The sequence below is a fragment of the Fistularia commersonii genome, chromosome 16 (genome assembly GCF_037954325.1).
Source record: "Fistularia commersonii isolate RoL2024-O1a breed Wild chromosome 16, RoL_Fcom_v1.0, whole genome shotgun sequence".
In the NCBI taxonomy this organism is placed as follows: Eukaryota; Metazoa; Chordata; class Actinopteri; order Syngnathiformes; family Fistulariidae; genus Fistularia; species Fistularia commersonii.
The window spans coordinates 5,123,078-5,184,025 of NC_141299.1; the positions used below are offsets into that span (position 1 = coordinate 5,123,078).

A 60,948-nucleotide genomic window follows, 5' to 3' on the forward strand; every position below is an offset into this window, starting at 1 on the left:
ATTAGACAGCCTTGACACTTATAGTTTGGGGATCATTTTGATCATTTTATTTTTCAACATCACTACCCAGAGAGCAAATGACTATCACAAAGACCACTATCTATATTATAGATTAGACCATGATAATTTTACATTCAGAGCTGTCTTTAAATAGATGATGTAGATTTACGGTACACTAGCTTTTTGTTTATGTGCTCAACTGTATCTGTACATATTTGTATTATTGCAATATGATGGGGTGGGATGCAACGCAGGGGATATTTCATTTCAAAAAGAGACTTTGTGAAGCATGTTACATCTATGAGCTTTTGCTTTTGTTGTTGCTTTGTCACATACCTCTTGGAGGCATCTTGAAAACGTATAAGTGAATGCTTAGGTTTATATATATGGTTTCTCTCCTAACACATCCAGTGTATGACCTTTGTTTACAAGCATCAGACAGGTACTGTCATTTCTGAGATGTGTTTCTCTGCTTTTATGTTCTACCCCATCATGAAGGACCAAGAAGCAGGAACCTTTCTGTTTTGGTTGACAGGCAATACATGTGTTTTTGCCCATACTACTGCTGAAGTTCTTTGTTGTCTATAGCATGATCATGTCAGGTTTAAACTAATGTGAAATGCCATTGAAGTGGACTGCAGCAATCCCAGAGGGGACAAGTCAGAAAACAACTCAAGAGACCTCGAGGCTCTTTGTTCAGATGTCAACAGTGTGTCTCAGTGTGTCGGTCATCCCATTGTTCCCTGGCCAGTAGCTGGTTTCCCAGCAGTCCTTCTCCTCCTTGAGTCCAGGTGTTTCCTCCATCTGAGGTGAAGAAACAGCCCATGTCAGCCAGTAGTCTGAATCACTTTTGACCATCGCTATTCACATCTTCCCACTTATGGATGTTATTTTGAAATTTCACCAGGAAAGTGTCCTGTGGGTGTTTGAATCTTTGTCTGAATCAATGTTTGTGTGTGTGTGTGTGTGTGTGTGTGTGTGTGTGTGTGTGTGTGTGTGTGTGTGTGTGTGTGTGTGTGTGTGTGTGTCAGTGAGAGAATGAGAGAGAGAGACAGATAGTGTGGGGGAAGGCCTGCATGTTTGTGTGTGATACGTTTGCAGAAAAAATAATTACTTTTTTAACAGGTGCCACTACTAAAGTATTATCATTTCATTTAGGCTACTAATACCCCACAGTCTTACTGCTCTCTTTTGTGGATATTTATGTGCATATACAGTAGAGTAACGTCGATGCTTTTGAAGATGTCTATATAAATGAAGATGTGGTACATTCATGCAGCATGATATAAATCCGACTTGATTCAACTGGTTTGCGTTCCCGCACCACCACCATAAGTTTGACAGTGGAGACTTGTTCTCTGTAATGTTTTCATTGTGAGAATTTCATGATGTCAACCCCTTATATCATTTGCTAACAACCACGTTAAATTTGATGAAACTTAGTGGATCCATAAATATTCTAGGCAATAAAAACTGGGGGTGTTGTGGGGGGAGGAGGGGAGCATCAGGAAGTGATATATTTCATTCTACTTTTCCCCTTACATCCCAAGAGTTTACCCTACATTTTGCTATGTATTTATTATACCTGAGGCGTGAGTAGCGTTACTGTGTACATTTGTTGTGTTGCTATTGAATGTGTCAATGTAAATAAAATTGAATTCCCAATTAATCTTTATACTGTTTTTTTCTGTTCACCCTCAATTAACTGCATCGTACAATCTAAGTCGGTGTCACTCTGTTAATGTGCGCGTGTTTGTGAGTGTGTTGTCTTAAGGAGGATAAGATTGTGTGTAAGCCGTACAATAGGGTTTGACAGAGTGTTGGTTTTTAAGACAAAGGCAGAGAAAGCAGAACGCAGAAGCACAGTAATGGACACTGTTTTAAGACGTTCTTCCTGCTTTACACTCAGTCCTTTGGCTCCGGCTCAGAAAACGACATCTGGTCATCAGAGGAAAACTACAAGGATGACAGAGGCGCTTGAGTTGTTCGACACACAAGAACAAATTTGCGTGGGCAATGTCCATTGTTCCAGGATCTGACTGATAAAGAAAGGGGAAGGAAATCCCACCATTGAAGCTGAGTGCTTGAATACGATTACAGTTTGTTCATCAGACTTGAAAATGTTTTAAAAGAAGAGGAAATCACTACAAGATTATCATAATAAAAGCCAGAATAGCACTCAGAGCTGTTGTCTGTCACTTTCTTTTTGTCAAATATTGCTTTTTTTTTACAGAGTGAAATTTCTCTTCAAATGTCATTAATCAGGTGACCAATATATTTGCTTTCAGTGTAATCCAAAGGATTCTCAGACCTGTAAGGCCCTCCCCTCATTCAATTTGCGTCTATCAGCAGCTTAGTCAAACTGCCAAAATTTCTTTACGGCTTTTCATATAGATGTGTAGAGTTATGAAATGTATCTTCAAAAATCTAATTCTATAACATTACTAAAACTGGCATTCATACCATATATTTCTTTCTCTTTTCTATTTTTCATTTGGATATTTACCGCAACTTTTAGTAATAGTGACAAGTCTCTTCCTTTCTGTCTTTTTCCCAGAATGCAAACCTAGAAAAAAAACACTATAGCAAATAGTTTAGCTCTGTTATAATCGAGTATAGTAGTATATCTAGCCAAAGTATGTGAGACCATGTGCATGAGTGGCTTTTGTTTTGTGCAACAGCTTGACTTTCAGCTTGCAGTGGGTGCAATTGCTCAACCCACTGTGGTTACTCAGTGTGGTTGTAAATTTGATAAACAGTGACAAGCCTCCTCCGTTCAATTCAGTTTGAGGTAAATCTGGCAGTTTAATATGAAACATCTCCCTTACGAATACGGTAAGATACGGTAACGTTGGGGAACCTACAAAGATCGGAAACAACATTTGCAAGTCTTTCAGAATTCTATAAATTGCAAGATTTCATGGGCATTTCATGGACAAACAAAATTTCCTCGAGTTCTGTTAAGTTACCTAATTGAAAAATATTTAGAAAAATAGCCCATTTAATCGGGGTCCCTACTGAATGACCTCTCTTCCGTTTCTTCATCAGAGTAACGTGATGCTTCATGCCTGACCATGTGATGCTTAAGCCCCATCATAATTTCAGTGAGCCATTATCTAATAGAGATAGAATCAAGTTTCTGTTAAAGGCAACTGTTGTTTTGATTTACATCAGAACACATTCCCATATCCACAAGACTAACACAGATTTGCTTCTGAATGCTTGTATTGTCACAAAATGTGTTAATCTACCAAATTACTGTACCTTTGGTGGTTTGTTGGAAGACTGTAGCAGGTAGCTGTAGCTCATGTATAATATAGATCTTCAGTAAAAACATTAGAGCCTGAAACAGACCGTTTCTTTTCGTCTTGTTTGCAGTTGAATTATTGAAAAGGGTTAGAAAGTCAGGCTACATGGGTGTCACACGTGGGTTAGTTTTTGGGTCGCCACCACTTCCCTTATTTGCTCAAGCTGCTCAGGAAATAAGCACCCTTGTGTGCACTGTGACTGAAGGCAGGAGGGATACCGCTGAGAGTGCCAACCTGAGGCTCTGACACACAAAGATCTCAGCGGGCACAGGCAGAGACGGTTAGGTAAGGATGGGTAATGTGTGTACAGTATGTGTGCACATGCTGTGGGTAAGGATGTGTGTGCGGTGGGGGTTGTTGCAGGGACATTTTATCTAAGGTACACTGCACTTCCTCATGCGTTAAGAGCAAACTTCTGTTCCTAGCACTGTGTCAGGCCAGTAACAGAGTACAGTCCCGGGTCGGCAGTACTCACGACTCTGGCAGATGGCTACAACAAAACTGATGATCATTAAAACCCTGGGGAAGAATGAAAGATAAACAGCTTATATAAACTTTGATTTGTGACAGTTTTTAAATGTTTCCTCAAGACTTTTTAAGACAAAATTTGTGATTTTGACCAAACTGGTATAATATAGGTGTCATGGTGGTGCCGTGGTTAGTGCCTTCTGCTTCACAGTACGAAGGACCCTGGTTTGATTTCAACAGGGAGCCTTTCTGTGTGGAGTTTGCGTGTTCATAGTTCAAAAACATGTCGAAGGTTAATTGGGAAAATTGCCCTTATGTGTGAATGAAACAGTGAATGGTTGGTTGCATCTATATGTGATCGACTGAAGACCAGTCCAGGTTGTACCCCGCCTCTCACCCAATGACCTCTTGGATAGGCTCCAGCTCCCCCTACGACCTTATGGTTAGGGTAATCGCTAGATAATGGATGGATGGATGGATGGATGGATGGATGGATGGATGGATGGATGGAAAACATAATTAGTCGCTGCCAACCAAATAAAAAATTAGCAAAATGTGGTTTATTTTGCTTATTTCTTCTTGATCTTGGGTACTTTCTAATTTGGGAATGTAGTGACCACTAACAAAATATTTTTAAAGCGGAAGATTTTACTAATTTGATCGCATTCATAACAACCGGGCCTGACATTCTCACAAATCAAACTAATGGACTACCTTCGTGTCACCTTTTAGAAGCCCATACTGATGAAGTTGTCAGTGCTGTTTTCTGGTTTTAGTGTCTGTGTTGATATTGATATCACTGGTTCTGTCTTAGTACTCTGGACTTATCTGAAAAACATTTATTTGCAAATATGAAGTGCTCTGTTCTGTTTTGACAGTTTCATTCAATGTCATATGAAATTTGGTTCAGCCCCAGTCTAACTGCGTGCCATATGTGCTTTGAAGAAAATAGAAGGATGGGTTATTTCTTTGTCAAGAGGTCATAATAATGGTGCACTTCAGCTTACTATTATGATGAATGATGGCAATTAATGTTTATGACACGAAGAATCTTTGTGCTTATCTTCTCAGGAGTGGATTTAATGATTACCTGTAACTCCAGTAAAAATTCTTTATAGTGGCTAGGTAAACATAGCACTTGCTCTGACTTGACTTATAGTTCTTAATTTGTTTTGACTTAGGTTCCACTGATCTGGTAAATTCCACATTATGTAAACCACTGTGTAGCTTCAACGGCAGAACATATGTTTGTGCATGTTAGCAATTAAAATTGACGTTATGTAGAAAATGATCATGAACTTTTAACCCAAGTAGTTGCAGATACTCTTAAATCAATTTAAACAACGGTGTGACATGTGGAGCTTGAATGCACTAAAGAAATGATTACCTTAAAGCAGAGGTGGGACTTTTTGGCTCTGGGGCTACATTGACTTTTAAAATTTGACAGATGGGATACAAAATGCGATCTTACACAGTATCTATAAAACATGTAGTTAATAATGTAGTTTTTAAATGTATTTTTACTCAGTGTGAAACCTGGAGCTGTTTTGATGAACACATAATGGATATTCTGGCAGTAATGATCGAAAGACACACACGAAGCTCTTGCTCAAGCTTTACAAGCTGGCAGTATTAATGTTTCTGCCACAGTGTTGGACTTTTTGATTTAGCTACGAGTGCAGCAACAAGGTAGCTAGCATGGAGGGCTCTCTTTTTACCTTTGTGGTTTTTCTCCAAAAAAATTTCTCATTGTTTGTACGTAAGCGTACAAAATAGTCCATCAGCTTGATTTGAACGGAAGGGGATTTTGTTTGGAGAGGGCGTTTAAGCTTGCTTGGCACCGATGCGCTATTGGATAGCTTCTCACCACACATCAAGCACTGCAGAGTCAGTGCCGATGCGTCCACGGTGAAAGTGAATCCAAATGAAAGATAGCTTACGCTGTATTGTCTCCAGCTCACCGTCTTTTCTTTTTTCTTTTGTCCATCTCCATCACTGTCACTCGCTCGTCTTGCCAAACTGCCACTGTCGCACAGCACTTACTCTAACATTGACCTCTACATCATCGCATCACAGACGTGATATTCAACGATCTCTCACGGCCCACTGGTTGAAAAATCACCAGACTGAATCACGAACCCGATCTGTGTCATTCAGCTCAGGAAAATTCTCAAGTAGCTCCAAAAATGAAATAATCTCCTATTTGAGCTCCCATATTCATTAATCCAATCATTCAATCATTCACATCAAGTATGAATTCTGTACCGATCTTTGGCGGGCAGGATTAAAAAGGCAAGCGGGCCTGATGTGGCCCGCAGTTTGCCCACCCCTGCCTTAAAGTCATTCTGAATCTCAGCGATCCTCACAATTGTGTTGAGAGCACTCATTGTATCAGTTATATATTGTGATTATTTCTGACATTTGTCCAAACTTAGATGACTCAATTAGGATGATGTTCTGCCAAATATTACATAGCTCTATCAGCTGCCATTATAATGAATTAAAGAATGCCATAGCCGACAGTATCAAGAGCACAACACATTTCATACAATTCTGCAATTTTGTGCACTATAGGTTACATTGTAGAATGCATGTTAGCCAAAATAACTAAATCCAACTCTTGGCCTGTTGTATTTTATTGGTTACTTATTGTCTTCTTTTCCTTTTGGCTTTTCCCTTGCCTGGGTCGCCACAGGGAATCAACCCTCCATCTCTGTATCCTCCTCTCTAATGCCAACTAACTTCATGTCCTCTTTCACTGCACTTAAATGCTCTCTTTGTTCTTGCCCTGCAGCTCCAATCCCAGCATCCTTGTACCAGTATATTCACCATCCCTCCTCTGTACAAGACTGAAACATCTCGGTCTCACTTCTCTGACCTTATTATCTTCAAAACATGTGCTGCCCCTATGATGAACTCATTCCTGATACTTTCCATCCTTGTCAGTCGCAAAGAAAACCTTTACATCTTTATCTCTGCTACCTCCAACTCTGCTTCCTTTTCTTCAATGGCACTGTCTCTAAACCATACAGCATCACTGGTCTCACAACTGCCTTGTACGCCTTTTTTTCCATTCTGGCTGATATTCTTCGTTCGCATAGTTCCCCTTTTCTCCCCCCAATCCAAACACATTTTTCAACTTCCCTTTTCCACATTTTCCATTTCTCTGGACTGTTGACCCCAAGTCCTCATTCCCTGCTCTCACTGCAGATCACAATATCAGCTGCAAACATCATGGTCCATTGTGATTCCTGTCTTATCTCTCAACCTGTCCATCACCACTGCAAATAAGAAGGGGCTCAGAGCTGATCCCTAATGGAGTCCCATCTCTACCTTCAACTTCTCTGTCACACCTGAAGCAAAAGACACCATTTTCTCACATCTTGCATACATGTCCTGCAACAATAAAACATACTTCTCTGCCACTCCAGACTTCCTCGTACAATACCATAGTTCATCTCTTGGCACCCTGTTGTTGCTTTTTCTATGCCTATAATGGTACGATGCAGCTCTGTCTGACCTTTTATGTACTTCTATACCAGCAATTTCAAGGCACATACTGCATCTAGAGTACTCTGTCTAGTCATGGAACCATACTACTGCACACAAATGCTGACTCTCAGTCCAGTTTCCACTACTCTTTCCCATAACTTCAATGTATGGCTCATCAGCTTTATGCTATTAATACTAAGATACTGTTGAATAATCTAGCCAGAAACTCTACCACTGCCTCTTCTAGACAATTCCACACCTCCACAGGTATATCTTGAGGACCAACCACCTTTCCACTCTTCATCTCTTCAATGCCCCCCTTACTTCACTTTTCTCACCTCTGCTACTTTATGGACTACAATTGTCACCTCTTCTACCCTTCCCTCTCCTTCATTTTCTAAAAGATGCCTGATTTTATTGCAGCAGCTGAGGATCCTTTGTCATATGAAGAAAAGAAGTTGTGTATGGAATCTTGAGAAAGATATGAACCTTTACTAATCTCTGTTACTTCATGGTCTACAATAGTCACCTCTTCTATCCTTCCCTCTCTTTCATTTTCCTCATTCATTAGCTCTTCAAAGTACCCTTTCCATTGTCCGATAATTATTCTAGCATCTGTCAATACATTTCCCTCTCTATCCTTAATCACCCGAGCCTGCTGTACATCCTTTCCATATCCCTCTATTTTGCAAACCTGTAAAACTAATTCTCTCCCTCCTTACTGCCCAACTTAGCATACAAGTCATCATATACCCTTTGTTTGACCTTTGCTACCTCTACTTTTATCTTGCACGGCATCTCCCTGTACTTCTGTCTGCTCTCTTCAGTCCCTTGTGTCCCATTTCTTTGCTAGCTGCTCTCTCTGTATACACTGCTGCACTTCCTCATTCCACCTACAAGTCTCCTTAACTACTTTCCTTCCAGATGACAAACCAAATGCTATCCTACCTATCTCCCTGATCACATTAGTTGTAGTTATCTGGTCATCTGGAAGCTGTCCCTGACCACCCAGAGCCTTTCTCAACTCCTACCTGAAAACATACAACACTCTTCCCCCAATTCATCTTCTGCTCTGTCTTTGTCCTCTTTATATTCTTGTCACCAGAGTCATCCTACAAACCAACATCCTATGCTGTCTTGCTACACTCTAACCTACCACTACTTTCCAGTCATTGATCTCCTTCATATTACATTGTCTATACAAAATATTGTCTACCTGTGTGCTCCTTCCTCCACTCTTAGATGTTACCCTATGTTCCTGCATGTTCTGGAAAAAAGGATGCACTAAAGCCATCCTTTTGCAAAGTCTACCACCATCCATCCCTCTGTATCCTGGATACTGAGCCTGCCCATCACTTCTTCATCCACTCTATTGCCTGCACCAACATGTCAATTGAAGTCTATGCCAATTAACATTCTCTCACCTCTGGGGATATTCTGCATCATTTCATTTCAGTCACTTCCACTTTCACTCACTTTCACATTTACCTCACATCCCACCTGCGGGGCACAGCCACTAACAACATTGAACATGACACCTTCAATTTCCAGTTTCAGACTCATAAGTCTATCTGACAATCTTTTCCCAAAAAACACTTCATTCCCAATAACATTTATCCCATTTCTCTTCTTGTCAACACCCTGATAGCATCATTGGAAATCTGCTCCTTAGCTTTCAGCTTTGCTACCTTTCCACCTACTCTCCTTCTTTGCTGATAAAAATCAAATACCTGAATCAAATCAGCCACCCATTGGCCAGGTCACTCCCGCCACAGTCACCTTCAAAAACCCTGGGTTGGAGCCTGAGGTCACATGAAAACAGTTCTGCCCTGTTTCAAACAATAAAGAATCAATTCCAAAATTAGATAAATGTTGTCATTCAATAGAAGAAAATAAATCACTTGTACTAGAGTTTACTGAAACTAATTGATTCTCTCACATCACACTCATTTCATTTTCCAGTCCTGTACCTTATCGCATGCAAGGTTCTGAATTGCGTGGTCCTGAAATAACTGAGGTCTTACTGCAAACAACCCCTCCAGCTTCTTCAAGCTCCATCTCAGCATCTCAGCTCTGGAACAATCGTCCGCTAGGCATCGGATCAGCTGACTCAGCTGCTGCTTTTGCCTCTTCTCTTGAAACCATCTGCTTTGAAATGGTCTGCTCAACCAATGCACTCTGGGTAAAAGTTGATGTAATTTAGCTTGTATGTGTGTGAGGTATAAATTGATCTATGGCAGATCTAGAATTTGTACTTTTTTTGAATAATCTTTTGTATTTTAAATTATTACAAGCTCTCTCTAAATGAAAATTGTAACTTGTTCAATAATCATGAAATAATAGTAAAAGCTGTGCTAGTACTAGTGTTAAGAATAATAACTGAAAAAAATACATTTTGTGTATTATTATGCATATTTTATATTATTAGCAATTGTTCTATGTAGTATTTTTGATTCATGTACCACAATATTGAATGTTTCTGGGGGAAGACTTTAAATTTATCTGTAGAAGTGACAATTGCAAACCACAAAGTAACAGAGATTAGTAAAGGTGAAGCGAGGAGGCCAATGAAAAGATGAACCGAGGAAAGGCGGTTGGTCCTGACAATATTCCCGTGGAGGTATGGAAGTTTCCAGGCGGCAGAGGTAGGGTTTTTGGTTGGATTATTCAATAGAATCTTAATATTAATAGGATAAAGTTGACGAGCCATACAATGAAGTTATCAGAAACAGTAGTGGGAACTAGACAGAGCAGATGTCAGCATTTTGTAGGCAGCAGTATGATTTCATGCCAAGAAAGAGTACAGTCCTGATGATATACCTATGGAGGTATAGAAGTGTCTAGGAGAGGCAGTGAGAAATAGAGTTGATGAGTTATTCAGTGAAGTCATGGGACAGAGTAGTGGGAAACTAGAAAGAGTAGAATTCAGCACTTTGTGGGCACCTGTATGGTTTCACACCTAGAAAAAGTACTACAGAGGCAGAATTTTCATTGAGAATTCTGGTAGAGAAGTACAGAAAAGGTGCCTTTATAGGCACCTAAAAAAAGCATACGACAGGGTTCCAAGAGATCAACTTTCGTATTGTATGAGGAAGTCTGGAGAGGCAAAGTATGTTTGACTAGTGCAGGAAATGTATACGAGACATGGGAAAATGGTGTGGTTTGCTACTGGTGTAACAGAGCAGTTGAAGGTAGAGTCAAGACTTCACCTGGGATCAGCTCTGAGCTCCTTCTCGTTTGCAGTGGTGATGGACAGGTTGACAGATGATATTAGACAGGAATCTCCATGGACCTTGATGTTTGGAGATTACATTGTAATTTGTAGTGAGAACAGGGAACAGGTGAAGAAAAATCTAGAGGTGGGGATATGATGGAAAGAGAGAGGAAGGAAGGCTAATCCCAGCAAGACAGAATATCTGTGTGTGAATGAGAGGGACGCAAGTGGGATGGTGAAGCTACAGGAAGTGGAGCTCAAAAAGGTGGAGGATTTCAAGGACTTCAAACAATGGAGAGTGTGGAAAAGAAGTGAAGAGACGTGTTCAAGCAGGTTGGAATGGGTAGAGAAAAGTGTCAGGGGTACTATGCAATGGAAAACTATCAGCCACAATGAAAGGAAAGATGTCGGAGTTGGAATTTGAGTCGCTATGCGGGAGGTCTTGAGGGACACCAAAGGGAAGATTTATGGATTTAGTGGGATATGAAGGTGTGAGAGACAAGGATACAGAGAATAGGGTTAGATGGAGAGGGTTGATTTGCTGTGGCGACCCCTGAAGGGAAAAGCCAAAAGGAGAAGAACAAGTGCCCCTTAAAGAATACGGTTTGGATAAAAATGTGGTCCACATTCTGCAAAAAGAATACCTCGGTGTACAATATTGTAGTACTTTGATACTCAGTAGAGGTCAGTTTCCTGTCTGAGGCATTTTTCCAGCCGGAAATTTCAGAGGGATATCACCTGTCATTCATTAATTATTTACCTGGAGCTGCAAGACTGACAAAAGACGGGTATTGAGTTCATTTTAATCTCCAGTTTCATTGGATCTGGCACATTGATCATGAGGTTTACCCAGAGTGAACTCTGCCAGCCATGCCCATCTAAACCTTGTCCACTCCCCTGTTCTGTCAGCTCATGATTGTGGAAACATGGTTTATCCCTGAGGTGCTATTTAACCCTCACAAGACTTGCTTTATCGATGATGTTAAATGTGCCGCCTTATAACTAATTCAATTAAGTTTATCTGTAAAACACCTTTACTTTAAAAAATAAAACATTTAACTCCAGTGCTTGGTCCCTTCTCTTGGAAGACCCGTCAACTCTTGCATTTGATTTATCTTAACAGTTGCTAGATATACTACACCTTGCCTTTTGTTGTCGTTGGTAGTGGTTTTCTAACTCTTTATTTCCTCAATATGGTACACATAGAATGTGTACCATAAGTTGCATTAGGTCTTTCTGACCCTAAAAAAATTGAATCCATGACACAGTTCCAGTTCAATGAAGGTGACTGAACATGTTTAGCATACATGTGATGAGTGCAGTGGCCAGAAGAATTCCGAGCAAGCTGTTTCTGGAAGTCCCTCAATCCCTTCACATATGGTGTAAATGAAAGAATCTGTGAAAGAGTCATGGATGGTCAAGAGCCAAATTGTGGAGGTCTATTTTAGTTAAATAATCCACATGAGAATGACCCTGCCTAAAACACCATTCCATCATCACCGTACAGCATTTCAATCTTTTGAAACTAACTTTGTTGTTATCTAATCCTTCTGGAGAGAGGCCGGCCAAAATCCCCCACTGTTTAACTGATGGAATTCATTTTAAAGGAACTCATTTTGCTGCAGTCACGTTTCCACTCGCCGTGATTTTCATTGCAACATAAAATTCAGCACCTTTATGGAAGGAGCATAATCCTGTGTAAAAAAAAAAAAAAAAAAAAAAGAACATTTTCTTTTATAGAGTAGCAATCATTTATTCAAACGCTTCAAGACAAATCCCGAGAGCATGCAAATACTCCATAGAATAAATATAATACTTGCATGGGAAGTCCAGAAAAGGGGAGTGGGCGGACAGCTAGTTGCAGAGATAGGATGCAGTGATGAACCTGGGAGAACAGTGACACCGCAAGATGTGCCAGGGAAAACAGACACTGAGCTGGGACGCACAAATCACTGTGACGCCGTGTAAGATTCGGGAACAGCAGGGAACGGCTAAAGTAGAGCGTGGCTTATGGCTCAAGGAACTCCAGGGAGACAGGTATGCAGACTGAGCCAGCTGCAGTCAATCAGCACTAATCAGTGTGAAACCAGAGAGGATGGGTTTTGCACGGCTGCAAACACGCACACACACACACACACACACACACACACACACACACACACACACACACACACACACACACACACACACACACAGAGGAAGTAATTGCATTGATGAAAATACTTTATCAAAATGGACTCGTGTCACTGCAGTTGCAACTGTTTTTCGGGTAGGGACCAAAAGAGGCGAATTCTGGACAGAGGTTCTGCCTCGCCAAGGTTACGCTCTCCTTCAAAATCCAGTAATCCCACATACGTTTCCTGTTCCCACAGCAGGCCGGGCCAATATTCTGATCAGATGCAGTTTCAGTTCAATGGCGTGCAAGCCAGTCTAGAGGTAATGCTGGCACAAAAACAATGTAATGGGACAAGAGGACCAAGAGGGCTGTAAATAAGTGAAAAATCTAGATTGTCCAAAGTGGATAAGCAATTCAAAGGTAAGTGGATCCATAACTTGCAAGAAAATGCCACAAAACAGTGGCAGGGAGCACATGACTGAAGTTTTTTGCAATTTGATGGAACAACCAATGCAACATGTGCTGTTACAAACCCATGAGAGGAGACAGAAAACATGTAGATAATGGACAAACAGATAAGGCAAATGCTTCCAAAGTCTTTGATGGAGAAATATTTTTCATTTCTATATCATATGGTAAGAATCAATCCCATCAGCACATCCAAAGGTGACAGCTTGTTCCGGCTTGTTCATCCTTAACGGGGTATGAAATGAGAGAGGGCCAGTGGGTGGATTTTTGGACGAATGTGGAAAACTGAAAGGAAAGGCTGTGCATTCCAGATGGGCCTTTTGTGAATCCACCGCAAAAATCTTTTTGCAAGAAAATTTAAAGTGGATAAACTGTCAGTAGATAATGTTAGATAAAAATTGACCCTTTAGAGAAATTAAAGATGGGAGCTTGGTGTCATTGAACATCATGGCAATCCATGAGCTAAAATATAACAGTGATGGACATTCACATCTTACTGTGGGCTTTACTAAATATGCATGTACCATTTATAATGGATCTCCTGTCAAAATAACAGTAAATATTTATGAGGCTCTTGTGTGAAAATGTAATAGCACTCGTAATGAAGCCCTAGCGGTTGGTGATATACAAGTGTTTTATCTGCAGACACATCACTTAGTTCCAATACAACTGACAGCCACAATAAAATCAGGCTAAACCTCAAAAGTATGAGCAGAAGCAGCATGGGTTAAACTAAATCACAACATTGTCTATAATTCCAGAGTCACCGGCGCCACGCAAACACAAAGATGTGGCTGTGATTCAGGACTGACTACAGCAGCAGCTAAGCCCTGCTGTGAAGATGTAGTGGAAACATATGTCATCACAGTTTAATGTGACATGGCCAAAACACTTTTTGGAAAGTACAAAAGTAAGACTTGAAAAGCTTATATACCATCTTGTCAGTGTTATCCATCTTTACGCAATACCTAATTTGAATCGTGCTCAGTACAACACAAACTGTTGCTCCTCCATGTTATCCAAAGACGATACTTTCATTACAATATGATCATTAAGATATGTTGCTGGACATCAATCGAGTATCCAGGACTAATTGGCTTTGAATAAACCATTTCTCACATCCTTCATAAATAATTAACACACTCTTATACGTATCCTTAATATCAAACACTTTCACGCTGTACATTACAGCTGTTTTTCATCATCACCACGCTGTGCAAAACAGCATGTCACTTCTCCATTTGCATTAGCGAGCCTGTCAGACTCCATGAAGTTGTGTTTGAACATCTGTAATTAACTGCATGCCATATCACAAACCAGACCTGTTTGGGTTTGAAGGTGATGAGACTTGGTTAAGTAGAACAGATGAGGCAGTTCAAAGACCTGGGGAATGCATTTCAGTTTGAAGGTTGATGGGCCCTAACTGATCATTTTGACAGAGATTCAATGTCCGTGTGTAGCAAATGGCAAGTTTATTACACTATTTTTCCTGAACTTTTTGAAAAATATCGCATGTTGTTGATCTTTTTTAAATCCATCGAAGTGGTTTGGACGGAAGAAAGATGTTGATTGATTTTTACTCAAAACAGCATAAACAAATGCTGGGAAAAAAAAAAATCTACGTTTTTCTGAGCTGACAGGCGCAGCCAAGATGTATTTATTACAAGTGAGTAAGAAGTCCAAAAGATATGTTACTTTTGGCCATATGGTGACCTTTGACGAAAAATACTCTTATATACTCAACACAAGCAAACAGTATCCCTTACAAGACTCCAAAACAAGTTAGTGCACTGGTAGTCTTCTATTTTCATGAAACCCAAAAAGGTTCCATTTGACTGATGAATATGTCACTTTTTCTGATAAAATTATGTGATGAACATATTTTGAAATACTTTTGTAATGTTAAAAGTTCTGACAGAAATTCAAACAGGCAAGCAGTATTGCAGGCAGCAATCAGAACCACAAAGTTGTTTTTGAACATCTATAATTAACACGAGGCTCATGAGGTCAACTTGAACACAAAGATGCATTCACATCTTACTGAACTATAGATGACAACAAAGTTACTGATGAGACAGAGCACTTGTAAACAAATATTGATATATGCAGTTGGTAGTTTAAAAATAAAACGGGAAAGTATCGGCCATTTAAAAAAAAAACAAAGGAATGTGACCTGAAAGAGTTGGCGTTCATCAATAGCTTAAAGCAGTATGCAGCCTTTATCACATATATTACAGTGGTTACTGTGAAACAGTTGTGTTTTAGTAACTACAGTGCACCATTTGTTGTGAATCGAATGATATCAACCTGAAATCAGTGTTGCATGCAGATCAATTGTCACGTGTTTCAAAGTCTTTCATTTAGTAAGCTTCATTAAAGTGGGATTTATTTCAATTTCCTCAGAGTTGGAATGTACAATTTCAATGTCATGGTACCTTCTTTCGTACACACGTCAAATGACTGACAAATGAAATGCGGTGCTCTTTTATCTGCTCTATCGTGATACATTCATCTGATCACCATGATGTGATGTATTATTTCCGTTTATATCTAGATGTTTTTGTAAACCCACGATCATGCAAATTGCGCGGTTTTGGAGCCAAATTTAACTTCGCTGAAGTAAACCTGACCTCGGGATACTGATTGTTATTTCAGGAATCCACCATTAAATTTGGCTGAAAATTGCACAGGATATCTGGAGGTCATTGGTTAGAAAAGACAGATCCTGGATAACTGTCTTGAATCAGTCTGTTTATTTTACTCTGTTTTCCCTCATTAAGGACATTTGAGAAAACAAAAAACTAAATTGTTTTATGTGCTTTTTGTCAAAAACAAACATAACAAAAATATTTTTCAAGACTTATTGTTTCAACCTTGTGCTTTCGGATTTGGTTATGGTTTCACTTGTTGATCACTTGTTTAACTGTAGAGACAAAAAATCATGTCTGTTTTTTTCCATATTCAAAAAGAAAAACAGCTTTTTCAAAATGTAAATTAAGGATTTATTACCTTAAGAGGATATAAGCCTCTAGCCCTGCCACTACTGTACAGTACACAATGCCGTCATAACCTTACCTTGCACTTTGTGGTACACACCAAACATCCTGTGTAAGGATATTAGTCTTCCTTCCCTTCCAATCTTAGCTATTTACAACAAATTAAACATCTTGTGCACACAAACATACATCCCTGACGATTCAGGTGGAGATAAGGTCTCAGAAACAAACACTTTCAAAACTTTCAAAAAAATGCAACAAATTACAAGTTATAATTACTACCACTTAGGTCTGTTTTGGGTCCTGTGTTATTTATTCCTGACACTTTCACCAATACAAACCAATAATATTCAGTGAAAACTACTAAATCTTTGGGTTTATTGAGGAACAAATCAGACACTCACCAAAAATATGAAGACAAGAATATATTTCTAATGAAACTATTAAAACAAGACACGATGCTTACATAGATGTAAAAACACATGCCTCACTTTTGGTTTAAAAAGATGAACAGAGAACAGTTGTGGTTTATGATTCTCCCATTTGAGTTATTACTTAAGTAAAAAAAAATACTGATCAGTTGCCACAATTTAAAATGTTTTAATTATTGTATTATAACTTACCGGTAATAACCAATTTGGCTGTATAATCTTCAGGGCACTTTCTCAGTTGCTCAAATCATGGACTTTAGTAGAAATTTTGGAAAAAGTCTTGGAATAATAGACAACGTTTGACAGATGCCATTTTGAATAGTTAGTGATTTGTTAAATATCTGATTCTGCACATCATCACATTTCTTCTCAGTTATTCCTTATTACTAATGTAACAGTCGCAGGGGTAGGAAGGGGCCTCCCATTTATTATTTATTCTTACATCATATTGGGGCAAGTGCTACATCATCTTGGATTTTTTTCATTTTTCATTGACAGAACACTTTAATATTTTAATAGTTACTTCTCCCCTCAGCATGTCGCAGGCAACAATGATAAATCTTTCATACAAACAGCAACACAAATTACCTTATTGAATGCGCAGTAGAAAACACTAGAAATGAATAACATATGCAATAATAGGAGGCAAAGGGAAAATGTATCACAGACCCCAAAAGAATAAAATGTAAAAGTGATAAAAAAGAAGACCAGAGCCAGACTAATGGCTTCTTTTAGCTAATAGTTATGACCCAGAGGACATTATATGTCTACAAGGTTCAAGGTGGGTCACAGATTTGATACATCAATCACTTATTTATGGACAAAAACAATTCTGAACCCCATCCCATTAGAAATGAGTAGCCAATGCGTTAATTATGAAACTTGATAATATATAGACAATATTTGGTCCTTTTTTAAAAAAACACTGCCACCTGAGAATGTCTGATTGTCCAGGATAAATCTATAAATCTTATGAAATAAGTCAGTGATGAAAATATAACCTGGTTTGTCTGTGCTAAGGTCTGAAAATCAGAAACCAAATAATTATTAAAGTCACTTATCTTTATGTCTCAATATCCCTCAAACTGTCTTGATTAACCTAACTGGAAATCTTGGCATGATGTGAAAACATCAATTGCATGTCTGCAAAATATCTTCCAATATTACCCAAATGCTTTCAGTCCTGTAGGTTGCAGCCTGTTTTTGGTGCGCCATTTAAAGCAATGTCTGTATGAAAGTGTGTGAATCTACATTATCTGTGTTAATGTGTATGAGAGGTTAAAGTAAAGTTTTATTTTGCTTTGATTATGTTGTTGATTTGATCAATGGCAAATACAAAAAAACAGATGAAAAAGGACTATATCTGTTGATCTAAGGATTCCAGAAAGCTACAATGTACTGATATTACATCTCAAGAGTCACTAGGTAACATATGATATAATGGCACACAAAACAAAGTAATAATCGCAAACTGATGGCTTATGGGACTTTCACAATGAAGCTACATCAAGGACTATAAGGACACTGTAAATAAGCTACCCAAGAGCTGACAATCAAAAAATAAATCAATTCATACTTGGAAAATTACATTAACATGAATAATATCGAACTGAGGTAAAATATATATTCTACTGGCCATGTAAATGTAAGGTAAGTAACAATTCAAAGTTGCAAAACTGTAAAAAAAAAATGAATGAAAACGCCTGCAAAGTGCTAAAAAGACATGCTTTCACATTATTCTATAATGAGACTAATGGGCAGATGTTCGATCACCGAAGGTAGGCAACCCTCTAAAAGGATCACACATCTAGAACTGGTTAGTATGTTTGCTGTTCTGGCAATTGCTGATTAATGGCTTCAAACGTTTGTCTATGCCTCACCCAAAAGTTTTGATAGACAGTTTTAGCTATCTGAGGTAAACAGAGCATACAGGATTGAAAGTAACAATATGTGTCTGGTGTAGCGAGTCCAAAAGCTGGCATTGGCTGTAGCATCCAACACAAGGAATAGCTTACAAATATTGATAAAGCTATATTTGTTGGTCATAATTAGTCACCAAGAACTTTACTGTTAGATTGCTTCAGATGCCTCAGCATCTAAACTTATATCTATCTAGGCTATGAAACTTTAAACATAATGAATGCTGCTTGAACTTTAATAGCATGCAAAAGATTTATAGTCAGTGAAGAGTGAGTACCATCTGTCTTTTTGCATCGATCTGGTATCAGTTCTACACTATGCCACACTAAGTTGATTGTCGCTGAATAAGGTTTATGGTTTAGGTCAGACCTGGACATCTTACAACCCGCGGGCCACTTCCGGACGGTTTTGCTTTTTATCTGGCCCGCCAAACTATTTTCTTTGAATATTTTGATAAGTATCTTCAATCAATATTGAATTTAGAAACTCCTCCTTTTTTCCTTTTGTTTAATTTTGTATGAATGGTTACATACAAAATAATGTCGGTACATTTATATGATCTTTAATGATTTTAATGTCGAAATAAGAATGTAAATATTTAAATAAATGTTTCATTTTATTCTATTTACATGCTACCTAGTTAGCCCATGCATAAAAATTAAAAAAAGATATGTGGCCTGCCAGCCAAAATAATTGTCCAATCCTGGTTTAAGTTATCCATGATCTGGTACCAGTCAGAGTTCATGGTATGCTGTCACTTTCAGAGTCAGGGCATTACTTTTCTGGAACATGTTAGTAGATGAACCACAAGTACCACCGTTTACTATGACCTATTGATGTAATATGTTTCATTTCTATAATATACAGAACTTTGCAAAGAAGATGATCCAGTAATTTGTTGTATGTCATCATTTCATTTATAGGATCCGATGAAAGTACTGCACACCTTGCAAGAGAAAAAGCCTCAAATCTCCCATGCAATCTGTTGTCTGCTTTGTTTACCCGAGTTTGCCAGTTTTTCCACATGAGCTGGCAAATTCAAGCTGATTATATTTCCAAATCCTCAAAGGTCTTTTTAGCTTAATGATTACCTTTTTACTTGCTTTATTTCTGACAGCTGCCTTTCAGCTTTTCCTTTCAGAGGTCGCCACAGTAAATCAACCGTCTCCATCCAACCCTATTCTCTGGATCCTCCTCTCTCACACCAACTAACTTTATATCCTCTCTCACTACGCCCATAAATCTACTCTTTGCCTGGCAGCTCCAATTCCAGCATCTGCCTACTAATATAATCACTATACCTCCTCTGCACATGACCAATGGCTTCTCTGACCTTCTCTCCAAAACATCTAACATGTGTTGTTCTTCTGATAGACTCATTCCTGATCCTATCCATCCTGGTCACTCCAAAAGAGAACCTAAGCATCTTCATCTCTGCGATCTCTAGCTCTGCCTCCTGTCTTTTCATCATTGTTACCATTTCTAGGCCATATATCATTGCTGATCTCACCACTGTCTTATACACCTTTCCTTTCATTCTGGCTGGTAATTCTTCTAGCGCAAGGTACCCGTTACACTTTTCTCCGCCCATTCAAACCTGCTTTGACCCATTTATTTACCTCTTTTCTACACTATTTTCCTCAGTACTGTTGACTAAGTACTTGAGTCACTGACGTGCGGTGAGGTTGATGGCTGGCGAGGCACTGACGTCATCACAGTCAGATTTACAAACATGAACCCTACAGAGTAGCTTATTCACCATTGTATCGGCAGCAGTTAACGCGTTTTGTTTAAAATATCACATCAGCATTCTTTACATATACAAATTGTAGCGTAGAAACAAAGCACATTAAAAAAAAAGGTTGTTATCTCTTACCTTTACTTATAAATGAAGTCCATGCGCCGCTCCTTCTGAAGCAAAGCATCGATAACTTGCGTGTAGAAGTCTTCCTTATCTTTCTTCAGTTTTAAAAGTCTCTCTGTCTCAATGGAAATCGCTGCCAGTGAAGACAGTCGTCCTTTATCAGTCCTGTTCCGACTGTATGTTTTGAGTCTTTTCAGTGCCGAGAATGACCGCTCCACCGATGCTGTTGTAGCCGGAGCGGTGACCACCGGCCGGAGAAACTTTGTCGCCAGTTTGGATGAGATCCTTCTTGGACAGAAAGTTGAGAATCTGCCCAGGAGATTTAAAATCATCCCTCACCGTTTGTGAGCTATACAGCCCAATGAGATCGGGGAAAAATAACTGGATGGCTGCACTTGACTTGCTAATTGTTTACTGTAGCGTGCTATTACTAATTCTATTACTCGTAGCCGAGTAGAAAGAAGGATCCCTGGGATCAGCGGTGCCTCCTACCGTGAGGCACCGTCACTGCGTGCCTCACTCAATGTCTCTTCTCAGTAGTTTTATGATCGCTCAGCACAAGAGTTGTTGACGAAAAACATTACACACATCAGCTTAACAATGGATATTTTGTAAAAAAATTTTTTACTTTATAGTATAAATCACTGAATAAATATAACCATTTAATTTACTTTTTCATTTTACATTTTTTTCTTTCCATGATGACAGGGGAGGCTGGGCCTCCCCTGCCTCTACTGGTTGCATGTCACTGCTTGTAATCCTCCAACTTCTTGATGTCTTCTTCCTGTAGCCTCACCGTTCCAACCGGGTTCTTCTCATTCATACGCTTATTTTCTGTCTTGCTGTGACTAACCTTCATTCTTCTCCTTTCCAGAGCATACCTCCACCTCTCAAGATTTTTCTCAACCTGTTCTCTGCTCTCACTACAGATCACAATGTCATCTGCAAACATCATGGTCCATGGAGATTCCTGTCTAACCTCATCTGTCAACCTGTCCATCACCACTGCAAACAAGAACGGGCTCAGAGCTGATCCCTGATGGAGTCCCACCCCTACAGCACACCGCACCACTGCCTCACAGCTAGCACACATGTCCTGAACCAGTCTAACATAATTCTCTGCCACTCCAGGCTTCCTCATACAATACCAGAGCTATACCTCTCCTCGACACTTCCATACCTCCACAGGTATATCATCAGGACCAAGTGCCTCACACAAATGCTGACTCTCAGTCTAGTTTCCACTACTCTTTCCCATAACTTCATTATATGGATCATCAGCTTTATCCTATTAATACGAAGATCCTGTTGAATAATCTAGCCAGAAACTCTACCACTGCCTCTCCCAGACACTTCCACACCCCCACAGGTATATCAACCACCTTTTACTCTTCATCTCTTCAAAGCCCTCCTTACTTCATTTTACTCACCTCTGCTACTTTATGGTCTACAGTCGTCACCTCTTCTACCCTTTCCTCTCTTTCAGTTTCCTCATTCATCAGCTTACTCAATCTGTTAATTATATACTACTGTGCTGAGGTGCTGGTATTTAAAAGGAGCAAGAGATGACAAGGACTTGTTAAATTTCATTTGCATGTTTAATTCAACTAAAGTGAAATTATTGTAAACATCCCAAAGGCCCTTGCACAATGAGCTTCTAGACATATAAAAGGTGCCTGATTTTACTGCAGCAGCTGAGGATCCTTTGTCATATGAAGAAAAGAAGCTGTGTATGGAATCTTGAGAAAGATATGAACTGTGTCAGGAGTGCCAGGATATCTGAGGTCAAATAAGATATCATCTGCCGCTTATCCTGCAGCTAGGGTCACAGGGAATGCTGGAGCCTATCCGAGTTGTGATCACTCACTCACTCAAGGTAATTTCCACAATTTTTTTTTTCAATTTAACCTGCTGCATGTTTTTACACCACACAAAAAGTCCACTTGTCAGAATCGAACCAGGGTCCTCTGTGCTGTGAGGCTGAAATGCTAACCACTGCACCGCCCCTGTAAAAGCTTTTGAGTGAGACATTTTTTGTTTTTTTTTCTACGTTGACTTAATGTCAAAGTGCTTCTCCTTAGGGGTGTATGAAGGATAGCTTTGAGTGTGTTCTTCATGTTTTTCTACAACTTTATCAAATTGTCATATCCCACCATACACATGTGCACACACACAAACACACACACACACCAGTGTCAAGTACAAAATTGCAAAAGTGACTGTTTTATGGGTCTCATCTGACAAGATGATCACTGCCAAGTTACCATCAGAGTGATATAAAAATTATGCAATATCACTTTATAGGACGGAATACAGTTGCAGTTGCATGCTCTTGCAATGAAAGTGAAAAATATATGGTTATAACTTGTTGAATCTCTCCGCTCTGTCACGAGAAACCAAATCCTAAACCATATCCTTATGGGGTTGGCACATGAACATGCTGATCTCAAGATATCAACATATCACTCTCTGAGAGAGAAACGGAGCATAATCAGTGCGTTATGTTTGTTGCCTCCTTTTACAGGTCACTTGATAAATAAATGTTACAGTGATGTAAAACTACTTTGAATTGCATTTAACTGGAAAAGCACCAAAATGTTCATTTACCAAGTGATTACAACATTGCATATGCTTTAGTATCAGACAAGGTCATTCAGTGTCCTATCAATGAATAAGATGATTTATGCCTTTTTTTTTAATTGCTCCAAGTTTTGAGTGGCCTGTTGCTAGTAAAATATGTGATTGGAGCTGATTCGAATAAAACTCATACTAGCTTGCCCTAACCCTAACCCTTACCCGGTTTATCTTTGAATAAAAAGGTTAAATTAACACAGCAGAAGGTTCAGTTGGTCTCTTACAGGATTTATTGTACTGTGATGTGATTTCTCTGATAATGCTTATTATCCAATCTGAGACATAAATGGTCATCATTAAATTTACTGGCCTGATTGAATAGAGAAACATCAGACATCAGTTTACTGATACAGCAGATGTGATAGGCAGCTTTTTAAATTAATGATTTACTTTATTGGTTTGTCTGATTTTGCCTTGATTTCATTTTCAGCTTGTCATGAAAAACTATACAACACAAAGGAAAAGTTATTACGTCCCCTACACAACCATTTGTTCCCGGTCCCTGACGAAAACACATCTTCACTGAAGCCAGAAATTACATGAGCGTCTGATGAAAGCAGAGATAACCTGAGAGTGGGTCTTCCTGTACAGCTGTGCATGAGTAACACTCATGAATTAATTGGTCAACAAAGCTACACACACACACACACACACATTCAGAGATACCAGTGACAGAGATAACTTTCCTTCATCTACAGCATTGTACTGTAGTCAGAAATGTTTTTTGACGGAAGGGACCATGAGAAAAGAAAACATCCTGTGCTATCATACTCTCTTGTCCCACACTAGCACTCACTTAGAGTCCCACCCCTTGCTGGCTGTTATACACAGCAGCTGGGTGACCCTCATGAGAAATTTGTGAATGGACGGTCTGGCCTGTGCTTATCTAGTTCCGCACATTTTCAGTCCCTTGTAAGACTATGCAACACAATAACAGTGAGGCAATACATCCTGCTTTGTCCGAGGCATAATGAAAAATTGTTCAATCAATTGTTGTGAATATACAGTTTAGTTACGTAGGAATCATTCAGTTCATGCCCTGATACCAGCTGCAGATATTTGGCTGAGACAAACAATGTTGGCCTCAAGCTGGCCTGTCCCACTTCTCTTCTACAGCACTGACTACTAGAAAGTTCCCATACTGATTCCCTCTGTACAATTAAATGCATTTGTGATATTCAACGTGGCTCTGTGGTTGTGAAATATGATCAATTCAATATGAAACGTCTGTGACTATTTTAGTACAAACGTATGGATAGATTTAGTCATATATTTCCATTTTTACTGGATAAAATGAGTATCAGTGTATCGGCAGGAAATTTACATGGTTATCTTTTTCCCCCGATCCCTGAAACAAGAGCATTCTCCATTCTGCAGTCAGTGGTACTCACCATGCAAAAAACATATAGGATTGGTTATATTCATTATTTTTAAACCAATTGTTGACAGAAGCTTTTCCGGTTCAAAAACATAGGTCATTTTTAATTTTCCGGGCCACTAATTAGGCTTCTGTTGGTGTGTGTGTCACTCTAGTTGGAAGGCTGGTGGTTCAAATCTCTGCTACTATCTGCATGCTGATGTATCTTTGGGTAGGACACTAAACCCCCAAGTTTCTCCCAATGGCCAGGTTAGCTCCTTGCATAGCAGGTCGGTGTGTTTGTGTGTAAGAATAGGTAAATTCAAATTAGAGCAAAGCGCTTTTAAACCACAATATGCGAAAGTGGCTTATAAGTTAAGAGCCTTTACCTGTTGAATGACAGTCAAAGATGTCAAAGATTAGTTAGAGATTGGAAGATCATGCTGTAGCTATCTGTTAGTTTTAGTGTCTATTGGTAATTATCAGTAAAAGTCAAGACAAAATAAAAGAACCATAAAGGTTAACCCATTAAAGGTTTTCTTTTAATAAGAATGTGTGTGTGGATGTCAGTTCCATCAGTGGTAAGTGTATGGCTTCAATTGTGGAAACTCCCAGCCTCCAGAGTTATTAAGCCAGGGCCTTCGGGTAATTCATTTCAGATATATAAAATAACATGATCCACTTAACCTCAGAAATTCTGCAAATCTCCATGCCAGACCTTTTTTTTTTCATAACAGGAAATCATGTAATGACCCTGTCAGTCACAGCTCGGGGCCATGCCTACAGAGGCCAGCAGAAGCTACACAATGAAAAAGCCTCCCTGTACAACAATTTAAGAGACGTTATAGTGTTTGACCCCATACTGACATGCTGGAAAATAAAGAAGTAACCTTTTAGATATGCTCACTATTCTATAACTATTGTGGAAAAAATAATAAATTCAAGAATATGTTCTGTGAATTTTGTGCGTTTGCGTGTGTGTGTCTGTGTGTGCATGTTTGCAAAGAGCATCTGTCATCTAATGGAGACTTGTCTCCTGAATGATCCACTCAAGTAACCCCAGGATGAACTTTAGACAGATGTGTCTGGTTGTCATATAAAGCATACAGCAAATTGAATGATGGACAGGTTGGTGACACCTACTGCCTCCAACTACATAAGATGGATCACTGATTTTTCTTATCTGATCTGGAGTGACTGATGATATAATTACTGCTAAGACAATGGGAGCGAAATTCGTGCAGTTTACATTGTCAAAAAGATTAGAGTGCTCTCACCTGGGATTTAGGTTGGGCGAGAATCTAACATTCCCTGTGCAGATTTTGTGCAAACCCCACAGGTTTCGTTTTGTCCTATAAATCATGCATTTCTTTATGTGGACACACCAGTTACCCTCGAGCCTGATCCCTCAATTATTTTCAGCTGTTGATCATTGAAGCAGCAAACCTCAACTTCATATCCTTTTTTTTTGGTGGATTTTGCATGTTTTAAAGGGAAGTCAGGCGAAACGTAGCTATATAGAACTCACCCTGCATGGGGCAACTGAAAACGCCTTGCAGGAATAAACCAGAAAACCAGAGACATATGAAGTAAGCACTTCATAGAAGTTCACAGAGAACAGCAAGCAACTAAAACACGCAAGAACTGAAACATAATAAAGAAAAATGATAAACTAAAAGTGTGAAGTAAACTATTATCTGTGTCATGATAAGACTTTCATTTAAATATAAAGTGATTGTCTGGAAGGAAATCCTGCTTCATAATAATTACTGTCATTGTATGTTAGGGCTTACTCTGGAACAAGTCTTGCTCATGTGGGCATTGATATTTTACATTGGCAAGCACATAAGCAGCATAGAAACAACTGGAATAAAGAAAACTCAAATCTCAAACCAGTGCTGCAGACAAACTGTATACCAGCTCTTTTGTGTGCTGGAGGGAGATATTTCCTTTAATAAAACAGCAGACATTCTCCTGGTGACTGAATGGTCAGAGACGATCCGCTACAAAGATTGATGTCACCCCTCTGCTCTTTTGATTCTACCTTTAGACTCAATCAAAACAATAAATTAGAATAAATCACCGTAAATCAAATAAAATCCCCAAAGCTTATAGTCTCATCTTGATTATTGTGCGGAGAGATTCTTTGTGTGCCTATCTCTGAACACAAATGCCACAAGAAATGACATGCCCATAAAATATTAACATATCACAGAATGCAATCTTAACTGAGTGACAACTTTGCGTGAGCGCCCTTTCAATTTTTCTGGTAAAATATCAAGAATATGAGATAAAGCTGCAACTCAGTTGTCACTGAAGCATATCAGAAAAAAAAAGTACATGTGTGTTGCGCATGGGTATGTAAATGCATCAAAAGCACAAATGATGCTCTGTCCCAATACAAAAGCTGACATTTATAAACATATATCAAATATGGGGATTTATGAGCATGAAAATGACTTGGAGTTCACAATTTATTGCATGTTTTGTGTTGATTGATACACCTACAAAAAATTGGCATAGTCTGACAGTTTAGAAAGCGACCTGTCAGTGAGTGTGGACAAGCTTGTGAAGGCACCAAAGATGTGATTATCAAGGGGAAAGAGCAAGATAGATTACTTCGGCGTAATTTTGCGCAATGCACTCGGGGTCACAGGAGCCTGTCCGACCTGTCATCGAGCGAGAGGCAGGGTACACCCACAAGCACAGACAGACATTCGCTCACTCATTCCGGACAAGGTTTTCGGTTTTTTTTTCCAATTAACCTGCTGCATGTATTTGGACGTTGGGAGAAAAACATGCAAACTCTGCAGGGAAAGGTAGTTGTTTCCCTTGTTGGAATTGAAACGGGGTCCTTCGTGCTTTGAGGAATGAGTGCTAACCACTGCACAACCCACAATTCATTCTGTCCACCTAGATAAAAACGGATGTCCGTCAAACGGGTCTGTTTTTTTTCCTATATGTACGTTACACAACATCTCTTTGCAAATGATCATGAGCCATGAACTAATCAATATGATTAAGATGGAGAAGAAATCTGATTAGCATGGTTTCAGAAATGAATGATCTTTTCCTTAAGGGTAACCAGGGTGTGCCTAAAACTGTCGGACCATGTGTTTTAATCAGCCCTTTAAGTAATTCTTAAATTATGAATCACCAATAAACTGACATATGTCAAACTTTATTATCGGTTTATGATTGGATGGGCACACTGCTGTTATAGGCCTCAAATAAATCCCGCGTTGACTTGAGCAAGATTCATTGCAATGTTTTTTCATTCACAACAATTAAATTACGCAATATTTTCATCAAGCTCATAGGGCGTCTCACATCTAATGCAGGCTTTCAAGCAACGGACACATGGCAAGAGAAAGAATATTTTATTGGCTTGCTTTGCTTTTTTTATTTGTCATGACCAAAGATTTTTTGTAAATTGCAACCTCTAATTATTTACATATTGCAATGGGTGGAATTATTCAGAGTAGAAGTTTGATGAAAGAACTCAGAGGTACTAATTGATCCTTCCTGGAGTCTGTCTGTCTTCCTGCCTGCTCTTTGCATTTGCAGTGCCAATATTAGAATGTTACTGCCACACAGTGGTGACATTGAGGGTGACCCACAACAAAGAGATTAATTTAAGGTTTCACTTTGATTTTTATATTATCTCTTTTTTTTGCTATTTGTATCCTTTTTTTTTATACCTCAAAAACCTGCAAGACAGCTTCCTATTCACCATTATAAACATTTCAGAATTGATTGTTCTTGTTCATTTTAATCCTCTTTTGGATCCAAAGCTTCAAATTCTTCCGTGTTCACAAGAAGTAGTTCGTTTCATTGTCATGAAACGCGCTATGAAGTGTATTTAGGCTCCTGAAAAACTAGTGGTGTCAGGTTTGTTGCATATGAAAAGACTGTTATTATGAAAACAAACAAAATTCATCACCCCTGAAGCAGATTATCTGGGCAAACAGCCCAAAGACACTACAATTACAGCTTTTCAACATGGAAGAGTAAAAACAGCTGAAATAGGAGGAATTTCATACTTATACTATCATACAGATATGTCATATATTCTTTGTCTAATATCTATATATGGAGTTCATGGGTTGTTTTCATAGTTTGTTTTTAATTATTTGGAAGAGAGTAACTGACATCATGTCCACATCCCTACTTCTCTGGAACATAGACTGTTCTGCAGCTTTGGTTGTCATGTTACCACCGCAGGATTATTCTTGCTGTTTCCAGCAGATGGTCTGATTGATCTGGTGATCAGAAAAAGCCACCTACTGTCACATAGGCATTCTGAATTGTCTCTTCAAACAAATGATAGTTGTTAGGAAATCTGACTTTATCATGAAAATATTGACAACTGAGTGACACTTGTATTTGCAGGTTACTTTGTATTCTAAACACACAATATAAAAGTATTCTATGTCCACAATGTTATACAACTTTCTCCTGAACAATGTGTATTTACAGTTGTTTGAGAAATGCATGTAGAGTTGGAAACCAAATTCTATAGACTGTATTACTTGTGGAACTTGTGCATTCCTGTGGCCAAAGTAAGTATTACAATAACATGTTTCAGCTACAAAACTAACCAGATCTTAATATAGAGGCAAACAAAAGAGAAATGGTATGTTTGAACAAAAACACCAAGATGAATTTTGCGCAATTTCACGAAGACTTAAACGGAATTATAAAACATTGCTTAAATGCTGGAAATCACCCTCAAAATGTTGCTTGCTGTGCAGGGTTTCTGTATTTGTGTGATAATAATAGTAATAATAATAATTTATCCTTCATTAATCCACGTGGGGAAATTCATTGTCTGCAATTACCCATCATGGATGAACCATGAGCTGTAGGCTGCCGTCCACCAGCTCCAGGGGAGCAGTTAGGGGTTCAGTGTCTTGCTCAACAACACTTCGGCACACTAGGAGGAGCCGTAAATCGAACCAGGAATCGAACCGGTACAGTCAAAAAAAGCAATACTATACATTTTTTGATTTGTGTTATAACCTTGAAATCAAAAGACATGCCTTCCCATTACCAATACATAATTTGTTCATTCTAAACTGTTTCTACTCAACAGTCAAACCTGCAATCTAATATAAATACTTATGATACGGTTTAGATTATATTACACAAATAGTTAAAATGATTTATCCCTATAGAACTGTAGGGGTAAAAAGCGAAGAACTAAGTGGAAACCCCCGCAGACAAGGGGAGAACACACATACTCCATTTAAATACGCACCCTTTTGTCAAGCGGCAGGCTGTTCCACAACGTTGGCACATGAAAAGTGGTACTGAAGGAAGTGACTCAGCGGAAGTGATGTTATTCAAAATCAGTCCACCTCATTGCACCTGGACACAATAACCCCTGGTGTCTGAGGAATAGTGAGTGCAAACCCCATGACCCCTTCAGCTGGGCACAATTATGCAGGTACCAATGTGTATTATTTTCTATAATTAATGTGCATTTTCTGTGTCTTCGGTGAGCTGGCAATCTATCTATCCAAATGCCTTCTTTTTGTGAGGCTGGTCTATCTCTTTGTTGCTGCCAAGGAACTTCCTGCCAGTGCAGCTCTGCCTTCGGCTAGTTGGTCCATTCATTCCTGAGGAAATTAGAAGTTCCTGTGGCAAAGAATGAATAGTTCCTTTGTTTCAGAGCCCATGTTATATAGGCACATTGGACAGACATCTGCATAATGTTGTATGTAAAATAATTACGCCATACAATAATTTGCCTGACCGGTTATAATAATGGAAGGGGAATTCATGCAATTACAACCCTTACACAAAAGAGGACACTGTTTCACATCCGTGTGTGGTACCTAAGATAGGTGGAAATATTAAAAACTCATAACCCAGCTGTTACCTTCAACCAAGGATTGTCTTTCAATGCACACAATTGCTCCAGACAAATGCTTTGAAATCATTTTTTTTTTTTGAGTGTAATGTCTCTGAAGCCAAACATCATACTTCCCTATTTTCCACCTCTGTTGGTAAATTTACCCACACTGTGACATGTTGGGAAATGTGGAAACAACTCCACTGTGGCTGCATGTTATTTCCTTTTGTGTGTTATAATTAACTCAGTTTGTTGTCCTTGATTGTAGACAAAATAATGTGTGTTCCCATGCACCTTCTTCAGTCATCATCTGTCTGGCGACCACCTAAAGCTAAGGCCCCCTCTGGAAAAAAAAGTCAAGGAGGTGCTACTATTTTCGATGTACATATGATTCAACATATTTTTTCCCTCATTAAAAAATTAAGCACCGTATGTAGCATGTGTCTTCTGCCTCTTCTGCCGCATTAGAAAAATCTGGAATTCTGATTCCCCATCCACCTTTTACTGTGTCTTCTTCCTGTTTTGTGTTTATCCTGACTGCAGCTTATCTTAGCTGTTAGCTCATATGGTAGAACTCACAGAAGGACGTCCCAGCCAGTCTGCCTTAGTGGCCACAGGTGCTTTCCAGATGTTCATTCAGGCAATTACAGCAGATGGCAGGCCTGTTGATACCAGGCTTTGCGTGTGTGTGTGTGTGTGTGTGTGTGTGTGTGTGTGTGTGTGTGTGTGTGTGTGTGTGTGTGTGTGTGTGTGTGTGTGTGTGTGTTGTGCCAGAGTCCGCAAATTAACATCTAGAGATCTCTTGCTACACAATGTTCTGTTTCAAGGTCTGAGCTGTCTTCAGGCTACAGGCATGAATGGCCATGTGAATAAAGAATAACAAACCCCAATTTCGAAACCTGGAGACTGGATTGTCTGTTCAATTAGTGACGCAGCAAATGTATTCTGCCTGGAATATGTCTGAACGTCATTTTTTTGGACGTGAACTGAATGCCATCCGTTCAAAGAAAGAATGGGAAAACAACTTTGATTACAAACATACAAACGTTAGACAAACAGTGCTAATTAAGACATTTTAGAGCATATGAATGTTGGGAAAAATAAGTTGGATTAAGGAAATATTCCCTGCCCAAAAGCTCAACTTTTGTTGCAGCTAAAACCAGACCAAAGTTGAATTAATTGAGGATAATAGGGATATGATAAAACCTTCAGACAAAACTAACCATAAATCTAATTAAATGCACAATCATATTCCTGAGGAACATATTACATATATTTTGCCTTGCATTTTTTTGCTTTGCTTTAAACTGAGCTGGCCAGAATATGTATGAGTAAAAATTTGTACAACATAAAGTATTATTTTGAACATGAAAATATAATTTTGTTTGGTTTTGTTCGGGACCAAAGATGTTGTGAAATTGCAGTTGAGGTTGAAGAATATTTCCAGATTTCTATATGGGTATTTTTGAAGTTCTCAAACTGATTTTCAAAGTTTCCCTTTGTTTTCACACTGACCCATATTAGCCTCCACAGGAGTATTGTTTGCATTGTGAGTAGAATTCACCAAAGAAAATACCCAAGTTTGGAATGGGCATTGTTCCTACCCCATGCCCCCCACCACACACACACACACACACACACACACACACACACACACACACACACACACACACAGGCTGATGACATATTCTTTTCTCTGTGAGAGACCAAACTGAGAGGAGAAAAACATGCTAGGTGAATTTAAATATACTTTCAGCTCCAAGTGTGAAAACAATAAGTCCAGAAGTAATTTTATTCTATAAAACTAGTTACATTTACGTCATGTTTAGTCAATATTCTTAAAATAAAATACTGCAAGACATATGAATTAAGCATCTGTACAAATTAACCAATGAGAAAAATTGTTCTGATTGATCTGAGAGAACTCCCTCTGTAAGTATGATAACATAACAAATCATAGATAGAAAAAAAGAAAACATTTGCTGATTCAATTATCTAAAAAAAATTCCAAATACCATTTCCTGCAATAGAGGAAGTGGGTAAATTGCGCCTCAGGATATAGGTGTGTTCTCTTGTCTGTCCAGACGTGCCACTCACTGTGTAAACATGATAGCATTCCGCTGGTTGTCTAAAGAGAGTTGCACTTACAACCTTCACTTTTCCCTGCTGGCTGAAATATCTCTACACCACTACGACCAGAGCTACATTGCATGGGATGTGATTGTTCCTTTAGTTTTCTATCTACTTAAGGTAAACAAATACTGTACAGTGAAAAGACTCTGGGTGAAAGGACAGGGAACATTTAGGGTCAGACAGGAGGAGTGCTGTAACGGATCTCCAAACCAAACTTGTCTGGCATTTTAGGCAGCTTCGGCTTCTTCAGCATGTTGTGCTTCATGATCACCTCCTCATTTGCATACACTGGCGTGTCCATGTCATCGGAGTGATACCCTGACTGGTATCCACTTGTCTGATTGGACGACTCTGAGGCCAGAGACTCTTTACTTTTACATCGCAGCAGCTGGCTGTGGTGAAAAACACAGGATAGGGACAGTGGAGATAACAAAAGTGGAAAAATATTGAATAGAAATTCAATATAGAACAGGACTAATATCACTATGATCTGTAAGTTATAGAGAATGTGAAGATAAGACACGGGCCTTTGGACTTTGCCACCATTGTGAGCACAGTCAAGAGGAAGTGGATTTGCCAGGGGATCACAAAATGTCAATGCTGTAATCAACTTTACACAACACAATTTGTAGTCATCTTTCAATTCTCTATAAAGCAAGTTTTCTACCTGAAACATGTATGATCAAAGTACAAGTGTAGACTTGATTCTGAAGGATCATTCTTTTATTATCAATTTTCTACATGCAAACAGAATGGCTTGCTGTTGATGCATGAAGTTTCACTCTGATCTAAGGGGGCGGATGATCATCATAGAGGTAAAGCAGATGTGAAATAAGGTTTAAAATCAATGATTTCTGTTCACTTATGACTGAAGCACAATACTTGGCAAAGCTTCACAGATAAAATATGCAGGTTAAAGAAACTTGCTGAAATTATGGCTAAATACTGGCTACATGTCAATGAGAGGCCTGTTAGAATCTGAAATAGTGAAATCAAAAGGTTTCCATAATAATTCCTTTCAGGAAGTTATGGAGCACTGAGATGAAAAACATACTCTGTTAGAGGACACATTGTTATGTACAACTGTACCAATATGATGTTGTGGATGTTTCAAATAATAAACTTCCTTGATTCTGCTCAGATAACAATGATTTTTCTCCCTTTTAATCAACGGCATCTAAGAAAGACCCCAGATTAAAGCTACCACGATTTCTGTTTATAAATAAAGAAATAATGTTTCCAGTAATGATTATTATGAATAAAATTATTTATCAGTGAAAGGTTCCATGCTGAAAACTGTCCTACCTCAAGTTTGGTGTTGATAGCATCTGTTGATTCAATCCTTTCACCTCATCTGGTGAACAGGCCTCACCAATGTCCAGATGACCCCCCTTATAAAGGTAAGATGCAACATTTTTCAGGATTTTAGCAGTAGCAGGTTAAAAAACAGGTTAAAAAATAAGTCAACTCAAGAGACAGACTTTCACTTGAAGCACAGACAACGCAAAAAGTCATTAACAGCCATGACACAATCTCACTTACAGGCCAAATTCAAAACCTTACAAACTATAAATGGAATATTTTGCCTAATTTACCTACAAAAAAAAGTTAAAAAATTTGAAAAGAAACATGCACATGCTTTCGCACACAAACTGACACTGACCATTACGCTGCCATGTGCTACAGGTATGTCATCAAACGTCTTCACACTGAGGGGCCTCCCACACCTGTCACTCTGTTGTGATTGTCTGCGGAAAGAAGGCATTGCGAGACAATGAATGAGGACACAAGTGTTTAGAACTGTATTTGAATTGAGCATGGACATGGACTTGATGCAGACCCAAGGGCCGGAGCATTGTCATAGTGAAGTTGAGCCTCCAGGATTTCTCCACTATGAGGTCTGGCGTCAGGGTTCCGGGAGTCAGGGGTTACTGCAGTTCCTTCAACCTCACCATCTGCTGTCAGAGGTATGTAGTCTTTCCCACCCTAAAGACCAAGAGTACATTAATCATAATCAACATCCTAATCATCTACAACACACTTTGGCTCAAATTATCACCACTTTGTTTTGTTTTGTGATTTTTGTTTGTTTGTTTTTCTATCATGCTGCAATCTATTTCCTCTCTTCAGCTTGAGATGAAAACCTGGGAAATTTACCAGAACATATTTTTAATTCTTTTTAATTCTCTCTCTCTCTCTCTCTCTCTCTCTCTCTCTCTCTCTCTCTCTCTCTCTCTCTCTCTCTCTCTCTCTCTCTCTCTCTCTCTCTCTCTCTCTCTCAACAAAATACATACTACATGAATTAACTGTATTCCTTGAGGAACACCTTATCTAAAGTATGTTTTGGACCACAGTGCACTACAGTTCTGGTCCATCTTATCTTCATGTTATGGTTCTTTATCACAATTTGAGCTGAAATAAAATCTGCCAAGTTGAAACTTGCATAAAATTATTCATCTTGTTGGAAAGAATTGCAGTCCGCCTGGAACCATACCTGCTGAGCACTGGCTTGAAGAAGGCTGCCCAGATGTGTGACCAGTTCTGCGAAGGTTGGCCTGTCTGTGGCATTGTCAAGCCAGCAGTCCAACATGGTCTGGTATCTATGAACACAAGAGATTTTGATTTCAGTAAGACAGTGGTAAACTTTCCAAAATGTTTTGAATTGGCTACAGTAAATGTTTCACGCACATCTCAGTGGTGGCATATTCTGGGGGTCTCATCCTAGTGCCCTCTTTCAGCCTCCTGCAGAAAGACTCATCAATGCAAACACCTGGATAGGGAGAGGCTCCTACAGGAGAGGCACCAAATGTTATATTAGACATTCTGGGGTATCATCAGTTCCTTGTTGAATAATGTACAGTGTTTATAATTAGATTACCTAAAGAGAAAATTTCCCACAGTAAGACTCCAAATGACCAAACATCACTCTGCGTGGTGTACACCCTGTCAAAGATGGTCTCAGGGGCCATCCACTTCAGGGGAAGACGTGCCTGCAATGATGAAGATGTCAACGTCAGTTCTTTCACATACATTAACAATTTGATTCAATTTTATTTATACAGCGTCATTTCACAGCAAGTAATTTCAAGGCATTTTCATAATGTAGCTCTAGACTCCTTATTTTCCTTTCTACTCTACTCTCTTCAGGGGTTGCCACAGTGAATCAACCTCATCTACCTAACCCTATTCTCTGTATCCTGTTCTCTAACATCAGCTAATTTCATGTCCTCTGTAACTACATCCATAAATCATATCTTTGTTCTTCCTCTAGGCCTTCTGCATGGAGGGCTGCATGGTTCCAACCTTAGCATCCTTCTACCAATTTACTATCCCTACTCTGTGCATAATTAAACTATCTCGGCCTGGCTTCTTGGACACAAATTCCTGATCCTATCCATCCTTGTCACTCCCAAAAAGGACCTCAGCATCTTCATCTCTGCTTCCTGTCTTTTCTTCAATGCCACTGTCTGATCTAATCTATACAGCATCGCTGGTGTCATCACTGTCTTGTACACCTTTCCTTTCATTTTTGCAGATACTCTTCTATCACATAGTACCCCTGACACTTTTGAAAGCCTCTAGCTTCTTCATCCCCTCTCCCTGTAGCCTCACTGTTCCACCTGTGTCCCTTTCATTCACAGACATATATTTTGTCTCACTGCGACTAACCTTCGTTCCTTAGCTGCTGCTCACAAATGCTGTCTTCTTCTTTCAGTCTCTGACCTCCACCAGCCACTAACAACATTAAGCATCACACCTTCAATTTCCAGTTTCAGACACATAAGTCTATCCGACAATCTTTTCCCAACAAACTCCTCATTCAACATAACGTCCATCCCATTTCTCTTCCTGTCAATACCATGATAGTATGACTGAAAATCTGCTTGTAAGCTTTTTGCTTTGCTCCTTTTCCACCTAGTCTCCCTCTTTGTTGATAAAGATCAAATATCCTAACTGAATCAGCCACCCATTGGCCAGGTCACTCCCGACACAGTCATCTTCAAAAACCCTGGGTTGGAGCCTGGGGGTCACATGAAAACAGTACTGTCCTCTTTCGAACAACAGAGGATCAATTCCAAAATTAGATCAATATAGTCATTCGGTAAAATAAAATAAATCATTTCAACCTGTATAGCATTTCTAACAAAGTCCTCCTTCAAGACAATTCCTATTCCATTTCTCTTCCCATCAATACCATGACAGTACAAATTAAAACCTCTAGACTTGCTACCTTTACACCTGGTCTTCTGGACACACAATATATCCACTTTCCTTTTCTGCTTCATGACAACCAGCTCTAGCATTTCCTGTCATCGTCCCAAAATTCCGGGTCCATACTCTCAAACTCTTGCCTTTTCTCTTCTCTCTCTGCTTCCGAACACTCCTTCCTCCTTTCATTCTTCGACCAACAGTAGCCCAGTTTCCACTGGTACCCTGTAGGTTATCAGTGTCATTGTTAACTCAGGCCTCAATTAATCTGGCATGAGAGCTGTAGGTTCGATTCATATAATTTGTTTTGGCACAAGTTTTAGACTGAATGCCCTTCCTGATCCAACCTTCATCATTAATCCAGGTTTGGGAACGACAAAAAGACACTGCCTTGTGCCCTTCTGAGGCTGCATTATAGTATGGATCAAGACTGTACTCTTTACAATATGATGAAGAAAAGTTTCCCAGCAGAATAAATGTCATTTTGTGTCATTTTTGCTGACTCACATCTCCTTTGCGGACATAATCCGGGTCTTTGTAGACATCTCTAGCAAGGCCAAAGTCACAGATCTTCACCACATTGTTCTCTGAAAGGAGGATATTCCTGGCTGCCAGGTCTCTATGGATACACTGTGGAGGAATTCCATTCAAATGCATTGATTATCAATCATCCTTTGAAGCCTACAGAAACACATAGACACACAAAACAATATCTCTGAAGTATTCAATTCACCTTGCGGGAAGACAGAAAATCCATCCCTTTTGCCACCTGGAAGCTGTAGCAAATCAGGTCCTCACTGGTAAGATGGTCATCATCTGAACTCTCTGCAATGCATTGAATCATCATTACTGAGAATAAAGTGAAATGCAATTTTAAAAAGTATACTGTACATTTTCTTCAGTACCATCCTGACAATCCATGTTGTTGCCTAAATCTTTGTCTCCATCTATGGTGCTGACAGCAGTTCCTATACAGATATCCAACTGGGCAATCTTCCCCAAACCTAGATCTCCGTCATTCACATTTTCCTCTTTCAACACCCACTTTTGGCTCTCTGTGCGTTTCCTCTGTTGATGACAATAGAGAGAAGAAAGGGCTTCTGAAGGGATGAAGCAATAAACATTGGAAACATTGGAAACATTAGAAGTGTTGAGCCATTGTCCGGGACACAACTTAGTGATGCTTGGACAATGGTCTTACACTGAGGAGTTTTGTACTGTGAGGCCTCCCAAAATGTAGATATTTTTTAAGGGTAATTTGTTGTACATCTGCATGAAATCACTGCTACTACCTTGTAACGACTGTATTCTCCACGCTTGCTCTTCAGGTAACTTGAAAGGTTTCCATGTTTACAGTACTCCACAATTACCATCAGCGGCCCTGAGGAGGGAGATTAGGGTCAAAAAATCACAACACCATTTTCCACTTTGACTGCAGTCTTTTACATCCATCCATCTATCGTCTGCCGCTTATCCTACTCAGAGTCGTGGGGGATGCTCGAGCCTATTCCAGCTGCCATTGGGAAAGAGGCAGGGTAATTCCAGACAGGTTGCCAGTCAATCGCAGAACCACATATACAGACAGAAAACCATTAACTCTCTCATTTTGGGCAATTTTTCCCAGTTTTTCCCAAGTAAACCTGCAAGGGACCAGAAAGGTCCCTTGTTGGAATCGAACCAGGGTCCTTCGTGTTGTGAGGAAAAAGCACTATCCACTGCGTCAACGTGCCCCCCAAGTATTTTAATCAAAATTAAAAAATCATGAATATTTCAATTAGACAACCATTAGTCTTCTATAGGTACTTATATGAAATAAGAAAGAAAAAAAAGAGATATGCCAATTAGTGATACCCTGGAAAGTATTACCGTATAATGGAGAAATTAACTATGCAAAATATTTGCATACCACAGTATTACAATTTGTCAGCAAATATATATATATATATACCCCAGAACAAGCAAATGCAGATCATTTTATGTTTGAAAGTGCCAGGGGCGCAAGAGAGCAACAAAGAAGGTTCTCTCCAGATGTAAAACACGTGTTCTTGGTGATGACTCACCCCCAGGCTTTGTACAAGCACCCAGCAGGTTCACCACATTCAGATGATGTCCAATGTGGATGAGAATTTTCAGCTCCGACATTAAGGCACGGTATTCACTGGATGTTGCTCCCTCTGTGACATAAAGAAAGAAACCTAGTGACCTGCATGCGTGTGTGTGTGTCTGTGTGTGTGTCAGGCGGGAAAGGAAGACTACTAACCTTTTAACATCTTGACTGCAACTGTGGTGCAAGTGGTTGCTTTGTCAATGCCAAAGGCTGCAGCCTCTACAACCTGACCGAATGCTCCTCGGCCGAGTGGTTCACCTTCAATGGACATTTGGAGTTCACACAAATATGTGCATTACAAACCATACCAATTTGGAAACTACACTTTCTTTCATTCTACATTAATGTTCAAACAATCATCCATTAGACAATGATAAAAGGCATGTTGCCTGAAGAGAGACCTTTATCATGAAATATTTTAACTACATGTATTGACCTGTTTGGGCACTTTAGTGATTTTGCTTTTCATACTGATGATAATACTCTTTTATGGGATGGTTACTAGCAATGGCATCTTTTGATCATTTTGACCTGATGATCATTCTTTGATAAGGAATTTAGAGTTTGCTATGCTGAGCTTTGGTACCGATATTCTTTTTATGTTGTAATGTTGATAACATTGTGTAATTTAATGCTAATTCCTTTGGAAGTCAGTTGCTCAGTTATAGGTTTAAGAACTTATGTCATGGGGTAACTCACTTTGGTCATCATTCATTTCGATAGAAATAGATTTAAGTCTGTGTTTTCTTGCACGATAGAGTCGAATGCTTAAGAACTGAAATCTCCAGCCTGCAGACCAAATAGACCAAATATTACCAACCCAACTTTATTGAAGTCAATATTCAAGTTATTATAAATAACTGCCATAGGGCAAAAAGTGCTGTGACCACAATTGGCTAGATTGGCTATACTTACAGCAAACAACCAACCAGTAATTGAAGAAGTGACTGAAAAAGTATCAAAGTATGGCAATGGTTCACATTCCTCTGTCATCTGAAAAGTGTAACTGCATGGCATACTGCAACCAAATTCTGCCAAAATTCCAAATGTTTGCCATGCTATATTCATAAAATTATGGTAATAAATTATTCATGTCATTTAATTCACTTCGGCAGTACAGTCTATTATCACAGGTATATTTGCTCCTTTTTTGTTATTGGCCAGTCATCACATTCAGCGCTACCCTTGAGTTATGAATAGCTGTGATTGGTTCTGCTCAGCTAAAATGTACGGAATTGTTGCTGGGAAGGTTTCAGAATTTGCAGATTGATGTCAAATATAGATCCGTAGCTATGTATGGTTGCAAAGCTATATCATGTCCTGTTTCACTGTGCAACCCTATTGCCTATTGTTTGGGTCGAATCAGATATGTCTCTCACCAAGCTTCAGCCTGTCCCGAGGGAATTCCCATTTGTTGGCATCATATGTGAGTCGTTCACACTGCTCATCCACTGGCATGTCCTCCGAGTCCAGGATCATGGATAGGTAGCCCGTCTTCAGCTCCCCATTATTCGACTAGGACATTAAAAAAAGGGGTACATGCAAAGATTAAACGTGTGAATTAATGAGCTGTTTTGTCTTCCCCCTCATTACAATAGAAACACAGTTTCCCAGTGTTTGTGGTGCCTCTCCAATGAAGAGGCCCCAATCAAGGCTGCGGGTCTACGTGACTTATGGGGAGCAGAAAGCGACCCTGTTGTTCCTAGATACAATGGAGAGCAGTCACTGAGAGCCAAAGCAGTCACCTCGAATCAGTCATATCCCCCTGCCCCCAGTGTGTGAGTGTTCATGCATGTTTGTGTTTTAGCTTATTTTTTTAATTCATTATTGCCTCCTCTGTTTGTGGATATGAAGGGAAAATCCAAGGGCGGAAGAGTACGGCAGAGGAAAGAATGAGGATGAGGAAGTCCTTACTCTCTTTCTTCCACGGATGACAAAGACGATCAGTAACCAGAAGAACATGGCGATGACCACTGACCCAATGGGAACAATCAGCTCAACATTTGTCTTTTCTTCTCCACCTGAAATAGGCATATTGATAAATATCACATATACAATGAGTCATATACCACTTTGTGTAAAGGTTTCAATGAATGAATCATGTAATGTATGTGATAAATCCTCCAGAGGGGTATAAAGTCAGTAACGTGGCAAGTCTTTGTCAGTGTCTTTGGCATGTACATACATATTAGTATTGGAAAGAGTGGACTATTGGAATTTGGATTGTAAGCGAACCGATACTTTATCTAGTCATAACAAATTTTCTGCACCAGTAACTGTTGCCAAAGATAACTTCACTGAGGAAACTACATGTTATAATCATGTCTTGGTTAATTTCAACTCCATTTTAAATTTGTTATTTGCCTGCTACAACAAAATAAACCTCCCTCCCTTCAGACTGCCCTTCATACAAACACAAGATTTTCCTCCCAGCCATTTTGCCCTCTATCATCCCTTGTTAACTGTGCTGACGACTCTGCAGCGTGAGCTGGGTCTGCATTCTGCTGGCAGGGACTAAGTCACGTAGGCCTCACTGGTTCTAGTTAAAACATTTGTTTATTTATCACGTATCTCTGTGGTCAAGAAAGTAGACAGGACGATAGAGGCTGGCCTAGCCTCTCTCTTTGTCTTACACCCTGCCCATTGTTTTGGATTTAGAATCTCCCAGGAGGATGTGCAAAAACGGCCAACTTCCTGTCATGCGGAAGCAAAGTTATTCTTACTCTATATCTTTGATAGAAAAAATCTGAAAGTGTCATGTGAATCTGTGAAACCTTGAGGCCAAATATAAATATACAGTCTTTGTGGTTGTTCTGCATCTGGCCTGGAGGCCTGAAGGCTCCTCATGGACCATATATTCTACATTATCAGTAAAACAGGAAGTAGTACATTATTGTACACTGGCATTTTTAACTTAGGTTAGGTTTTCTCTCTATTTGGCAGCAGTTAATGAAAAGACTGACCTTCAGTTGTTAATAAGGCCTGTGATGCATCACAGCCACGGCTGTTACATGCAGTGCAGGTATATAGTCCGCTGTCCTCCTTTTTCACACGCTGAATCGTCAAAACACGGTTGTTCTGGCTCATAATCACACCTGGAAAAGATCCATATTACTGGAAGCTGGCAACAAGTTATTTTGGGGTGCAATGTGAGCTGCAAAGTCCTGACGTTAGCAATGCATGGCTCACCTGAGCCCTCCACCACAGTATGATTATTTTTAGTCCACACCACTACTGGATCTGGTGTTCCAACAGCATCACAGAGGAAAGTCATGGTTGCGCTGATGTTGACTTTCTGGTCTGTTTGATTGTTAAGAATTCTTGCAGGCTCAAGGCCTAAGATTTGAGACAGAAATAAGTCTAAATCATCACAAAAATACAAGACAGTTTTGTTTACTGCTTTAACCTATTCTTTATTACAATACAATAATGTGTGTAAATAAATTATATGGGTTCTGTGGCTCAGGAGGTATATTGGGGTAGCCCGTTATCGGAGGGTTTTTCATAATTTCTCATTAAGTCATGTCAAAAGATTTGTCCTGCTTGTTAAATAAAATGATATGCTGTATTCTACAGGTAGTAGCACTGAGAAGGTAAACACTGTATACAGTAACTGCAGTTAAAGCAGTAAACAGATTCTTGTTTTAGACATTTTCCTACATCAATACTGTCATATTTTTCTCAAATATTATTGAACTGGAAATGCTTGGATAAGAAGAATTACATTTAAATATAATAACATTCATCCACTTGCACACCGGCGGCAGCAGGGCTACCATGCGAAGCCCTCACCTGACCATTGGAAGCAACTGATTATTCAGACATGAATACTTCTGCATGCAGACATGAGGAGTCAGGGATCAAATTAAAACTTTTGATTGTAGGGACACCGCCTCTACCCACTGAACCACAACCGGCTTCAATGATAGAACTTTTATATTATAGATCGTACTATCTGTATATTGGTATCAGTGAAACTAGTCAAAATGTAAACTATGAAGTCTTGAGTAAGAAAATGTTGGTTTACCTCTGAGAGACAGGTAACGCAGCAGGCAAGTTTTCTCCCCAGTCTTGATGTTTTCTACCTGACAGGCATATAATCCTTCATCCTGCCGAGATGCATTGGGAAATAGCAGCTCCAGAGTCACATTGCTGCCCTGTACACTGGATGAAACATCCTGAGACAAAGGCTTCTGTCTCAGGGACATAGAGCGACACAGCTGCGCTGACTGGACCTCTGAATCGGACACGTTGGTCACACGGAACCAGGCTAGGTTGCCGTACACATGCCTGTCTGCCTTACAATGTAATACGACTTGGTCCTCTTCCAAGGGCACAACAGATGGAGACACGGTCAGTTCAAGGCCACCTAGTAGTTCAAGAAATAGTAACATATGCAAGAATCAGGAGACAATGAAGCCGATGTACTGAAAGAGCCCAAAAGAAGTGGGGCAGAAGAAAAAGTTGAAAGCTTACGTGTAACATGGAAAAAAGTGATACGTGAATCCTCTCCTACTTTATTTCGAGCCAAACATCTGTAGAGGGCGTGTGTATTAGCTTTCTGAATCTTCACAAAGCTTGTGATTTTCTGGTGAGATTTTTTTGTTTTATTAATTGAGCTTTCAAATAAACATCAAATCATATATCACATGAGTGGCGCTGATAATTTACCATACCTTCTGGGCATGATCAGTGTCAGTGAAAATATGTTCTACAGAGTTGAGCCCTGTGCCATTTCCAATATCTCTCCAACCTTCACACTCTATTGACTTGACTTCAGAATTCATCAGCCCTCCCCTGTAACACAAAAAAGGCCAGTAAATCACTCGATCAATCTGTGTTTTTACTGTAATTGTTTTTGAAAAAGAGTAGCACAAAAGAACCACGGGTAAATGAAGAGACAGTATGGGATCAAATACCCTCTCTTGTATCAGATCAGCATTTTACTCCTTTCTACTGTAAATAATGCAGGCATTGCAGTTAAACATGGCAGATAGGGCATTATTGTCTTCCTTGATGGATTGCATGAAATACCACTGTGGTGGGTGGCCGTTGCGCTGCTCAAACTACCAAGTGCAGTAACGGGGTGCTGCAGACATAGTGACAGCAGTTAGGGGCCAAAGTCCTGGCATCATATTTCCAAATCACCTATCCTTGACCAAGATGCTGTCCTTTTAGGATCAATACTGCATGGCTGTAACTCCTCAGAACACCAGTCATAGAACTGCAATCTTATAATCACAGTGAGCAGCTCTGTGTTGGCTTTATAATAGCATTATAATACAAGGATCCAGAGATGTAATAAGAACTCTGCCTCACTGCTGTACTGATCCCCACTGTGTCATATCCTCTGCTACAGGTAGACAGAGACGATCTGCATTGGGTCAGCAGTGTCAGTCAGGGTTTACAACTTTACAGCTTAAGGCTCAAATCACAATTCAAGATTGCATGAAAGTGGTCACAAGGTCTGCAGGGGAACTGTGGGGATGCCGTTACACTGACGCTGGCGAATAGGTCCCCGGTTCAGTTCTGATAGGGAGTCTTTTTGTGGGAAGTTAGCAGTTTTCCCTGTGTCTATGTGGGCTTCTTTTGGGTTCTTTAGTTTCTTCCCACAGTCCAAAAAACAAGTAGGTTAATTGGAAACTGCAGTGAGAGAGTTAATGGTTGTTTGTGCCCTGTAATTGGTGGGCAACTGGTCCAGGGTGAACCCCAGTTCTTGCCTAATGACAGCTGGGATTGGTTCAAAACCCCCCATGACCCTGACAAAAGCTGTAAAGATAATAAATTAGGAAATATCATGGGAGTGAAGTGGTGTTTTGCAAGTAATGGAATACTCTGATCTAGATATCTGACCTGACAAAAGGGGCATGCTATAACAATGAAGAAATTGTTAAATGATGAGCAATTTGATTGTTATTCTGTTCTATTTTCCTCATTTGAAAAGTGATAACATTTTTTATTGACTGTCATGTCATGTCATACCACAATGGATTCATGCGGTGTTGCTATGATAACAGGGCACATTGGTAGAACTCTTTAAACGCAATGGAAATCAATGTTTTTAAAAGAATGGCATTTGATCTTTACCCCTTCATTTTGATAAACAAAACACTACGCCACAACTTTCAGAGGTTATTATCTGTGTGTGTGTTGGCTTTTTTGGAGGGGTCAATTAGTGAATCTATCTTAAGGATTTAAAATAGATTCAATAGATTTCTGTATTCCGTCATACAGTTTCAAAATAAATGGACTGACACACTTCTCAGTCAATTAAATATGTTGTGAAATCAGGCGAGACCCAGAAGAGACCCAGCTTTTCTGTTTTTTTCAACAAAAAAGCAAGAACATAGTAGAAACAACAGGAAATGTCGTGCAGGACTGACTAAGGAAGTGCTCTGATGTGTAGGCAGAAGATAAGAAACCAGCTGATGGTCTTCTCTGGTAAAAGCTGACACACCGTCCTCCTCAATTCTATCAACAGTTCTGAAATGAGTGAATAGCTGCTGAGGTTGGTTTGTAACTTCCTAGACCTTGTGTCTTTGTTTTGCAATGAGCCTCTATTCTAAATACAAGTACAATCCTCAGTCAATGAAGACATTTGGAGTCTGAATAGTTGAAGTCCTTAAAAAAAAACATTGTTAAGAGTGTGCCTCACATCCGCTGATACAGGTCAGCGGTAGCTCTCATTGTCTCTAATTTTGTGTTTTGTCAACGTCACGAAAGCAGTAATTCCTTTCCTACGTCAACAACCTGTTGACAATGAGGGAACAAGTAAATATGTGATCACTGTGTGCAAATAAACTATTATCTGACACCGCTGTCTGGTAATGATTTATCTCTCTCTGTTATTTACACTAAACGCACAGTTTGGGACAGCATCACTTACAAGAAGGCTTCTGGACAGTCATCTTTGGACATCCACTGCCACTGGATGTATTCCGGTGTGGGAAATCCACGAGCGGTGCAACTTAGCATAGGGCTGCTGCCATAGGGATACACGTTGTTCTTCAGTGCCACCTCCTTATCAATGATGTGGGGAGGAACTGTAGAAGGTATAATAGCATAAATAATAACAGTAGTCTCCAAATGTGTCACCCACAGCAAGAAAGAAAAAGAAGACTCCCGGGGTACATACCATTCACGAGCAGCTGGAACGAGCGTCTCTGTTCCTCTTTAGTTATCACGTTGGTCAGGATAATTGTATAATTTCCTGCATCCACCTCCGTGACACCTCGAATAATGAGAGCATCACTTTTTTGTTTGATCCTGTAACCCTCCTTTAGCAGATGGCCATTTTTCAACCTGGACAGACAAAGAATAGTCATGTCAATAAGTGGTCCGAATCACAAACGTCACACTGCCTAAAATCTGTCTTCAGTTATGTGTTCAGTTTTGTCATGCTGCTTTATGTACACCGTTGGCACGTAACTGACCAGTTATATGAGAAGATACACTCATCATTAATGAAACCACTGGCATACCATTTGAAGCTGGGCTCGGGGTAGGCCGAGTACTTGACTGGTATGGAGGTAGACGTTTCATCGCTCACATTCACCTCCCAAACCTTCGTCCATGGCTCTTTCACATATATGAATGGCTTTTCTACACAGCACAAGAACAGTTACAAAATGGCGTAAGTGGCACAAATCATTCATATCTAAGAGTCAGCTCTTTGTCTTCATTGCATTTCCATAGGAAACAAGGACAAGAGAAGTAGATAAAATGGTGTGAGAAAAGTTGAAATTGCAAGAGTGAATTTAAAATGTAATCATAGTGCCTGACACAAGAAAAAAAACAAAAATTTTCTTTTCTTGTCTTCTTACTCTTCTCTGCTTGGCCATAATTCTCGCTCACAGTATTTGTAATGATAGGAAAAGCTAAAGAAACATATTACTGATACACTAAATGAGTTAACGGTGTCATAATGTCACAATAATGTCTCCACACTCAAAGACTTTACAGTAAAAGGTTATCTGGCAAGTTGAATGCAAATTTAACTTTATGTTTTTTAAATGATATCGATTATTTTGTTTTTAACTTGTATTTAAAAGGATAAGAGGTGATTTTGGTCCAGTGCTCTAACGATACTTGTAGTGATAGTTTTAGCCAAAATAATGGAACCGAGCATTATTTGCTTTCTTTCATTAAAATTAGTTTAAAAAAAAAAAGGTCAAAATGACAAAACATCAAAAAACACCAAATCATTGTTTGTTTGTATGTATGTTTTTTTTGTTTAAGCCAACCTACCATAAACTGTAAGATACGCTGAGGCACTTTTGTCCATCTGCCCACTAGATGCAGTGCATGTGTACTCTCCAGAGTGATCCAAGGTCACATTGTCCACAGTAAGTGTGTTGGAAAGTTCAAGAGAGTCCCACAGCTTCTTCTTGTGAGGTGTTGCATGGGTTGGCCTCGAACCATTCAGTGAACTCTGACATAGACACATGCAGAGGGCGGTGTGAGTTTACAACAGGCAGAAAAAACAGTGGAAAAAAATGTGAATACATTTGAGGAACTGAGCACCACATTTATATACCTTGTCACATATGCAATTTGTTCTAAGATAGGAGTCAGCAAAAGCCTGAACCAATGAAGGATATTTGGAGCCTACAGCATGTGAATATTGATATTAATGATCAAAAAAATAAAACTTCAGTCAACACAACTACAACAAAAGACGTTGGATTTGAAAGGAATCCTATCTGTGGAGGTTCTCAGTCATCCAGATCAGTTCTTGTCAAAATCTTCTTGTCAGAACTCAAGATGCCTCTTGGATGAGGGGTGAAACATCTTCAACTGAAGAAATTCAAGTCCAGTTGCCATGACAAGAGGATTTTAACGAGAATGGAATCCTACTGATGCTAATTCTCACTCAAGATACTTTCAAACAAACTAAAACAATCAGATGCACCATACTTAATTATAATCTCATGGATATCAGACCTAACATTTTACTTTAAAAAGCAAATCAGCGCTAGACTTAAAACCTAGAAAATTTCAAGTTAAAAAAACATCTCTTTTTTATTATTTTCTATTTAAATGTCATGTGTTGTGGTTGTAAACTTTCTGATTTTTTCTGAGACTTTGGATTAAAAACAGCAAAATGTTTACTTTAGTTGTTGTCACTATCTAAATCAAATACTTGCCATTCAACACCTCAGGTTGTGACGTCATTATGTACATTCAACTAAACATTATTATCAGAAGGGGGGAATAATCCTTCAGGTGACGTTTGGAAATATGGCTGGCATTGACAGATGGAATGTGCAAAACCTGAGCTCTGTTTATAACTCAAGCTGAAAACCTTCCGCCTTTTCCAAATACACAGTTTCATATTGTATCCATGTAAATATATATGTGTGTGTGTGCGCGCGCGTGCACGTGTGTGTGTGCGTGTGTGTGTGTGTGCGTGTGTATACGAAAGGCCAAAAGCGGTCAATAATGGCAGGATTAAACAGTGAGTATTCAGAAACAATATTAGAGATTCCTAAAAGCAGGAAGCAACTCAAACATACAACAGGAAATAGTGTCTTTTTCCTAATAGTACAGGTTGACTTCAGTATCGACATGAAACAAATGATGAACGTTTCACCAAAAGCACATAAGTGAGGACGTAAGTGAGGACAAACAGATGGGTGGGGTTACTGACCAAGGCCAGACCAGAGTGTGTCCAGTTGAATTCAATGCCCACGTTGAGTTCTGTGTACGCAGTGCAGCTCAGCACCAGACGCTCCCCTACAGCCAGCCTGACTTGTGAGGGGGTCAGGGTGAGGTCATAGATCTTGTATCCTGCGGAAAAGGGAGGGAGGGCATGGCAGTCGGTCGACAGCCCATTGTACTCCTGAGACTACAGACTCTCCCTCTCTCTTCTACACAGTCGCACACAAACAAAACACGATTCTCACATCCAGTCGTTACAGAACAATAAGATGTATAAACAGCCCTAATTTATAAAAGCTAACTAAATAAAATATGAATAAACTTGCATGCCTTCAAATTTTCCAAGTTGACGAACCCATACTAATACCAAGTTTAGATTAGGAAAATTGTCAAACTAAATATTATCACTAGAAGGTGTGAATTAGTTTAATGTAATGAATGCCTTGAAACCTGATAAAACTGTAGAATTAACCTGAACATCAATAACCCGTCGAGATGAATTGACAAGCATGAGAAAGTAAAACACCACAAGCACTTGTTCCAAGTAATTATATCGTCCAGATGATTATCTGTTTGCGGGATTGTTATCCATCTTACCAACAACAGCAACGATGTAGAGTGGGGATTTAAATGTCTCGTTTCCAATTCGAGTCTGGCAGGAGACCACACCGGCATAACTGATCAGATGACTGGGAACTGTAAATCCAGTTCTGGCGTCCCAGACAGAATCTTTTCCATCAGGATGAAACTCCTTATTTGGATACTTCTGACAGAAAGGGGAATTTGTAGATTTTGAACACAGAAATTGAAATATCGATAGATTAGTGGACTTATTGGTTGAGTAAATATGCAGTCATTTCAAACAGCACATCGGATCACAGTAAAATGATTGAAGGGAACTGTTATCAACCAGAGAATATAGTTTTCTGGTCACTGGCAACCAGAAAACTATCATCTCAAAATAATCTCATTTTGGCCGAAAGATACACAAAAAGGGATTTTAAGAAGAATGTTGGTTCCTCTATTTTTGTTACCTCGAATTTTGTTTTTAAAGCATTTTCCCAAAGTCCCCCGTGAGATTTTGTAATTGGAATGTTATATTAGTGCGTCCTCCTTTTTTATACAAAATATAAATGAAGTTTATATTCAGTGAATTAATTTGAGAAAATCTGATATTATGAGCTCTTCAATGTTATGGTTAGACCAATGTTTATGTACCTTTCATTTGAATATGAAAAGAAAGGCTTTTCCTTACAGCGTGGAGTGTTACATTGAGGTTCTCCACAGACCCTCGGCACGGGATGACCACCCTCTCTCCTTCACGGATGAAGACCACTTCATATTCTTTCTCAGATGGCACAAAGGGCACCTTATAATCTAAAACGTCAAGTGAAAGGGAAAAGGGAAGAAAAAAAAAACAGATTGTTTTTCAAAAGCAGATCAGAGTAAGGTGCTGTTTGACTTGCTGTTCAACAACTATTTCCATGTGTTTCTGTGAAAGTGAAACAAGACAACCAGAAAAAGGGCATACCAAGTCAAATACAATTCAGTTGTGAAAATGAAAAAATTTGTAAAAAAGTAATTCAGATGAGATTCAAGTCATGTATTTCTACACTGGAGGTTACAGCCAGATCCCAGAGAACCTCATAAACATCCTTCATGATAAATCACTCAAACAGCACTGTCTAACACTGTGTGTTAACAGATGTAATGCAAATTCATTTTACAATCAAGTATAAAGTTCAGTAGCCTATATTTTTCTTTTTTTTTTTGCCTTGGCCCCTGGGACCACCAGCAGCAGAAAACGATTCTTCCTGCTTCAGCTATATGTACCGTTTATTAGCAAAATATTGTAAAAAAGCTGAACACAGCTGTTCTATACTCCCTGTCTCGATAGTTTAGTCAAACTCTAGCACATTTAAACGTGTGCCATTAAAGTAAATAGAGTGATGCAAATAAAAAAGGTGTCAACTTAGAATTTTCCTGTCAAATTGTATATTCCATATGGACCGAGCCTCACTGAAACAGATTTTTATTTTGGATTGAAAGCATCTGTCCTTCAGTTTTCTCCTTCTTTTCCTTTTGTCCGATGGTTTTTCTGTCTGGTTCTTTTGTCATGGATAGCAAAATGGATATCTGGGACTTTGAAATCCTGTTTGCCTTGTGAACTATATATTCACATGAGAGTATATAGACTAAATCCTGAAAAAAACACTTATAGAATGTCTGTCCTTTCAGATCAACGGGTCTGAAGCCTAATATATTAAGTCCCGAGCCTTTCCTTATTTGACCAGATCAAATCTGAAGTTATCATCAGATTTGTGATTTTGGTTGGCTGAAATCCGCATCTCTGTGTTCACCCGGATATCGTATGACAGTAAAACAACTTTTCTCATACTGTTTTATGTTATCTAACCCTTCAATCTTAACCAAACAACAGTGGACATACTGGACAGTGACTTTGTAAAATCCATTAGAAGATATGATCAAAGTTATACCATGAACAAACACATAAGCAGCTGCAGAAGTCTTGCCATCTTCAGCCTTGCGGTCTTTGTAGGAGCACTGATACTGGCCCGTTTCATTGACTGTTGCGTTGAAGATTCGCAGACTTGTGCAGAAGAAACCTGATCCACTGCAGTCGCTGGTGGAGAAGTGGGTGCTTGTTGGTGGGGTCGACCACCTCAGGTACTGCCGACCTCTGTTCAGATTACAGAATTGGAGGGGAATCATAAGTCATCTGTTTGAAAACTTTGTTCAACTTCGTAGACAAGTTCATACCTGCACGTAAGCTCAAGGCTGTCAGATTTGTTCATCCTGTGGATGCCATAGATGTTAAGCGTTGGAGGATCTGGCATGAATTGTAAGTCAATGCCTGAAAAAAGAAAAACACTCTGTTACTTAAAGAATCGATAACAAACACTAACATTACCTTTAAAAATCCTGTAAAAAAATTATAATTTTTTTATCAATAGAAACTGGAAGTATAACATAGAAAAGGCTCTTTTTAATTGCTTTGCGGAACTGGCTTTCTGGCTACTAGGGCCATTTTCCACTGCTGCGGCAAATGGTGGTGCTGTATCAAAACAGGAAGCTGGGGATGATGGGCCGGGTCAGGCTCAGTATAGTACAGCATAGCGTGGCCTCGGTGGAGTTCCTGTTTCTGAGGATACAGGCTACCCTCCACCGCCCAGTCAGGCCCTAGAGCACATGATGTGTGGAAAAAAAACTAGTATGGCTGTTAGATCATGAAGGGAAGGTTCAAGATTTCAATCAAAAAAAGCTGTGATCATATTTTTTCAGCAGTCACAAAAAAAAATGGTGGCAAAGAATCTTTGTCAGATAGACACATTTTCCATTTTTGACAATCCTTTGTGCCAATAAGTGCAAGGAGTAGGGTTATCACTAACAGACTTGGTAAAACCCTGCACATCATTGACTATCTTTGACAAAATATGTATAAAACTGTAAAAGGGGAGTACATTACACTGATAATGTATATATAGAGATATTTAAACATATGTCATTTATGTCATCAATTTGGACTTTGATTGTTTCATATATTTCAAAAGTCCCTGATTGTATTATTCACAAACATCTGTAAGGAATAAATCAATTATCTTACCGAAAACACAACTAATTTCCAAAATAAGGCCAAGAAGTGGAATGGAAGAGACTGCCTGAGCCATCGTCCCACGGAGGGCATCGACAGAGTTGTCACCATCCAAGAAAAAGTTCACTGAGGCAACAATAATTCTTCACGCTTTGTACTTATCCATGGGGGGCAGATGTTTTATATTCCACCTCATTGAAATAAACTCCTACTCCTAACTCCTGAAGCCCGAACAGCAGTGGTCTGAGATCAGCAGTGTGTAAAGTGTGCCAGCAACCCCATGGAGCTGAAACTGCTGCTGAGAGTAGAGACGCACTTCAGTTGGGCAGCCTGCAAGGGAGGAGCATCTCTGGCTGGGACTGAAAGTCTTACATGAGAGTTATCTCCTTTCACCACAGCTTTTTTATGGCAAACACTGATTTTAGCCCACCGGTAGAAAGTGCATTGATTTAACATTTCTAATATTAAAATGATTTGCGTTGCACACAGTTGAACCAAGTACTAAAAAGCATTGAATAGCAAAGTGCATACATTTTAAAGTATACAGAAAATAAATGAAACAATATTGACAATACAAGTAAATAATGAAGTAGAAGTACCCAAAAAAAGAAAAAACAGTCAGGGGTATAAAAGTTCCTCTGGAACGAAATGCTGTGGAGAAAAAAGTGGATCATGAGCAACAATTTCAGACTTTGAGTCTTTACCTTTAAGCGCTTGTTTTAAAGAAAACTGATCCCGTAGTTATCGGTTCCCATGATACATAACTTGATTTGGTATGGTATGGTATGGTATGGTATGGTATGGTATGGTATGGTATGGTATGGTATGGTATGGTGTATGGTATGGTATGGTATGGTGTATGGTATGAACACTGGGTAAATGCCAGGAGTCTAAATGTCTAAAAACAAGCAAGAAATCACCTAGAGATAAATTAACCCCTAATTTGAAACTACAAACCAAAAAATGGAAAAGAATGATACATTTGATTATTGTGATTTACAGTACTTGTGAATTTATTATATTTTTTCTCATACAAAGGCTTGCATGGCTCAATAAGTGTCCTCCCCCTTCACCCGTACCAACCACCTTATTATCAAAGTTGTCGGATCCTTTACGTCTTTACACATAAAGACACAACTAGACATACTGGTGTCTAAAAATATTAATTTGTAAGAGATGATATACTTATAAAGATTTTATAAAATAATGTTACTAATGTAAATGAACTATCATGAATGAATGATCAGCTAAATGAATTTTAATTACTATGGTTTAGATTATTTCTGTATCATTCATAATATTGTGTATATTTTACAATTGACCAGTGCATATCATTTTTAAATGGTGTAATGAATGTTGGGCCATTTTAAACTTTTTGTAGATCTATATTGTTAATTTGGTAGATTAATATAATATGATTAAAATCAATCATCCTGCAGTATATGGTTATATGAGTCTCTTGTATGATTGGATCATTTACAGTATATTGTTGATTTTGCTTTACTTTCCATTTGTTTAAAAAGAAAATTGAAAAGGCTGGCATAAAAAAGGACAGTCGGGATTTTTTTTTCAATGAAAAGTCTTCTGAAAAGAAGGCAAAGCTGCGGGATAAATGTAGCAGGGCAAAAAGTACGATATTTCAAGCTGAAACTGATGTGCATAAAGCACAATCAAATAGAGTACAAGTAGTACTCTAAAATTGCCCCGAATGAGAGAGTGAATGGTTGTCTTTTTGTATATGTGGCCCTGCTGTTGACTGGCGACCAGTCCAGGATCTACAACGCCTCTCGCCCATTGGCATCTGGAATAGACTCCAGCATCCAGCGGGACCCTGAGTAGGACAGGTGGAAGACAATGGATGGATGGATGGAAGTAGTACCCTATTTCGGAAAATAAGAAAATAAACTTCAGCTTGTTTCACTCATAAGTGAAACAAGGTATCATTTATCTGTGCATTTACCCAATTAGGTCCTAAACAGTTAAAAAAAATCAATGCAGAGAAAGGCAAAGAAAAAGAAGAAAAAGACAAATTTAGCAGATGTTTTTATCTTCCAGTTACTTCTTTGATATACCAATAGACATTTAAATGAGAGAATTTGCATCAAAATGAGAGTTTCATTTGCTCACAAATGAAAGCTTTTAAACTTTGAACTGCTGACAGTCATATCATGTTTTGCTCAGGAATTCAGCCTTCCCTAAAATTCAGCGGCAAATTCTGCTGAAGAGAGCTTGGGGAGATGCTGGGTCTATGTGTTACATGCAACACACACGTGTTTCCTGGCCTGCTCACCCCTGCAGGGACAGAAGTGCTTGCCCTACCCCAAACCAGTGCTTCCTGCAGTGTAGTCCCACAGCAATTACACATTTTGCCATTGCAGGCGAATCATCAAATTATTTTCTGTTTTTCATCTATTTTTCTTCTTTAATTGGTCAGAGCTTACTCTCTCTCTCTCTCTCTCTCTCTCGCCCTCTCTCTCTCTCTTTTTTTTCTTTCTTTTTGTCTCTCATCAATGTTTTCCCTTTGCTATAAACCCACCAATTTTCTCATTGAGATTCATACAGACATCATTGATAAAGCACCACTGAGAATGATTTTTTTTTCCTCAGAGTAGGCAAGGAATTCAGCACAACAATTTAGTAACAAAAAAATGCAAAAATAGATACAACAAACATAAACATGAACCAACAATCACAGTGTCTACCCAGTGTGAGAGCCAGGTAAAGTTACCAGAAAGACAATGTATAAAAATCTAAATAGGAGGATGATGATGCATCGAGATGAGCAAAAGCATTGTAATATCAGTTGAACCTTCAAAAAGTATTAGAAAAGCACCGAAAATGTTAAGAAACTACAGAATTTACAACAATGGTAACCCAACTACAGTTCGGAACTGCAGTAAAAACAATCTCATTCAAATCTATTGCAAGTAAAAACTGTCAATTGTCTTGGCACTGTTTGTGTTTATTCCCTGGGATCATAGGAGGGATTTTAAAGGTCAATGTCCCACAATTCAATCCTGAAAGAATGGCTGTAAAGCATTTATGTGCTGAGAAACACATGCAGGGAGGGGCAGGGAGCTGGGAGGTCAGTTTGCATTGTTGTATATGAGGCCAAAAAAGGGGCACATGCAGATGGCATTAGACGCAAGAGCAATGGGCAACTCAAGATATAATGGGAGTTGGGGGGGGTCTTGAATGTGCAAGTCACATACAGCAAATGAAAATAGTCAACGAAACACGATCAGTCAGGAAGCAAACAAAAATGTTAACACCTCAAAAGTAGGCTATATGTCTATGTATTCACATCTGTCTGTGTGACACAGAAAGCCCCCCTCACACACACACATACATGTGAAGATAAGTACATCTGAAAAGTGAAGCATGTGTAAGTAAAGTCAAACTATACTTTGAGGGGTTCACGTATGAACTTCACCTTACATCTAGAGTTGACGGGGTTTTTCTGCATGGGTTTTAGCATAAGGAAAGTTTGAGGTAAAGTTTTGTTTATCTGCATTATGAATGCTGACATTTTAATTGAGGCATATTTCCAAATTTGACAGCCCATGTAATTATCATTGTTAATATGCATCCAGTAATATTCTCCATCACAGTCGTTGCTCTTAAAAAAGAATACAAATCCTATACTTATATGCACTTATAATACTTGGTAAGGTGATAGATGATGGTGATCTATAACCAAAAATTGTATGGAAATGTGAATTTCCTTGGGAGGAGGAATGCTATATGATAAAATTTCATTGAAAGCAGAAGCAGCTTTCAAAGTTAGTGTTCACTAACGGCTGGTGGTTGTGAATGTTTCTTAGTATTATGTTCTGTTTTAGATCTGTTGATGGACCTTTTGACTTATAGAAACTGACTGATGCACTTGACTGCTTTGTTTAAACACTTGAAAATAATTTGTCTCTGTATCTGTATTTGTCTGTGATTTTTTTTTCCACAACTAATCAGCTGTTAATGATTGAATGTGGAGATTACAAATTATTCATCAGAAGGATCTAAAATTGAATTCACAGCTGAATTTTTTGGTGGAACATGGTTTTCTGGATTATAAATACAACAGCTTGATAACAAGGAGATGTTTCTGCAGTTTTGGGGGCCCAATGAGGGTCCAGCTCTTGGCAAAATAAAAAGGGAGGACACTGAGGACAGGGAAGGGAAGCAGGAAACAGTCAACACTTCCTCAGACAGGATACCACACTCCTCAAAGAGGCATCCTGGAATCTGAAGCCTCAAAGGCCTTAGCAAATCTCACACACAAACACACTTATTTTCCTTTGACATATTAATGCCTTGCAAAGAAGAGGCCATCACACATGATGCCCGAGAGTGAGAGAAACTAAGCAAGGGAGAGATATGAAAGCCAGGAGCCCTTCATTATACAAAGTTCATGCACGGGCACACGCATACACACACACACACACACACACACACACATTCACATGCACACACAGAAACACACAATACAAGTTTTACATTTCAATAAACATTGCAAACAATGATAAAGTAATACTGTACCTCTTCGCAAGTTCTTTGTTTTCTATTTTTCAATCGTAATATCCACATGAATACCCATACATTAACTTCAAGGATGGTTATCAAGCTGATAAATATATTTTAAAGGAAAAAAAAAACACAAAATAACCTGCATCTCCATTTCTTCAACAATGAATTGAGGTGATAATCAACAAATAAAATGTAATGAATTTTTTTATTAACAACATATAAGCGCACCAAAATAAAGCACATATTTGTAATGAATTGATTTTTTCTGGTAGTTTTTTTTTTTTTGTTGCACTTCAACTTTAAATTTGGAATATTCATCCTTGTAGCATTTTTTTTTAGCTTTCGTTTAGCAGGTAGCAGCCTTCCTAAAACCTGCTTTCATCACTGCATTTCACCTGAAGTCAACATGAATATTTCTCGACAAACTCTTTACTAAAATGTACCAAAATCCTATTACAAAAGACAACAATAGTAAACCACAACGACAACAAACAAAGAACCATACTGGATACTGATGTTTCTGGTGAAGAAGTCAACATGTTAGCAAATGAGTTCAATGTTATGGCCCATGGAATTCAAGTGCTGCCACCTACTGTACAATTAGACAAATATTATATGCATATATTCATTGTTTTCTCCAGAGTTACATATCTGCGGTACATTTTTTGCCCAATCTATTATTTCAAAAAATGCTCAATCATCTATAGTGAATGATTTCGTCACATGCTAAGTTTCCACCTTTAAGCGCCATCCGGAACTATAACGCTCGGTTTCCATCGGTCTCTTTTTAATGTTGCACAAAGTAAAACGAAGAGCTGTTTAAAATGATCCGGGACGCATACAGCGGAAACATTGTTGATGTTATATGGTCATTTCTGTCCTTGTGTTTTCTCATTGCGTTTTGTGTATATAAAATCTCACCATACCTGCCGCGACAATATGAAACATTTCGCCTTTACGTGCTATTTCAAGATCTTATTCGTTACGGAAAAACAAAAAAAAATCTCAAACGTAACGACTGGCTGAGTGTTTTTGATGTCCCCAAAAGGTAACTGTCAGAGAAGCCCCCTGGACAAAATGTTATACTGTAAATGTATTATGTACTTCTCTTCCTCTGCAGGTGGTTCTGGCACTTCTATGCCATCTCTGTTATTTGGAATGGATTCCTTCTTATCCAGTTCTTGGTTTTCTCAACACAGCCACACGTTTATCCACATTGGCTTACTGCGATTTTTGACATTTTGACGAGCATAACGCACACTGACAGTCGGGGTAGGTGCACGACCCTTAAATTCCGCTTAAAGCTCGTGTTTTCGTGGTTCCTAATGCCTAATATTAACTCTTCTGTAGCTCCACAGTTGCCTGCTTTACTGGTGCAGTTGCTGCTGTGGATCCACTCCCTCAGGAGGCTACTGGAGTGCCTATATGTCAGTGTTTTCTCTGATGGATCCATGCATTTGGTGCAGTATGTGTTTGGTCTAGGATATTACATTTTCCTGGGCTTGACTGTGCACTGCTCAGACCGCTTGGGTAAAAATTGCAAAGGTTGCAATGTCTCTTATATACAGATTCCTCCACCTGCTGGTAACCAGTTTGTCACCATTTTGTAGGCTGTGGATTTTCCTCTGAGCTGAACTGGATTCATATTGCCGGATTCATACTTTATATATTGGCATCTATTCTGCAGCATCAGTCCATAGTCCTACTGGCCAGACTTCGCACTGGAAACTCTGGTAACTATGTGAATGTTCTATTTGTTCCTTTTATGGGAATAAATCCTCAGGTAGAATATTTTAATTTGTTTTTTTTACTTGTATAACAACCTGTTGATAGAGCGGGGCAAAGCATGGATGTTTATTTGGGTTTGTTTATTTGTTTGTTTGCATTTTAACAATTGTGATGTATAGTTTTGTCATTTATATACACAAAGGTAATGTGTATATACTGCAAATACTGTATTTGCATTATCAGACTGAAGGGTGGTGACTGTAGGACAAGACAAGGAAAGATTGTTTTTCCATTGCATGGTTTAGACCCAAGGTAATTCACATGTCCTGAAAAGCCTAGAAACCTAGAGAATAAAATAGTTATACAAGCTTCTGCAATTCATCATAGCAATAAAAAACATCAAGCAAGTACAAAATCATTTCATCTAAAGACACAGAGAAAGCAGAAACAAGGATCAGTCGAGGGTATTTATGGTCAACAGTGAATAATGATGCACCAAGTCTTGACTGAAATTACCTGCATTAGCAGGTGCTCAGGAGGCTTTTTCAACACATGTGGAGTAGAGTCTCTATAACCTGTTTGTATTGGGTCAAAGAGGTTGCATACACTGAATCCTCCTGTGGCTTTCATCAGAAATGCTGATTAACAAAGAGAAAAATTATGGTTAGACCATACAATGGTTTCATTCACAAAATGAATACATTTATTAAACAAAAGTTTTAGTTTCTGAAGATTACGATCAAAAAAATAAAAGTATCAGGCACTTATTGTAAAAAAAAAAAACTTCACTTTCATATAAAAGGATGAAAAAAAAACTTGTAATTTAGCAGTTTGAGAAATTAAAGAAGAGAAATAATGCTATATATGTACATAAAATGTGTGCAATGAGGTAAACATGACATACATTTATCTAATTCTTAAAATTATATATTTAAAAAGTCAAACTATTATTTCTTTGAATATGAAATTAAATACTTTGTCATTTTGTTTAACTTAAATATATTTCTATATGCAGAATCACGCATTAATTAAAAGGGACACTAACAAGAGTGATTTATAATTCTCATCTTTATCTAATTGAAAACTTTCCTTTGAATACACATCATTGGCTACATGATTGGCAACATGGGGTCAAAAAATATCACCTGCACTTCTCAAAATTTAACATGTCTCAGGTTAACAAACCTCAACCAGTGATATAATGTCCAAATCATAGTCCCCATCACGCATTTCCATGCTATCTCCCCTGGTATCTAACGAACTTGCCTGTTTTTTGTTATTTTTAGTCAGTGTAAATTATGCCAGAGTGGTTATACCCAGCTCTGAGATGATAAAGTACAGAAATGAACAAAACAATGGCATATCTCTCTTGTCATCGGGCATTATGGCTGTTTTATTGCAGAGCTCTTTGTCACAAAGAGCCATATTCTTAATATGAATAAACAGTTCAATGCGGCTTTAAAAGTCCTAGCTATATATACATTTTCTAATTTTGGACTGGGTAGCAAGATGACATAGATACAACAGAAGCGGAAAACTTTGCTTCAGCCATTGTTTGCCATATGTTACCACATTTGCATTTACAGCACTGTGGTGCCTTCATCTCTAAGATGTAAATGAATGACAGAGTTGTTGCAAATGTATAAATCTTACCATGCTCACAGGAGTTGCTTAACTCTTAAAGACATTTTGCAGTCATTAAAACAACACTTCACTTCCTTTACAAGCAAGGGCCTCGTTGCTCTGTAAGCAGCAGAGGGCGGTGTTGCTTGATCAGAAATAAGGCGTCTAGTGAAAACTGAAATGATAAAAATGGCTTATGCATTTTTTCTCATGCTGCTGCTTTTGTCTATCCTTTAGGAAAAGTGGAGACTCTGGACCACAAAGAGCCAAAGGGAGGTTGGTTTGAGCTGGTGTCTTGCCCCCATTACTTTGCTGAACTGCTGATCTACATCTCACTTGGATTGGTTTTTGGAGGCCTTTGTATAACCTGGTGGCTTGTGGTCTTCTATGTGCTCTTCAACCAGGCATTGGCCGCACAGCTTTGTCATGACTTCTACATTAGTAAATATGAGTCCTACCCAAAGAATAGAAAAGCATTCATACCTCTGGTGCTCTGACTGTCTGTTGATGTCTTCTGAGGACCTGAAGAGAATGTGAAGTTAAACTTGCAAATTAACTGAATGCAACAATGACTGGAGATGGTGCGACTTGGCACCAATATGATTTGAAGCAGTTTTGCGCAAAGGAAGTATTTTCTTTTTAAAAAAGTAACCAGATAAGAGCTAATGGTTCTTGTTTTTTTAATCACAAATATTAAGATGAGAAATAATATAAATGAATACTTTGCTGTCATAATAAAAGATAGCCATCATTAGATTATAAATATTGTCTTTTAAGGACTGCAATGCCTTTATATGTTTCTTTTTCTATTGATCCACAAAAGTATTTATTTTCATTATTTTAACAAGGTTGTAATATGATGTTGATATGGCAATACCTGCTGGAAAACAACAAAATAAATGATTAAAATTTTGATTTATTTTGCAAGACAGCACAGGGGCATAAGTGTGGGAAAGAAAACAAGATGGCATGGCATTGTACATTACTGCCAGATTCAGAACACTGGATCACATTTTAAACAGGACTTGAAACCTCTGAAAATGAAATTGCAGTATCCTTAGAATCAGCAAAGAGCTTAAAACAAGAAGGGGGTTACCAACTGCCCATCTCTGAATATATTATTATTGTTATTATTATCAAAACTTAGCTGTTTAATTTTGTTCAAAGAGATGTCAACCCCAGTTTTGTCATTTTAAAATGCAATCACAAGCAGTCAGGATTTAATC

At 38.9% G+C, this 60,948-nt stretch overlaps 2 protein-coding genes across 3 annotated transcripts; one reads left to right on the plus strand and one right to left on the minus strand.

The window, feature by feature from the left end:
* Window positions 1–31,903: 31,903 nt before the first annotated feature.
* kdr (kinase insert domain receptor (a type III receptor tyrosine kinase)) lies at window positions 31,904–52,069 on the minus strand. Of its 2 annotated transcripts, none has more exons than XM_086162156.1 (30): window positions 51,860–52,069; window positions 51,016–51,109; window positions 50,733–50,935; window positions 49,490–49,611; window positions 48,832–48,997; window positions 48,224–48,363; window positions 46,822–47,005; window positions 46,056–46,176; window positions 45,710–45,876; window positions 45,461–45,617; window positions 43,251–43,371; window positions 43,051–43,162; window positions 42,602–42,943; window positions 41,764–41,910; window positions 41,538–41,669; window positions 40,489–40,595; window positions 39,954–40,089; window positions 38,728–38,832; window positions 38,528–38,641; window positions 37,760–37,848; window positions 37,373–37,535; window positions 37,201–37,292; window positions 36,975–37,097; window positions 35,137–35,248; window positions 34,947–35,046; window positions 34,753–34,858; window positions 34,099–34,244; window positions 33,922–34,006; window positions 33,564–33,649; window positions 31,904–32,650 (listed from the first exon to the last, which is right to left on the minus strand). In XM_086162156.1, exons 1-30 carry the CDS (start codon window positions 51,921–51,923, stop codon window positions 32,434–32,436), a joined length of 4,053 nt encoding a protein of 1,350 aa, XP_086018282.1. In that variant the 5' UTR covers window positions 51,924–52,069; the 3' UTR covers window positions 31,904–32,433. The 2 variants fall into 2 exon arrangements, with proteins under 2 accessions (XP_086018282.1, XP_086018281.1); XM_086162155.1 differs by having other exon boundaries at window positions 48,832–49,000.
* Window positions 52,070–57,181: 5,112 nt separating this feature from the next.
* Window positions 57,182–60,710, plus strand: srd5a3 (steroid 5 alpha-reductase 3). Its single transcript, XM_086162045.1, has 5 exons — window positions 57,182–57,419; window positions 57,492–57,643; window positions 57,722–57,901; window positions 57,982–58,104; window positions 59,960–60,710. Exons 1-5 carry the CDS (start codon window positions 57,196–57,198, stop codon window positions 60,217–60,219), a joined length of 939 nt encoding a protein of 312 aa, XP_086018171.1. The 5' UTR covers window positions 57,182–57,195; the 3' UTR covers window positions 60,220–60,710.
* Window positions 60,711–60,948: the final 238 nt, after the last annotated feature.

Excerpts from the sequence above, each read along its gene's own strand:
- kdr (XM_086162155.1), bottom strand. The coding sequence starts at position 51,923 with ATGGCTCAGGCAGTCTCTTCCATTCCACTTCTTGGCCTTATTTTGGAA. Across the intron at positions 45,618-45,709 it reads GTTCCAGCTGCTCGTGAATG|TTCCTCCCCACATCATTGAT; the intron begins GTATGTACCCCG and ends TACCTTCTACAG. Across the intron at positions 43,372-45,460 it reads GACTGTCCAGAAGCCTTCTT|GGGAGGGCTGATGAATTCTG; the intron begins GTAAGTGATGCT and ends TTTGTGTTACAG.
- srd5a3 (XM_086162045.1), top strand. The coding sequence starts at position 57,196 with ATGATCCGGGACGCATACAGCGGAAACATTGTTGATGTTATATGGTCA. Across the intron at positions 57,420-57,491 it reads GTTTTTGATGTCCCCAAAAG|GTGGTTCTGGCACTTCTATG; the intron begins GTAACTGTCAGA and ends CTTCCTCTGCAG. Across the intron at positions 57,644-57,721 it reads AACGCACACTGACAGTCGGG|CTCCACAGTTGCCTGCTTTA; the intron begins GTAGGTGCACGA and ends ACTCTTCTGTAG.